The 72,089-nt window shown below is 32.2% G+C and overlaps 3 protein-coding genes across 9 annotated transcripts; 1 reads left to right on the top strand and 2 right to left on the bottom strand.

Annotated features, from left to right (window-relative positions):
• Positions 1-460: 460 nt before the first annotated feature.
• LOC105763279 (uncharacterized) lies at positions 461-2,954 on the bottom strand. The gene is made up of 3 exons (XM_012581430.2): positions 2,724-2,954; positions 2,149-2,237; positions 461-2,017 (listed from the first exon to the last, which is right to left on the bottom strand). Exons 1-3 carry the CDS (start codon positions 2,867-2,869, stop codon positions 624-626), a joined length of 1,629 nt encoding a protein of 542 aa, XP_012436884.2. The 5' UTR covers positions 2,870-2,954; the 3' UTR covers positions 461-623.
• A 25,896-nt stretch (positions 2,955-28,850) lies between these two features.
• Positions 28,851-31,845, top strand: LOC105763278 (transcription factor BEE 2). Of its 6 annotated transcripts, none has more exons than XM_012581429.2 (7): positions 28,854-29,640; positions 29,838-30,041; positions 30,135-30,269; positions 30,355-30,426; positions 30,539-30,745; positions 30,833-30,942; positions 31,076-31,351. In XM_012581429.2, exons 1-6 carry the CDS (start codon positions 29,263-29,265, stop codon positions 30,905-30,907), a joined length of 1,071 nt encoding a protein of 356 aa, XP_012436883.2. In that variant the 5' UTR covers positions 28,854-29,262; the 3' UTR covers positions 30,908-30,942; positions 31,076-31,351. The 6 variants fall into 6 exon arrangements, with proteins under 6 accessions (XP_052481682.1, XP_012436883.2, XP_052481681.1 ...); XM_052625721.1 differs by lacking the exon at positions 31,076-31,351 and adding an exon at positions 31,433-31,845 and having other exon boundaries at positions 28,855-29,646; positions 30,836-30,942; XM_012581428.2 differs by having other exon boundaries at positions 28,858-29,646; positions 30,836-30,942.
• A 13,206-nt stretch (positions 31,846-45,051) lies between these two features.
• Positions 45,052-48,035, bottom strand: LOC105763276 (tubby-like F-box protein 5). Of its 2 annotated transcripts, none has more exons than XM_012581423.2 (6): positions 47,830-48,035; positions 47,571-47,735; positions 46,951-47,344; positions 46,564-46,651; positions 46,127-46,256; positions 45,052-46,050 (listed from the first exon to the last, which is right to left on the bottom strand). In XM_012581423.2, exons 3-6 carry the CDS (start codon positions 47,302-47,304, stop codon positions 45,378-45,380), a joined length of 1,245 nt encoding a protein of 414 aa, XP_012436877.2. In that variant the 5' UTR covers positions 47,305-47,344; positions 47,571-47,735; positions 47,830-48,035; the 3' UTR covers positions 45,052-45,377. The 2 variants fall into 2 exon arrangements, with proteins under 2 accessions (XP_012436877.2, XP_052481528.1); XM_052625568.1 differs by having other exon boundaries at positions 46,951-47,292.
• Between the last annotated feature and the right edge of the window lie 24,054 nt (positions 48,036-72,089).

Below are 72,089 nucleotides of genomic sequence, written 5' to 3'. Positions count from 1 at the left end.
ATAAATACATCAATTTATTTTTATATTAAATAGAAATAATTATTTATGTTATATCACTAATTGTGTTAATAATTTACGGAATTGGATCATATCATGTAGCTTTGTGACCGGTCGAACTTAAGTATTAATATAATTCTAATTTGATATTTAATGATTTTATTTATTAAAAATTATATTTAGTTGTTATAAAAGATAATATAATATAAAACATTCGAAAATATTAATACTTTCAGATGTAAAATCTTTAGCGCAGGGTTTTAAGATGTTTAGGTGTGTCTAAAGTCTCAAGTTTTAGTTCTGGATATGTCTTTCACTATTTTTATTTTATTTAATAATAAAATTAAATAAATTCTCTAAATTTGTCTCATCAACATTATATTTAATTTTCTTTCTTAAAAGATAAATTAAAAATTAGTTAAAGAACAATAAAAAATCAACTAAGTCTATCACAAAAAGAACATTCAAAAATATTGCTAAATATTACTATTTGATGTTGCAACAGAAATTGCTATATGAAGTAAACCACTATGCGAAGTCTCAAACTAAAAGCAAATAACTCAACAATTTACAATAACATCAAATAGCTTTAACTCAAAAGCTAGTAAATAAGTTCAGATTTTAACTCAGACCTCAGCAATATTCGCTCTCATCTTAGCTCCAACATCACCCATAGCCTGGGAAGCCTTCTCTTTCGCAGCCTCATACTTAGCCATAGCATCCATACTCAAGATCTTATCTGCCGCTGCATATGTTTCTCCCAACTCATTCTTAGCTTCATCATAAGCATTTGAATCTTCTTCTCTTCCATGTGATATTGATTCTGCTTCCTCACCTTCAATCACCCCTACAGCACCACCTAAAGCATGGGAAGCCTGCTCCATGGCAGCCTCAAACTTAGCCATAACATCCTTGCTCATGATCTTATCAGCAGATACATATGTTCCTCCTACCTTATTGATTGCTTCATTATAGGCATCGGAAACTTCATTTCTTCCGTGCGAGGTTGATTCTGCAGCCTTATGTTTAATAGCTACATCATCACCTATAGCATTGGCAGCCTTCTTTTCCCAGGCCTTAAAGTTAGGTTTAAGTTCTTCGCTCATGATCTTATCACCAGATGCATATGTGGCATGCGAAACTTCATCTCCATGCGAGATTAATTCTGCAGCCTTATCTTTAATAATCCTAGCTACATCATTAGCTATAACATGGCACACCGTCTCTGTCAAAGCCTCAAACTTAGCTATAACATCTTCACTCGTGATCTTATCACCAGATGCATATGTTTCTTCTACTTCATTATAGACATGGGAAACTTCATTTCTTCCACGCGAGATTGATTCTGCAGCCTTACCTTTAAGGATCCTAGCTACACCATCAGCTATAATATGGGAAGCCTTCTCTGTCAAAGCCTCAAACTTAGCCATAACATCTTCACCCATGATCTTATCACCAAACTTAGCCATAAGATCTTCACTCACGATCTTATCACCAGATGCATATGTATATCCTCCTATTTCATTATAGGCATGGGCTGCAGCCTTATCAATAATCCTAGCTACATCATCACTTACAAGATCGCAAGCCTTCGCTTCATCTTTTCCGTGCGATAGTACAACCTTAATCATGGTCCAAGCTACATAATTACTTATAACATGGTAAGCCTTCTCTTTCCAGGCCTCAAACTTAGCCATAGCATCTTCACTGAAGATCCTATCTGCAGATGATCCATGATTTACTGCTTCCTTAGTTTCTTGGCTGCCTTTTTTATAGGCATCGATCGCTTTATCTCTAGCATTTTGATTGGCTTCTGCCAATGGTTCTTTGGCTTCATCGATTGTATCTGCTGCTTTATCTGTTCCATGCTCCTTCGCATCTGCAATTTCATCTTTCGCATGATGGGCTTCATCATCTGCAACTTTTTCTTCTGCATGATGAGCTTCATGCCGAGCTTCGTCGTAGGCATTGTCTTCCCCATATGCCATTGTCTCTCGACCATTATCAACCTGATTCGAATCTACATCCATAGCCATACTAAGCATCTGGTTAGCTGCGTTTACTTCCTCTCTAGATATTTTGGCAGCATAGTTTGATGCTTCCGAAAAGACATAATAATAACATTAATAGGAAAGGCATAAGATGAATTACCAGAGGCAGACATTGAGGCACCATCTCCACCTTTATCCATCATATCTTTAGCCGCCTCTCTTGCATTCTCAAATTTCTGTCCCATGACCCTGGCAGAGTCATTACCATTGTAAGACACACAAGAAGTTTTTAACCACATATGTCTGTCAACACAATTTATAAGCCAAACGGATCCATGTAACCGGCCTAATCAATCCTAATAATGGAACATTTTTTGTATCTAATTTATTCATAATATAGTCAACTGAATCATGCACTCTCCTTCATTGTTTAAGAATTTCACAACCAGATACATTGGAGAGAGATACATCTCTTGTATATAACCCGGAAAGTAGGTAAATTAAGAAAAAAGAGGAAATTGTGGACCTAATTACTATCAAGTAGATCATTGAACTACTAGCTTATCCATGAAAACAATTAGAAGGAAAAAAAGGAAAGAGAGTCTCAAGTCTCAACCTAACCAACGACGCCCACGAAATTTTTCCAATTTTTAAAATGGCATTTCCAATTATATGTGAATCTTTATTTTAAAAAAGAAGAAGGCAGTATGATATAAGTAATTGTTTGATCATTACACGAGGAAGTTGTCAAGTCCCGAATCAGACAAGGAGTCCTTCACAGTTTCCTTTGTCATCTCTTGCCATCCCCAGGCCCAGCAAACCCCTACCATTGACAGCAATACAATTACCAGCATTCCCACCACTTTCTTCTTCTCCATCATCTTTGCCTCTACAAGCGTATTGGTTTTCTTTTCTTGAAAAAGAAAATATCTAAAAACGGTAACGAAAACAAGATTAAGAAGCTTGAAGATCCTACATTAAAGATTTTAAGGTTTTTATAGGAAAAGGAAGGAAGAAAAAAGCAGTGGTGGTGAAACGTGGCTTTGCAATGGACAACGTGGCTGATAGTGGCTATTTATGTAACAGGAAAGGCTCCCATCTTGCCACTTGGTTTCGGGCAAGGGTACTGTTGTCGGCATCGGATTAGATCTTTGTTCGGTTATTCAGTTGCGTTGCGACATTGGAGAGGAATTTATGGAACAATCATCTGAATTGGCTCACGTTGATTGAAGTTCCTGTACTGTATGCGCGTCATTTTCTTTTATTATGAAGTGGCATTTTACGTAAAAAAACAATTGACTAAACTACGGCAGGTGTCTTTTTCCTTTAAGTGCGTTTGAGAGTCTAAAAATTAATATAATAATAAATTTCTTAATTTTTACCAATTGTGTCAATACTTTAATAAATCTCAAATTAATCCTAATTAATTTTTATAAAAAAAGAATATAAAAATACATAAATATTCCATACATAATTACATTATAAAACAAAAAATATTCTACAAAAAATTTCCCTCTCATAAAGTTGAAATAAAAACCCAGAAGACTATGAGATTCCAGAAACAGAGAATTTCCATATCAAACTTTCTTCTTGCTCTCACCTGACCAAACTTCTAGAAACAGGAACTTTTTGCCATTTCTTTTATTACATTAACCTATCTATTCTTTGATTTTATTTTTTTTAAGAATTATGAGATAATTTGTAGGGTTGAGGTTAATTATTCTAAAAATTTATGACCAAAGTATATACTCATTTTTGGACTGCCACCTTATCATTCCATCAAATAGCAATACTTAACAAAAATAGACCAAAAAGAATAAATCGTATTAGTTGAGTGACGATTTTGAATGTTTTAAAGTTAAGTTAAATAATAATTAAAATATATTTATTATATATTAGATTATAAAATAAATTTATATAATATATCGAGATAAATCTTAAAATTATACATGAACTCTAATTTGATGCAATCGTATATGTGAAACTCTGGTTGTGGTTCAAATGTATACTTGAAATTTTAAGTTTGATTTAATCATACACATTTAAATAAATACAACAATTAATAATCACATTGGATAAATATAATTATTTTGTGTATGCAATATATAAACATAAAATGATGTTATATCAATAATTATGTTAATAATGTCCAAAATTAGATCAAATCAAAGTTCATATATACAATTACACGTTGAACCATAATTCATATATAATTTTAGAATTTATGTATTTATATTATATAACATATTAGTTTTATAAACCCATAGGGATAAAAAGGAAACAACTTCTTTTTACTCCACGGTATTTATATTTCAGCGAGAAAGTAGAAGCCAGTGCATTGAAAATATTTCCTATTCGTATCAACTAAAGTCACCATAATGGTGGGATTAAAATTAAAAGAAAAAAAGAAGAAGATAATCTCAGTCTGTGTTGTGTTTTCAACTATGTTATTTTTAAATTTTAAATTCAAGTTTTCTCTTTTAAGAGTAAATATACATTATTATCCTACCCAATATTTATTGGTATATTTATTATTTATTTTAAAATTTAGTTTTCTAGTATTTTCTAAAATCAAATTGTTGTCTAGTTAACTCGTAACAGCAACTTAATCAAACACTTAAATAGTCATATATATTTTTAGGTAAAAAAAAAAAACACGCCTAGTAACTAGGAGTGACCAAAAACAGTGATCCCTTCAGGCAAGAAAATATAAGCATCCTCCTCTAGTAGCCAGTACAACATACTGAGTAGGGGTGAGAAAAACTCGATTCGACTCGAAAAAATCGAAAAAAAATTTGAATTTCGAGTTAAACGAATCGAGTTATTCAAGTTAATCGAGTTATTCGAATCAACTCGATTTTTTTTTTTGAATTTCGAGTTCGAATCGAATTGAGTTTTCGAATTCGAATAACTCGAATAATTCGAATATCAAACTATAATATTTTACATTTTTACCCTAAACTCCTAAACTTTTTTACTTTTCCCTCAAAATTTTTACTCCTTCCCACTTTCCCCCCAAAACTTTTACTCCTCTCCCCTCCCCTCCCAACCCCCCAATCTACCCAAAATCCATTTCCCACCAAAATTTTACTCTTCCATTCATTTTTTCTCAAAATTTTACTCCCAAAAACCCTCAAAACATTTTATTTTCTCCCAAAATTTTTACTCCCTCCCACTTTTCCTCTAAAACTTTTATTCTCTTCCCATCCCACCTCCCATCTACCCCAAACCCTCCCCCCTCCAATTTTTTTTAAAAATATTTTCCCTCCAAAATTTTACACCCCCTATTTACTTTCCCTCAAACTTTTATTTCCCAAAACTTTTTATTTTCCCCCTAAACTTTTACTTCTCACCCTTTACTCTCAAATAAAAAATCAAAATTATCCAAAAAAAAAATCACTAAACATAAATAGTAATAATTTTATTTATATATACTATTTATATTATTGAATTAAATTTCACATTTTATATTATTTATATTATTGAATTGTTTAGTCATATTAAATATTTATATTAAAATTGAATTCTTAATTATGCCATAAAATATTCATGTTAAAATTTTATATTGGTATCAATTTCACATTTTATTTTTAAAATAACTTTTATTAAAAATCATATTTTTATATTTAATATATTTTTAATTCCAAAATACATAGTGACAAGAATTTGAAGATAATTGAAACAATTAAGCAAACAAATAAGCTAACCAGTATATAAAAAATTAATAAATAAATTATGAGGTGATGAAAGTTAATAAAAAATTTGATTAAGGTGGACAAGTTTTATTACGATGGGTGACAATGGTTACAAGGACCCAAAATTATTTTTTAAAATTTAACTCGAACAAATATATTCGATTCGATTCGATTCGATTCGATTCGAATTCCATCTCACTCGACTCGATTCGAGAAAACTTCAAATAAAGTTAGGATGATAAAATGAGATTCGAAAACTCGATTAACTTGAAAATTTTCGATTCGATCGAATGCTCACCCCTAATATTGAGGTGGGTCTGTGAAGAGAACTAATTGGTTTAGGTTCCCTATTGCTGCATTTGCCAAACAACCAGCTAACTTGTTGCTTCCTCGCAAGACATGTCTAAACTTCACTTTTCAATCCTTATTGCACCATTTGTGGATTAAATGGACTCCTGTAATGTTACTAATTGATGCTAAACACTTACAGATAATATCAATAAACATTGCATCATCACAATTAATCTCAACCTGTTTGTATCCCTTTAACCAAGCCAGTTTCAGCCCTTCAACAATCGCTCATGCTTCAATTTGGAATACCTTCGCCACCCTTGTTACCATGGCAAAACCTGTCAACCATCTCCCGTTTGTAATATATTAAAACCTATTGAGTATTGATAAAAAATTAGTTACCCCTTATCATGGGGAAAGTCAGAAATTTTTTTATGGGTCGAAATTAAGTTATATATTTTTACAATAATAAAAATATAATTTTATTATTTTAATAGCTTATATGTTTATAACTTTAAAGTGACTAAATAACTTTTTTATTTTATTTTTGGAAGTCAAAGCACAATCTTATTAGTACTAAATTAAAATTTCATAAATTATAGAAAAACTAAAAAAAAAATTCTATTTTAGGGTGTGGCCAAGGCTCCTGTGGAGCCTTACTCTTCCCATGCCCTTGCCCTTGCCCCTCACCTTTTTGATAATGTGCACTTACCTAAGGTTTGATGAAAAATACACTAGACACTAAGATATAGTTATTAAATAAATTTTAAATAAAAGAATAACTTTACCATTTATCAATTTATTATTAATCTATTTATTTTGTCATCTTCAATAATTATCGAGGTTTTTAGAATCAAAATGGTGATCGAACTAGTCAGGCCACTAGTTTGTCAGTTATTCTGGTTCGACCAATTCGATCAGTCCATCCAATTTGATAAAATAAATCATTAAAAAATCATAAAAATAAAATATATATAATAAAAATAAAAAAATTCAATTTAACTGGTATAACCACCCAGTTCAACCAGCCCTATCGATTCTTAGGCCAACTGATCTAATGCCTTTCTTTGGATCGATGCCTCAACTGGTTCTCAGTCCAACCAGCCGGTTTGACTTGATTCAAACAACCATGATAATTATATTCAATAAATTTAAATAAAATAATAAAAATCTAATTAGTTATAAAAATATTTTAATTATTATTAAATTAAATAATAATTAGAACTATATTCTAATAAAAACTTATCTTAAACATAATATATTTTTCAATTAATATGTGTATTTTTTTTGAAGTTACAAGTACATCCACTATTGTGACTACAAAGAATAAATTAGCAAAATTATAATAAAAAATTATTATTATAAAGCTCGATCGAACTAGTAATCAAAATATATCTAGATCTATACCAGAATAAATGTCTAAATGACCTAAATTAGGTGTGACGTAAATTAGAATAAATATGGAGTGAGAACCCACACATGGTTTAGACAAAGTGAGCCTTGAACCTAAGGTTTTAAAGTTTCTAAAATCTTAACCTTGTCATTATGTTGCTTCACTGATTGTATATCTATTTTTATAAACTATTACAAATGATAGTTATATTTTGTATCTGTATTCTGTTATATTTTTATTTTTAAGTATTTTTATAAAAATACACATTAAATATTAAAATTTAAATTCAATTATATATTAACTTTGACATAAAAATTTTCTTTTCTTTTTATGTTTTAACCAATTTCTTTTCCATCAAAACTTTCCAAATAATGGTAACTACTTAAATTTTCATAAATATGATTTAATTAATTCATCTCATATCTCATGTTAATGTATAACTTAATTAAGTATAAATTTAAAATATTTAATTTTAATTGAAGTTAAGTATATTTAATTTATAGCACTTCAATATTTAATTAAAATAGAAAAATGAAAAACTAAATAGAAAATACCTAGATAATAATAACAAGTGTATAATTATTTTTTATTTAAAATTTGTCAAGTAAATAGATCTAAAAGGGTTTATAAGATTTTCTTCAAACTCGAGGAAGTTAAGTGGGCATTGTTGAAACAATGATAGGTAAATGTATTTTACACTAAATCAAAGGGAGCAAGTTTCTTTTACCCTAAGAATAGTTATATGTTATTTACTATTATAAAAATTTTAGTTTAAATTAAACTTGGTCTAATATAATAAAGGTCAATTGAGTTTCAGTTATCAAATAAAGAATGGGTTGAATATGTGTAGATACTCAAGTAAATAATTTCTTATGGATGCCAAACTAATTAAAAATTAAAGTTAACATACAAAAGTTAAATATTAGAGTTATGAACAGCCAAAGTTCTAAAATAACTTTTGAGATCCCATCATCTAAACTTATGTGCTAAATATTAATGAATTCACATAGCTTTCAACATCTAATGTATTTTGATGACCTAATATGATAAATCCTGATAAATTATGTTTTACATTTGATAAATTAATTTTAAATAATGTTATTTGAGCCTTTCATGTCAAATAAGTAAGAATAGATTGACATATTCCATATTTTATTGATTCATTCATAATTTTTTTGAATTTGATAATTTGATTTGGTGTTTCTATTAAAGATTAATGTTGGAGTTTTTCATTTTAAATTTTTATGAATTCAAATTTTAGGATTTTTATAATATATATTATTGAAAATACTTACTTACAACTCACCATTTATAACCAAAATTACAAATGGTAACTAGATTTAACAAAAAACTAATAGTAGAACAACTTTCAACAACTTATCAGTTAAATGCTAACTACCTAACCGGTGCACTAACTAGCTTTGATTTATAACATTCTCTATCTTTCTTCTGCTTCTTCTTCTTCTATCATTCAACATACTTGTTATCATTCATCATAAGTTGTTCCTTCTTTCTATCAATCACTCATCTTTCTTTTCTCTTTTTTAAAATATTTTTCTTGGAAGTTAGGTTGTTAGCCTACTTAGCTTTCCATTACAAGTGTATACAAGGAAAAAAAAACATTTCGGAAGCTAAGCTGCGAGGCTACTAACATTCCACTAGTGTATTTGAAGCTTGTTAGATCTAATCAAGAAATGTTGCCATTTTGAAAAGCAGGCCTAAAAAACTTGGTTGTTAGGCCACTAACCTTTAAACACCACAAATGGATGACCAACACATTTTAAAGCATGATAGAATACAAAGTTAAGATTAATACTAGAGTCAATAATTGCCCCAAAATTAGAACCATTCCAGAATTAGAACAATTCATATCTAAAGTAAAATGAGAACCATCATTTGTATAAGAAGGGTGTCATGTCATGTTGAGAAACATTAACAAGTGAACATAATTGGTTCGCTGAATGTTGCCAGCATGTGTAGAATTAATATTTGGTGTAGTAGCTAATAATGTTACCCTGAGTAAAAGTAACAACAACAACCAAATGCTAGACATGTGTAGAATTAGCATTTGGTGGAGTAGTCGATGATGTTACCATGATGAATACAAGTAACAATTGTAACCCATAATGAACGCAAACTAAAACTAATATGCACCCTTCAAATGGGAATGGTGTCGAGAATATTACGAACAAGAAAACTAAATTAAGCACTAAACCAATTTACAACTCATATCAATTCAATACCTACTCAAAAGATCAAATATATAATTAAACAGGCATCAATAAGAGAAAACAATAGTTTAAGAAGAGAAGACAACAACAAATGTTCAAATCTCATAGTGCTAAAAGCAAATTGAGACAGAGTGGCACTAGAAAAGAAGAGCAAATGCTCAAAAAAACTAAGTTGTGCATAGCAATAATAGATCATTGTAACACCTCAAACCTAACTCAGAAGCTTGGTCAAATTTGGAGCATCATACTGGTTGCCAAAACAACTAGCTCGGTTAATGGTTCACTCATTACAAATTAAAATATAATTTAAAAAAAATTATGGCACAAATAATAAATCATCTAACAAAACTTGATCAAATAATCAACAAGTTCCAAAATAACAATCAAAGCACCTAAATTGATCAATTAACAAATCCTAAGTACATGCCAAGGCTAAAAAAAAAAGTAAAGACAACCTTACAAACTAACATTTGCAAGAACTTTTTGGCAATGCTACTCAATCATGAACTATTCGATCCAATTATTACTTGCACACAGAATTAAAAACCTGAGTGCTAAGATTTTTGCAACTCAATGGTGATCCAATACATTTTAAACTACCACTGTGTATAGTTAAAATAAAATCATTCTAATAAGATACAAATATATAAAAAATAATTTTTGGAGTGAAAGTCACATTCGATAAAATTTTTAAAAATACAATACAATCATAAATCAATCATAAAATAACATTTAAAATAACAATGAAATATTATCAAGACATTCAATAAATAATGATAGGATTTCGATTCAATGTTCAAGTTCATTTAACCATTTTGTGCAAGTAACACGAGAAAGAAAAACATCCAGACACATGAGTGTCCAACCAATCACCAAATGGTTAATGAAAAATGACATAAGCACTAACAATGACGATACTCCGTTGCGCGATAAACACGACTTAATCAACGATCAATCAAATACCAAATGCGCAAAGTGCAACAATGAAAAAACTCCTGGATGCTCAAGACAATCCGCACAATGAACAATTAGTAATGATAGGGATCCCTACACTTTACGGTATGTCGACTATATTTTAAGAATTTCCAACTAGTTTTACCGGGCCTTTTGAACAACTTATAAAAGTAACAATTTAACAAAGAAAAACATCATTTAATCATTTTAGAAAAATAAAATTAAAACAATTACTACACTAAATGACGTGGTGAGGTGAAAAAAATAAGAAAAGAAGAAATTAGGGCTGAGCAATTTAGTAAGAAAGAAGATAGAACTTTAGAGAACTTAGGGTTATATAAAACCCTTACATTTTTTATTAAATTCAAAGAAATAATAATAATAATAATAATAATAATAATAATAATAATAATAATAATAATAATAATAATAATAATCAAAGTCTAGTACTCTAAATTTTGTTAGAGAATATATATAGGAGATTTCCTTGGAAATAAAGTTTCTACTTTTCCTTGCAAATCAATTTAAATTAATAATTTTAGAATTAACCCCCCAAGTAATAATAATCCTAGTTGTAAAAAAAAACATATCTAATACTTTAAACTAAATAAAATAAACAAAATCAATCCTTTGCAACTCCCTGGCATCATTCTCGCATCATTCTCCCTGGCTTGGAAAACTTGACTTTAATGAAAAGACATTCACAACTTCAGTATAAATCTCTAGATCAATCCTTTGCAACTCTTCTTCCACAATACAAGTACTTTCACTAGCCGGTTTGCCTAACCATTTCACCAAAAGTCTCATATATTTGTTACCTTTATATACCTCACTTCTTTAACATCCGATACATCTTCGATAACCTCCAACTTAACATTAGGAAGTTGTTGCACTTGGTTTGAAATTTTAGAAGCATTTCCATCAAAACCTCTAAAGAGTACAAATCAAAAACATTAAAAACTAGGCTGAGATGCAAATATGTTGGCAGCTCAATCACATAAACATTAGAACTTATTTTATTCAACACCTTACATGTCCCTAACTTCTTTGACTTAAGCTTGTGATAAGTATCCATTGGAAACCTTTCTTACCTCAAATGTACAAGAACCAAGTCTCCCTCTTCAAACTCCTTAATCTGACAATGTAGATTAGCTTCATTAGCGTAACCTTTATTACTTGAGTAGCCATCACCTCTTGATGATACTTGTATTATTGTTTGCGAGATATTCGAATGATGTGCAAGTATACACAATCGTCAACAAGTAACAAAGTTGTGAGTAAAGAGTATATCTCCACAGGAATTGTATATGTAAGGCTATGTTTGTGAAATTATCAAATAGCAAGTTGGTGAAAGAAATATTTAATGTGAATAAAGTATCTAATTAACCTAAATAAAATTACTAAGTGTGCAAGAACAAATAAAAGTATTAACATAGAATACTAAGCAAGAAATCACAAGATTTAATTATTGTGACATGAAAGAGCTAGATTAATTATTTCCCTTAACTTAAAAATTGTTGAAAACAATGCTAATGATGTTATGGAAAATTTGTGGCAATATTGGATATTTACTAGCCTAGAATTTCTAAGTTATGAAGTCATACTTGTTAGTCTTTAAGTCTCTTTAACATATTTCTATGTTCAATTAACTTAGAAGTTTCATAAGCAAACGTCATTGTTATGCAAGGTAAGAATATTGCTAAATACTATTACTAATTTAATTTCTAGGAAATCATACATGCACCATTCAAATAATATGTCTTGTAACACCCCAAACTTGTTTCTATCATTGGATTAAGGTTACGAAGTATTACGACACATATTGAAACATTTAACATCATTAAACTATTCAATATTAATTTAAATATCAATAATAAAAATTAAGTATTATTCATAGCATAAATATATTTACGGACCTAAAGTTGAATTTACGGGGACCTAAAAATAAATTGGAAACAACTAGGGACTAATTTGAATCAAAACAGAAAAACATGAAAATTTTGAAAAAAAATTAGAAATAGGGTCACACAACTGTGAGGGCAAGTTGTGTGGAAAAGACTAGCTCGTGTGGCCTCAAACATGGCCATGTGGCTACCTCACACGCCCGTGTGCTCAAACCGTGTAACTAACTGTGACTGTGTGAAAAATCATGCACCTAAAATTAATAAGGCACACGGTCGTGTGACAGCCTGTGTGCACCTTAAAAAGCTTCCAAAACAAGGTAAACTTTCATCCAACACTTAGGTACCAAGTCACATCAAAACCAACCATTTTCATACTTTAAAAACACATTTTAATAAGTCTAAAATGTAACGACCCAATAGTCAGGGGTGTCAGAAAGTGCATTTCTGGGACTCCGTTTTCGTAAATTGGACTCATAAATATTTTTAAATTAAAAATATTTATGAAGTTAGTTGTGTAGTTAATTAGGTTTTGATTAAGTGAATTTGCATGAATTAAGAGTAATTAGGTATAAGGACTAAATTGCATATAGGGTGAAAGTTGAATTATAGATTAATGAATAATTAAAGGGACTAAAGAAGCAATTATGCCATTGTTCTTTAATGAGGCGACATAAAGTGTAAAATTATTATATATATTATTAATAAATTAAAGTTAAAATATATATATTATAATATGTTTTACTTAATAATTAAGTAAATACATATATTATAGTAATAAAAGAAATAAAGAAAGACAAAAGCAAAACGAAATAGAAAGAAAGAAAAAGAAAAAGAGAAAGAAAGAAGAACCCACGGCTTAGGGGTTTCAAAGTTCCAAGTTCAATTGGTTAGTCAATTTAGTCCCCTTTTCCTGTAATCTTTATGTTTTTGGAATCCCGGTGTTAAGTACTACCCGAACCATGTCGAAACTTTAGAAATTATTGAGTTTTAAAGTATTTTTAATGTTGAATAATTTTAGTATTAGGGTTAAATTGATAGATTTTAAGTTAGAAATGAAAAGGATTAAATTGTAGAATGAATTGTAAATTTTGAGTAATAGGGACTAAATTGTGAAAATTTTGAAATTTAGGGATTTAAGTGAAAATTGGGAGTTAAATTTAGTTTAAAGTGAAAATTGTATGAAAATATAGAATTAATTGTGAAGAATAAAAATTAGTCTCGGTTTAGGGGCTAAATTGGAATTTAGGCAAATATTGAATAAAATTGAAATATTCAATATGAAATTGAATTGTGTTGTATTGATGTATTTTAATTATTTTAATTTCGTGCCTAATGTTGTAATGGAATCCTCAACTAAAAGAGGAAAGATAAATTTGAATTGGAATAGCTTGGAATTCCTAGTTTGTATTTCTATTATCCAAACTAGTTATTAATTGTTGTATTTTTATTTAATGCATATGATAAGTGTTGAGGTGAGTATTTGACACTTTGACATTGAATTGAATTAAAAGTTGATTGAATGGGTTGAATTGATATATATATATATATATATATTATGAATATATTGATTATTTGAAATGAAATGAATATATATGTGCAAATATGATAATTGAATATTGGTTGTATTTGGAAAATGAAATTAAACCCTATTAACTATATCGGGCTGAGTCGGATATAGATGGCATTCCATAGGATTGGAAAAAGTATAGGGATTTCTTCGACTTCGAGCCGATGAGGCACTGGGTGCCAATTTACTTCGGTTTAACCGATGAGACACTGGGTGTCAAATTTATATAGCGCTAGGCGCAATTATTACTTCGGATTTATCTGATGAGGCACTTGGTGCCAAACTAACATATTGGTTGGATCTGTGTATCCGTCCGAGTCCGAGTTTTGTTAATAGAGGTAATTAAATAAAATAATACTATGATTGATATTGGATGATATTGTATGTGAAATGAAAATGAGATAGTGAATTGAAGCATGAAAGAGAGACATGAATTACGTATTCATGAATTGGATATGGATTGAATAATATTATTGTTTAAATATATATATTAAATTGTGAAAAGCTATTATATAGCAAGTGATGAGATTTGAGAATGATATGAAATGATGTATTTATGAATTGAATATTGAATGGCTAATGCCATTGTATGAATAAATGTGGTCTTAAATATTCAAATGTGCTTATAATTAAAATATGCATATTATATTATCTGTCTTTAAATATTCGGATTATAGAAGTACCACTAAGTTTTACTCAGCGTACGGTTTTATTTTCCCTGCGTAGATTAGGTACTTCAATTTTGATCACCGATTCAGCATCCAACAACACTCCCGAACTCAAACGTGGTGGTGTTTATCCTTTGTGTCGGCATGTACCTAGGGTGTGTAAATAATAGTTATTTTGTGGTTTGATTGTAAATGAGGTTATAAGTTTAATATTGGTTTGGTATATACATAAAAACACATGTTTGTTTTTTAAACTTTATTATGGCATGTTAAATTGATGTTTAAGTGCTCATGAACTAGGCAAATTGATTTGAATTTAGTATGTTTATAATTTGGATTAAAATGATGCTTTGATGACTTGTTTTGATGATATGAAATGTTTGAAATTTATGTCTTTTTGATCGGTAAACTTTGGTAATACTTCGAAACCCTATTTCAGCGACGGATATAGGTTAGGGGTGTTACATAAAACATGCCAAAACATTCAAATTAAGTGTCTAACCAATATGACCTCATTGGCATTAGAATTCAATTATCGACCTCAATTCACATGTCACACCAAACTAATTTGAATTCAAATTCATAAGTTAATCGATAAAACTCATGCCAAACTTACCATTTCTTCTTATTCATTCACATTCATTCATACCATGATTCAAACACTTACATAAGGTTTATATTAAATGATCAAAACAACTTGATATGAACATATTCACACCAAGATTAAAGGCACATATACAAGCAAGCTAATACAAAGCTTAAACATCTTTACATCAATCTCATATGTAACACATGTAGTAAATATTCAAAACGTATACAAAACACACCTATTACATGTCATATAACCCAAAATAAACGTATCAAAATCTACCAAAATGTATCTGGATAGTGTGATCTACAAGTTAATCCGATCACCTGACTCCACAAAAAGTTATCTACAAGGAACATGAAAAATGACACGAGTAAGCTTCAATAGAGCTTAGTAAGTTCACAGGTTGAAACGATGTTAATAACAATGTTAATAGACATTAATCTTGTCAACCACAATCATTCAACGGTGATTTATATATATACAAGTTGTAATATTCCATTTAGTCATACAAAAACATTCAATATCAAGTCACGATATAATAACGGAAAACATGCTAACATTTATACAATTCAATCACAAGTCTTTTAACCACTGAAAATCTACCCAATGAACGATATATCAAATACGGATACGCGGTTATCCACCAAAACACACCAGAACGCTCAAACGAGCCAAACTAATCGAGAACACGCCTTGGCACTAAGTGCCTAGCCCGTAGGCTAACATCCCTCCGGTAACACACCTACGCACTATGTGCCAAACCCGAAGGCTTTACATCCGCCCCTGGTAACATGCCGGACTCACTGTAAATATAACATGATAGTCCACAACAAATGCTGGACTCCGATATATTCAATGGATAGGAATAAGTCAGGAATCATCATCTCATCACATCTCAAACCCGTATAGCATGTGATATAACTTATTGGCATGACAATTGTATCCTATCTAAAGTTCATTGAGCTCGATACACGTAATCGTATAACAGTTTCCATCTCAATCCATTTCTTACCAATTCAATCATAGTTTTTCAAATATAACCAGTGCCACCAAATTACATAATTCGCAATAACAGTGTTACTAAAAATACTCGAAATAATACCGTAGAACTTACATGGGCCAAAATGTAGAAATAGCAAAAATTCAGGAACTATTCGACAACCTTTCCTTTTCCTCGTTTATCTACTTGTTCTTTATCTATAATATAGATCATTTCAATTTATTAGCCTTAATTTCATTTAATATTCAATTTAGTACATATTTCATCCTATTACAACTTTTCACTTTTTCCCCAAACTTTTACACTTTATTCAATTTAGTCATTAAGACCAAAATATGATTATTTACACAATTAAACATTATTCCCTCTAAACCAAAATTATAACTATTCCAAATCAATCCTCACATGTTGAAATTTCATAAGAATAATATGTCATATTTTCACTAGTTTCAATTAAATCCCTAAACGTAAAAATTATACAAAATTACTTTACAAATTAACTTTATTTAACAACCAAGCTTAATAATTTACCACTTAACTTCAAAAACACATCAAACTCATCAATGACATCTTCCAAAACTGTAACACCCTTAACCTATCTCCATCACCGGATTAGAGTTATGGAGCATTATCGTACAATCAGAAATATTTAAAAATCACATCATTCAGTAATTTAAATATATCATAATCCATTCATTCACATGCATATTGTCCCTAAATCGAGCACTTGAGGCCCTAAAAATAGCCTTGGAGCAATTCGGGACTAATTTGAAACAAAACAGGAAGCTTAGGAAAAAGTCACAAAAAATTGGAAACAGGGGTCACACGGCCGTGTGGAATCAGCCCAAGCTGTGTAACTTTTGAACAAGGGACACATGGCAGTGCCACAGCCCATGTCTTCATCAGTATAACTCTTTGAGTAGGGTCACATGGCTGTGTCACATGCCAGTGTGCCAGACTGTGTAACTCTCTGAGTAACCCTACACGCCTGTGTGCTAGGCCATGTGCTAGGCCGTGTAACTCACTGACTTAGGCCCTGAGCAATCCTCAGATGAAGCACGATCGTGTCGTCAGGTCGTGTGCCTCACACGGCTGAGTTACACGCCCGTGTCTCAGGCCGTGTGAACCCAAAATTTACCTAAAATCAAACCATTTCATGCATAATCATTCAATCTAATTGTGCACACTTTCAATGGACTAAAATGTCATCCAAGCACACAAATAATTTCCATTTCCAAGTTCCTAATTCAACTAACCAATATGCCATTCAAAGGCACCACAATTAGCATCAAAACATCACTTACCTAAACATGTTCACATGCCTCATTTCATGCATACAAACCTAGTACATTTAGGTACTAAAACATACCACATTTAACCATTTCCATGCCATTCAAAACATACCATAAGAACCATATTTACAAACCTTAACAAATACCCAAAATGATAACATTTAGTAAACATAAAAGTGCATCAACCAAACAAAATCTTTAATACCTAACACATCAAAGTACCATTACACAACACCCCATACATGTCATTATAAACCTTGGCCAAAATGCTCAAAAACTACCGAATTATCTGCTAGATAGTGTGATAGATCTCTAACGAGCTTCAAACTGAATCGAGTTTTCGATAATTTATAAACATAAGAAAAAAAACTACGTAAGCAATGTATGCTTAGTAAGCTCATATAAACGAAAACTTAACTTACCGTTTCATTTGTACAATATAAAACATAAGTACAAAATCAACCAAACCATAAGCTTGGCATAAGCCTATACAACATCATCAATTCACAAGTTAGTACAATTGTTCAATTTATATATATGAAATCAACCATAAGACATGTGGTTTGTCATGTATAAACATAGCATTTGCCAACACCATTGTTACCATAATATCATGATTCATTGTATTTACATACTGACCATTTCCTTCCTTTTTCTTGCCTGTTGAACCATCTAGAATTACATCGGATACTAAAAAAAGCTCACACGAAGTGTGCCTTTACATAAACGTAACCTTTCCTTTACATCATTACTCACATGAGCTGTGAAATGGGTATGCTCACACGAGTTGTGGAGAATCCGCAACAAATGCAGGACCTCAACCCTCGGTAGGACATTCAATACCAACACTCGAAACATAAAATCCCTAATGACATGTCATTTGTATCTTAAGAATTTCGAAGGTTCAACCGAGACTCGATATCCGTCAATTCATCATAGCATTGATATGTTTATGAATTAATCATTTTTCATTAAACATAACATAATAAACATTCAATTTAAATAATATTAACACGATAATCGTTCATACGAATTTACCTTGATAATTAGGGGCGTAGAAGTTAGATCGAACTAATCCGAAGCTTTAGCTTTTCCCCGATCTAAATCCAAACGTGGTTTATCTTGATCTAAATGAATAATTTCAATCAATTAAATACTTCTAGTATTCAATTTAATCCACATTTCATAATTATGCAAAAGTACCAATTTGCCCCCAATATTTTAACTTTTCACAATTTAGTACTTAAACTCATAATTTGAAATCTAACCATTTTAATCCCTCTTATAGACTAACTGAATTCTTTAGGGACTCATACCAACTCAATTAAACCATCATTTCATAAATTTAACATGAAGTTTTACTATTTTCACAAATAGATCCCCAAAATACAATTTCATCAAAAAATCACTTAACAGAACTTGTTTATTTCTCAAAAAATATTCATAATTTATCATTTAACATCAAAACCTAGCAAAAAATATCCATGGAAAGCCCTTCAACCTTTAACAGTTTTAAAAATTAACCCCGGGGCTAGCTAGATTAAGCTAAAACGATCACAAAAGCATAAAAATCATTAAAAATGAGGCACGGAATCACTTACACGCAACACCTATGCTAGCCGAACCTTCAAGCCTTAGAAATGGCTATTCTCTCCCTCAATTTTGGTTGAAACAAACAAGTGAGGAAGATGACACCTTTTTTAGTTTATTTTAACCTTAATTATTAGTTTACTAATTTGAATATAACTTAAAACTAACATAATTGTGTCCAAATTTGTCCAGTAACTCATTAAATGGTATATTTACCATTCAAATCCTTTAGTTTAAGATTTCATAATCATTTGACCCTTTTAACTAATACAACTAAAATTTTTTCACCTTTTACGGTTTAGTCGTTTTTACTTAATTAATCACGCAAAAATCAAAATTTCTTAACAAAATTTTAATACAGCCTTAATATAATCCTGAAGAGATTAAAATAATAATAAAATGATAATTTAATTGTCAAAATTATGGTCTCGAAACCACTATTTTCGATATCACTGAAAACAGGCTGTTACAAAAACATTTAACAATTTCACAAATTAACTCTCTTGTTAGCTAGATTAGGCTAAAACAATCTCAAAAACATAAAATTCATGAAAAGTATCAAATACACTTACATGCAAGGGAAATAGGAAACAAAAACTTCATCCTTCCTAATAATGGTGTTCGGCCAAAATAAAATAAAAGAAAGAATATGATGGAAACCACTTCTTTAACTCATTTCTTTCACCAACTGCCATATCAATTGATTTATGGTCTAATTGCATCATAGATCCACCAACATAAATATTTAAGTCATTTAGCTAAGAAAAAAAAATCAATAGGAAGTAACTTTTCCAACTTTTACGATTTAGTCCTTTTTCTTAATTAATTATCTAAATGTTAAAATTTCTTAGCCAAATTTTAATACGACACTAATAACCTCATAAATATTAAATAATTATTATTCACGGAATGAAACTTTGAAATTTTGGTCTCAAAACCATTGGAAAACGGGCTGTTACATGCCCACTAATTACCATCTTGTTTGGATGAAATAATTAATTCATATGTTTCCCAACATTAATTATGCATAAGTAAAAATGAGCATGATTTATTTGATTGAATAAATAAACCAAATGCTTAGAACAACATTAGTAGAGTATGAATAACATAAGTCAAGGAACTACAATTAATCTAGCATCTACAAAATTAAGTCGTCATCATTAACTTGAAAGCAAGAGAATAAATGGCAACCATCAAGTCATTTCTATACTTAGTGAGAAAACACATTCATTTGTGAATGTGATCTATTTCTTTACTTTATCATTTCCATCCATTTATGTTCATTTGACTATACATGCAGTTAATTTTAACTTTCAGCAAGCTAGATGAGGGACCGATTGAACATATATAATTAGGGCTCAAATGATTTATAATTAAGTTTCAACTTTTCGCCTATTAATTATAAACTCATTTAGTCATGCAGCCATCCCACTATAGTATCGCGACTGAGCTCTCCCTAATCACATACCATTAAAAAACTACTCAATTAGTGCTTGTCCATTGACCTTGGCATAAGTGTGTTACTCTAATAGGATATCCTTAATCTCTTTAGGATAATATTCGTTCTCCAAATATGATCCTATTTTATCTCACGGTAATCATTACATCTTCCTTTATGAAAAGTTAATTACTATTAAATACTAAATAAGTAATTTATCGCAAAGACAAACGACCTGTGGTCATGTTTATTTTTCATCTATTATGTATTTCTAATGAGAGGATATCATTTATCCATATCTTGGGTTGTGAATTCCATTATTTTGAATAATGCTACTATTGAAGAAAAATCTGTTTTGAAAACAGTTTTCTTGCACAGCGGAAAATTAAATTTTGAAAATCGACCCGACTTGTGATATTTACAGCAATAAACTTTGAACCGAAATCATAACTATGTTTTTAGATAAGTGGATCCTTGACATTTTTTGGATTTCAACCAAGCAATCTTCTCCGCTATTCTCGTACCATGAATTTCTTTGAGTGTGGGCTCGAACCAATCGAATCAAAACACAGAACTAGAAAAAGTTTACTTTACTTTTGACGTGAAAAGAAAATTTCTCTCTTCAAAATAGAAATTAGCAGAATTATTATTCCAAAAAAAATATATCATAGTTGAAAATTAATTCTCTCTATTTTTTAGCGGAGTAACAATTTATTCAAGTTATGTGAATAGCTCTATTGATGCCATCTATTTATAGGGAGAGAATGTAGAATCCTTGTTGAATTGTAGAGGTTTATTTTAAATAGAAAAATAAATTCCTAATCCAACTAGGAGAGGGAGAAGGGGCTAATAGGGTGTGCTTCCCTCGTATGTATTATGATAGAGATTCTGGCCTCTCATTGTATTTGTAACACTTTTAACCCGACTTAATTCACCAAGTCCAAATCTCAGGTGTTACCACACGTAAAACTTAATAGTTATCAAAACAACCTTCTTGAACTATTGGGTTAAAATTTTTTTCTTATTATTTTATCGAAATTCTCACTATTAGAGGAACAAACAGAAGTATTTAAAAATAATATGTATGTCAAACTTACTACAACACATAGGTTTACTAAAGGCATACTCTTTAGGGTGTAATTCTACAATACGCCAGTTTTCCAAATTGTCCATTGTAGGCATAGTATCTCATATCACTGCTTCCTTGGCGAACCCCTAACTTGTCTCTCCTGGTGAACTCATTCATAAAACATAACCTGAAACATAAACATAACACTTATAAGTTACATGAACTTAGTGAATTTAAAATAAAATTTACCTTAAAACCTTTCATGCTAAACTTTTCATCCTGATTATTTTAGATTACCCATTCTCGTCTTTGGCGGATACCTTCACATCATCGGATAACACATGTTTATACGCCACAAGCTTTCTTAACATGTCATATTTCATCTAACTAAATGGATGAATCCATATCTTACTAGACAATACCACATTTCCTCTTTTCTTCAGACGACTTTCTTTAGCTAATCCAGAACAGTTAATCACAGGTATTATTCACTGGTAGATACTTACACATTTGTCAGATTTCCACGTTCAGTTGATACTATCAATTAATCAATCAATTCAGATCCCTATTCAATACTCAACACAAGATCATACTAATAATGAACTAACCAGGTTGTTTAGAAGAATTCTTCATAACTTTTGCTACAAGTACGAAAATACTCGAATTAACAAATAGCGCAAATACCATATAATTCTAAAACTGAAATAATATGCTATTTAGATTTGGTGGATACCAAACATCTTAAATTTCCAACCCTACATAAGTCAGAAGAATCAGAACAATGGATACTTATATACCCCTTATAGCTGAAGATACGCCTATACTCTAAATTGGCAGATAACCACAACGGATATCCGTTTTGAACATATAGATTCATACTTCTTTTCAAGAAACTTCCTTTAAGGCTTATTTGATTACATCACATAACTTTTCAAACCAAAATAACTTCAGACAGATCATATCATTAACATAAACTTATCATAGTACGTCACAAGAGCCAAATAGAATATGCCACAATGGCAACATACATGATGCGCCACAAAAGGAAACATACAAAATACATTACAAAGGCTAACAGAATGCCACAAAGGCCAAACAAAATGCGCTACAAAGGCCGAACAGAAGTGTGTCAAAAAGGCCAAATAGAAGTACGCCACAAAGGCCAAACAAAATGCTACAAAGGCACCCCATGAACTACTGTGTTTGCGATATGAATTTGCCTAAACTCACATCGCGTGAGGTTTTGTAACATGACTATTTGTGCAAGTGTACACAGTCGTTATCAAGTAATAAGTAAGTATAAGAGTTATTGTCTCTATATGGGCTGTTTAATTTAATCAATATTTTGTAAAATTAAAGTTAATAATTTGGTGAGAAAAACACAATAGTTTTGATTGGTTGATGTTAAGAAAAAATAATTATCTAGATGCAAAATGATCCAAAATGCAATGTATGCAATAAAATGTATGAGATGGATTTAGTAGCAAAATTCACAAGATTTTAACAACGATAACATGAATATGCCAGAATAATCACATCAATTAACTTAGTTTATTTTCATCATGTCAATAATGTTCCGAAAATATTCCATAACAACTCGATCTTTCATGAGCTTGAAACCAATATTAAATACTTTCAAAATCTTTTACTTAAAAAAACATGCATTTTATTGATCATAGTCAACTAAGGGTTTCTTAGAATTCATGTGAAGTAATAGGGATGAGTTAGGTTTGAAACAATTTAATCACATAAACCTAAAAACTATGCAAGATAATAGAGCTCTTTCGAGTTATTATGAACCTTTAATTTAGTCGGGTTAGGATCTAAACTAAGCATGCACTTTTCAATTATTGTGTCCATTAGTCGTCGTCTGGTTAGGATCACTTAACTAATTCTAATGTATTCAATCACGTATGAATGAAATACATGCTTGAATTTAATTGAAAACATGACCGGCTGAGGCATAGAAGATCATAACATGATTTAAATCATTTTATTAAATTGATGCAATTATCCTAGCTAAACAAAATTAAGCTACCATTGTTAATGAAAAAACATTAAAGAAAATTGCAAACATGTTGAATAACAAGAACAACAATAAAGATTAATGAAGAAAACATTTAGAATAATTTCGGCAATCCTTTGGAATTGATCGTGGTGGCTTCCTCCGATGGTTATAGTTGATCTTTTGCAAGATGCTTCTCAAGGTGGCCAGCCAAGAGAGAATTTTCTCAAGGAATTGCTAACTAAATGAAGGGGAAAATGGAGGGTTTATGAATGAGAGGTTAGTGAATGATGAAAGGAAATGAAAGATGAATGTTAAGTGAGAGATGATTAAGAGATGAGGGACGAAGGATAATTGAAATGGGGAATGAGTGGGGATATTTATACTTGAAGTAGATCTACTAAAAATAAAGATTGGAATCCCTCCATTTTCTCCATTGCTTGGCCGGCCACATTTTGTGGAAGAAGGTGGATGATGGTTCCTTTATTTGAGCATAGAATCATGCTAAATTTAGGCATGGGTTGGACGGTTTCAAGGGCAATCTTTGTGTGCTGATTTCTAATGATTCTCTAAATGTAGGAACCTTCAGTAATTATCCCAAAATAGATTTTTGGGCAGCCAAGATGCTTGTGTCGAATTTGGGTTTGACTCCCCTTCGTTGGATAGTTCTGTGACCCAGTAAATAATCATACTTGTCCACCATGTAGCACCATTTTAACTGGGTCAAAATAAGACCTTGTTGACCCATTTAGCATGATTTGGTCGTCCAACATAGGAAATAAATAGCTCATGTTCATGCATCTTTATAATAATTTCTTTATTAAATCAACTTCATGGTCCCACTGCACAATTAAATATAACACATTAATAAATAACATGAAATAATTTAATTTATGCACAAAATTCATGTAATAAAGCACAAATTTGCATATTTTATAAATTCATGTCCATTATCGAGGTTTAAGAAAAAGTCACTAAATTAATTAACAAATACCCGGGATTAGTATTATTTTTTGGTAAAAATATGGTAAAAGCTACTAGAAAAAACCTATATAAATTAGAGTTTACAGGTTTTCCCACCATCGCCTTGGGACACGCAGAAAACCCAGTAGATAAATGCGGTTTATCCGCCCTTTCCAAAATGTACCATGGCCATAGGCTTTTCTTCAGAAATTTCAAACTGAAATTCATGTTTACTGTCCCAACGGACTTCATTGCATACTAGCGCGATGTGAAAACTTACATTACAAATTTTCATCATGCCTCATACACATATCATATGTACACACTCATGAAAATTATACTTATTTTCCTATTCAAGTCGTATTTCTTGACATATTATCCATGCATCAACACAATCATGCATACACATACAATTGCTTCATATAATCATATGCATCCATACACATAGCACATTACACACCTATAGATATTATACGAAGATCTCATATATACATTCAACAGTCGTTCAAGTACTCATGCATTACTATTGGAGCATCAACCATAAAGATTGCTTTAGAATGACTTGTAGTATTTGAGTCTAGGGACTCATCTGATACTCATCTATTGTAGTTTGAAGCTTTAGACTCAAACATCTTTCTCAAACCAACTGCAGTAACTATTTAAAGAACATAGATTCACTATTATAACCCTCATGCTTTCAAATTACTTAACATCTGAACCGTAGATAACCCCCATGCAAAGCCTTGTACTAACAACTTACTGTTCATATACCTCTTACAGACTTACTCTTTCAAAACTTAATATGCAGAGCGATGATACTTACCTAGAGATGGAATGACCACTAATTAAATCAAGAACCTTAGTTTCCAACTTAATGAGGAAGAGATATCTATAAATTTGAGAAGAAAAAAAATCAGAGAGTAATATTAAAGAAAGAAGAATATTTCTTAGAATTCTTCTCACAGATATATATAACCCCATTCCACTTAGTAAAACTTAACAAGTGTCACTTAATTCAAAATTTGTCTTTCCTAATGGCCTACAGATTTCGAGAGAAACATAAATGAGAATCCTGCATAATGGATATTAGACCAGTCAATCCGGTTGGTTCCTAACCAGGTCACTTTACAATCCAACTAACACAAAACTCAGACAAACAAGGCATATTATATATTTGGCGGTAACTCAAACCATAATTACTTTTTTGCTTACACATTCTTTTTCTTTAAATAGCAAAATACCCTGAGATCAAATCTTCACTTACACGGCAGTTACTATGCACCCACACATATTTGTTGGAAGACGCAAATGGGTGAGTTATACTTTGCGAGTTATATTTCACCAAACAAAAAATTTCTCTACTACACACCTTAATCTCAAATACGTCAGGCTTGGGATTCTAAAGCCTTCAAATCATCTCAATTTTGATTTGAGAAGCATTTGTAGATAAAATAATTCCAACAAATTAGAAATTCCCATGTGACTTACAAATTACCATGCATTAAAAAGAATGTATAACTTGCCATGTCATTATTATTTATTTCTACTTTAATTAAGAGAAAAATAAATCTTTTATAATGAGATTATATTCCTCAACAATTACATATATTTAATTGAATTAGATTAATTTATAGAAAATGTGATTATATATATATATATATAAGGTCCTTTTAACTCTCCTGCAGAAATCATGTTCAATAAAAACTTTTTTATTGATTAACACGTACTATAAAAACCAACCACTAACAAAGCACGCACAAGTTCAAAAGCCTAGAAAGAGGATTGAGTATTGAAACTCTCTCCAAATTTTAAAAAAATCTTCCCATGAATCCAAAAAAAAAAAACTCTTGAACAACGTTGTGCATGTTCTTAGGAAATCTCTAAAAGTTAGTTTTCCAATTTGATTACGTTGATGCAAATGAGATCAAATTCATTTAAGTTTAAAAAAATATTTGAAACAAATTTATTCAAGATTAATAATCAAAGATTCTTAGATCAAATTCCTCTAATCTGATTTGGTTTAAAAAAATATTTTTAATATCAAGTCTCCATAACCTTTAAATCTAAATCAAATCATATTTTTAATTAAGCATCTTAACATCTTTTCACATCTATTTTAGGATTAACATTAGACAATCTTTGAAACAAATCAGGTTGATTCAAAATCAATTCTAATAAATTTTGAATTGAATTTTGCCTGAAAAAGAAAAGGTAAAACTATACCTAAAACTTAATAAAAAAGTTTTTTGATTTGTGACGAAATTTTCAAATCATATTTGAATAGAAAATTTGTGTGTGCACTTAATTCCAATAAGAAAACATTCCTAAACCTGACAATATCTTTTAACTTGTCAATGTTTAGTGGCTGAAATTGAAGCCTAGCTAATGGAAGATAGCTATATATTCGACTTTTGTATAGATGAGATGATAAGTTCATATCCGATATGCATGCTTTCCTCTCTATAAAGTTTATTATAATTGATGGACCCATTTTGAACTTGGGTCCAGTTAGAGCTAAGGTCAGTAATTGCAATCATAGATCTGAATATTGCAGAAATAGAATTAAAAAGAACTTGATGGGCAAGTTTTCGATCATTGGTAGGTTACTTCAATGAGTTGGCAAGGAACAATAGCCAATAATGGTGGGGTTTTGGAGTGAGATTAATATCTATTCACCATTACTTAATGAGGAGCCTTTATGGTCAAATCTTGTGGAGACATACCCACATGAAGTTGGTGAACCTCCTTTCAACACACCCTACGCATGGTCTACCCTACCATCACTTATAAGGACAGAATAAAAATATTTTATGCCTCAGATAAATGGGTCTGTTAGGTCAAATAATTTTCTTTTGGATTTAAAATTACTTAATAATCACCCTTCCTGTCCAATATCACTTATACCCCATTATTCAAGCTATTTATTTTACATCTAACGATAGCTGGGCCCTTAGATTTAGAAACTATATCTTATGTCTATTTTTTTTTCCAACCATGAGGTTCTTGAAAATTTATAAGGAGAAAAAAAGCCCATCATTGAATCCATCTCCTACTAGTTAAGTAAATATAAGAGTGAAAATTGGTATTCAAGAAACAAACTAGACATAAGTGGTCTAATACCTTCTATTATGGGGAAGTAAAATTTGAAATTGAGTTGAATCCAATCTTAAATAAAGTAAAATTCTATGAACGTTGATATCTTCAATGAAACTATATCCTTGACTAAGAAGAAAATTAGACCTTCAAAATAAAAAAGATATGGTTGAAAAATATAAACCTATAGTCGCATCTCTAGTGCAAGTATATGGTAATGAAAAAGTTGAAACTCCTCTTATCATCTTCATTTTTAGCTCTTTGAATGAAAACTTCAAGTATAGAATAGAACATGAAGATGCTTGCTGTCATGTATCATGTGACGTGAGTTTCTTTCTTAGATGAAAAGAAAAAGCTGGTCGGGGGATTTGTTTATATTCTGCCTTAAATTGTCACACGTTGTCGGTGGGTCACTCGTATAATCCATTCAATATATCCCATGCAAATATATTTTGCCTTGAAAATTGAGGAGTTTTTTTATTATTAAGCAGCCCATAATCTCTTATCCTCAATGAGCTTCAAGCTATATAAAAAAACCCCATATAAATACCTGTGGAAGTGCATACATATTAAGCAGGTTTGTCCCCGAATCAGTCACAGGATATTTCAAAGTATCTTTGCATGCCGGTTGCTTTGAAATGTTAGAAACATTTACTTGCTTGCTGCTGCACTTAGGCTTTATCCGGATTCAAAAACTGATTTGTTTATGTAAAACTTGAAATAGATAAGTTGAGATTTGGCTTTCTTTTATCTAAATCTGGAGGAGCAATACAGGAAAACCAAGTTACTTTCTCCATTTTCACATTTCCTACCCTCAGTCAGAACTGGCTATTGCATATGGCCCACCTTAATTCTGGGTCGGAATCCCTCAAGCGTTATTGCTTGCTTTACTCCCTTTTGTTCCGTATCGCTCTCCTGTTTTCCTCCCTGTTCCTGATACGGTGATTAAAAATTCTGTCATTTCTTGTGCTGTTCCTGATATTTATCAAAAAAATAATATTAATACTATCAAACTAGAATTATTTTTCTAAAAAGGGAAATTAATACTTTAATAGAAGGTTCATCGAACAACTTGATTTGATTGTTTATTTGTTTAGAGCCAAAGACTTTGGGAGACGTTGAAAACTCACCAAATCAAAAATCTTAATCTGCAGGTGGGAAGCCTCCAAATATCACCCTCACCTTCAAATTGAATTACCTTCAACAGACCTAGAAAAGATTACCCGAAACGCTTTGGAGGGAGCCTCCGTTTTCTGTTATAAACTGACATTCTCACATGGCGTTTATGTCACTGGGTCCCATAGGCCACAAGCTCTCGTTAATGGCTTACATTCTTTTCTGATTCTTTGCCTCTCTTCTACCCAAATCCTTCTCTCTTTATATATAATTTATTGTTATTATATATCCTTTACAAATTCATCTTCACCTTAGGCGACCAGGGTGTTCAAAATCTTTAGAGAGGAAAGCAAAAGAATCCCATTCTCCTCCTTCCAGTTTGCAGTCCCTGGAAAGCTGTACCCTATAACGGGATGGACGTGACAGTGCTCGACAGACAACAAGCAACCTATCCCCTTGAATTATGTGCAAGTTCAGTGCCTCTGTTTCAGAGTTATTTAGGTAGTGGACCAATAGTTGACCTGAAAAGGCCAGAAGCTTATTTGGGTGGTGATGGTTTTCACGAATTTGTCTACTTTCCAGTGGGTGGAGGACCAGAGTTTGGTGACAGTGAAAAGTTGAATTTGGTGCCGCCTGATGCTGCTCCCGGTTACTGTATTTCTCGGACTTCTAGCTGTCAGATGACAGCTTTCCATGCTGCTTCTATGAAAGAGGAAAGAGAGGATATGATTTTGGAGAAAATGGAATCCACCACTGGCAGTGATAGCAGAGAGAGTTTTACCAAGAGAAAAGCTGAGGTTTCTGACTTTGTCTTCACTCTAAATTTATTCACTTTGAAGAACGAGTTTATCAGCTTCTGAATAAATTTAATCAATACGATGCTAAGGTTTTTCTTTGATTAAGGAAAGCAAAACATGTATGAATTGTTTACTCATGTGAATTAGTAGATCAAATCAGTTCAATATGTAGTGTCATTCTTGATGTGCAGGTTGTTGCAGACCATAAAAGCAAAGATAAGAGGATCAAAGGTGAAGTGGAAGGGGAATCTGAGGTGAAAACAAAATGCAGTACACAAGTTTCCAGGAATTCTTCAAAGGAGAATTCCAAGGCTTGTGAGGTTCAGAAGCCGGATTACATTCATGTAAGGGCGCGCCGTGGCCAGGCTACTGACAGTCACAGCTTAGCAGAAAGAGTAAGTTCGAATTTTGTGTCTCGAGTTGTAATTGCTAAGGAAAATTACTAGTAATTTTAACTGGTATGGCCTTTACCTGTCTTTAATATACAGGCCAGAAGGGAAAAGATCAGTAAGAAGATGAAATGTTTGCAAGATTTAGTCCCTGGTTGCAATAAGGTCACAGGGAAAGCTGGAATGCTTGATGAAATAATCAACTATGTTCAGTCTCTCCAAAGACAAGTTGAGGTATGCATATTGATCTTGTTAGACTTGAATATTTTAGTACATCTTTCTGTTTAACTTATCAGGTTGTAATTTAATATTCTTGCAGTTCTTGTCTATGAAAATCGCTGCTCTAAATTCAAGGGTTGAATTCAATGTTGAAAACCTGCCTACAAAAGAGGTAAGAAAACAGCCTCGAGAATTGTCATTTCTCACTGTTTATTGGAGAAAATGAATTACAACAAGTGACTTCTTTTACGACTGACTCGTGCTTAAATAATCATGCAATGAAGTTTCCTGCTTACGTCGCCAATTTTCCAGCAGCCGCTAAGTTACCAGCAATGCCCAATTTGACCTGCTTTCAGTTAAATCCAATGCAAAAAGAAGCTGTAAATTGCATGTTAAATGAAACAATGCATCCTCCCCTAACAGCAACTGAAGGAATTGCAAGTGCTTCTGTTTCTATCCCAGAACAAGCGCTCAGCTCATCCACCATAACTGTAATGTTTCCTGCTTTTATGATGTTAAATACCCTTTTTCCCTGATTTCATGTATGGTGTTCTGAAAATGGCTCAAACTCATCGCAGCAGCTGCAACCTTTTTCAACTTGGAACATGGATCCTCAAGGTCTTTACAATGTGTACGATATGGGGTTCCATTAAGAATGATCAATTAATTTTGTCTCCAACATCAACAGGTAGCTCTAGCAATATTACTCTTATTTTCTTTTCCAATTCCTTTGTACATATGTGTTACTTGGACTCCAGTGTGAGTATCGGACATGAGTCTGTTAGCAGCTAAGGACTGTTTGTTTACTGGTTTTTCTGCAGATACTATTCTTGGAGGGATTGGAATTCTAAATGCTACTATTCACCTTCTTTACAGGCTTTATTTCAGTGATTCTCATAGTTACCATTCCTGAAATCCTAGAAGTATAAAGATGTTTTTTTTTTTTGGACATTATTCACCATGTTAATTCTTACAGAACTTATTACTACGAAAGCTCCATCAAATTACTCAATGAACAAAGTCTTGTTCTTCATGTATAGCCCCACTATTGGAATAAAATATCATCTATATGATCAACCATCATAAGTTTTTACATATTTCCACTTGTATAATGACTAGAGATATATTTCTTGTCTGTATGTTTACTCAATACAATGAATATAGATATGTCTTTGTAGGCTGTGAAAGGAGAGAAAGTGTACAGGACCACGCTAAGACTAGCATAAAAAAGCAGATGGGAATAGAAAATGACAGAGGAGGCATTGTGTTGGAAACTTTAAGTCATTGTTGGGGGGGCAACAAAGATGATAGAGATGAGTGGAAAGGGCAGGAGCTAGGGGAAGAAATGGCCCAGCAGCCGCCCAACTTGTGCCTCATGCAAATATGCAAACTCCTCCATTAGCACTACAAAAAGCAAATGACAGTTCAGTCAGATTGTATTAAAACTAGGATTAAACATCCATCATTCTTGATCATTACGGAGGCCATTAACAGTTTCATTTTCTTCAAGCATATTTGTATCAAACATTTACCCCTATTCGGCATTCATTAACTGATGCAATTAATATCCAGCAATTTTTGTTTTGTCAAATTAGCTAAATGTGCAACAGATGAAAGTTGATGGACCTGAACCTTGCGTACCGTAGGTCCTTACATCTCTTTTATGTTGTATAAATGGTCTATTGCAGGAATCATATTCCTCACCAATCATTTTAATTTGCTTCGGGGGAATTCATCACGTGCTCTCCACTGTCTGATAATAATAAATGTGACCTGATAGGTAGCTGGCTTGGAGAACAAAAGGACATTGAATATGAAATGTGGAAGCTTGTCTGAGATTGAAGAGAAAGAAAGAAAAAAAAAACATGTTGCAGAAAGCAACCATATCTTTAGAACTAAGAACTAATAGAAGATAAGAAGATATAAATCTATATCATGACATGATGAATAGGAAGAAAATGAGTTGATATTGACTCCCTCGTGCTTGTGCTTGTTCTCATCGGATAATAAGCTAGCTTCGAATGGTATCCATGATTAGGTTATTTTATGTTTTATTGCCCCTTCTAATGACATTCTATTTTACACTAATAAAGGCTGTTGACAAAATCCTACAACTTTCAGACAAAACATTCGGTAAAGAATTCGGTAAAGACATTATTTGGTACTTAAATTTGACAATTTCTCTAATATGGTACTTGAGTTATTTTTTGGTCTAATGCGGCACCTAAATTTGACAAAAGTTATATATTTTGGTACCCAAATGTAATGGTGTTAACTTTTTAATATATAATTCAGGTTTTAGGGTTGATCTGATGGAAGTAAATTGCTAATATTATTAGGTATGAATTTTTCTTTATTTTGTTAATGAATAAATTTAGAATTAATTATGAATTTGTTTAATTTATCAAATACAATACGGTGGATGTTATTAGCCATTAACTTTTATTAAACCAAATCCTAAAACCTGCATTAAACATTAAAAAGTCAAGGCTTAATGCATAATTTGGTACTTGAGTTTGACACTATTTTCTAATGTAGTACTTGTGTTATTTTTGGTTCAACATGGTACATATATTTGACAAAAATTATATATTTTGGTGCTTCAAGATAACATTATTAACTTTTAGTATTTAATTTGTTTTAGAGTTAATTTGATGAAGAATTTTCATCAAATCAACCCTTAAATAAGAATTTTTATCAAATCCCTTAAATAAGAATTAAATGACATTCACCAGATCGTATTTGACTAATTAAACACAAAGTTAAACAAATTCACAAGTAACACTAAATTTCTTCTATTAATAAAATCAAGAAAAATTCAAACCTAATAATATTAATAATTAGCTTTTATCATATCAATCTTAAAACCTGAATTAAACACTAAAAATTAACATGTCACCTTTGTATACCAAAATATATAACTTTTGTCATACATGTATCACAATGGACCAAAAATAATACAAATACCACATTAGAAGAAAGTGGCAAACTCGGTACCAAATGATAAATTAAACCAAAAGTTAACATTGTTATTTCAAGTACCAAAATGTATAACTATTGTTAAATACAAGAACCACATTGAATCAAAAAATAACGTAGATACCACATTAGAAAAAGTGTCAAACTTTGATACCAAACTATGCATTAAGCCTTGAAATAATTCAAAATAAAATAAAAACTTAATAAATATTATATACTATTTTATCCTTTTAGATATAGAACTAAATCATTTCTTTTAAATTTAAGTTTAAAATTTTTTTACTCGTACCAAGATGTGGAATAGACCATTGCCAATCAAATGGAAATCCAACGACGGTTGGGATGCAGCATTGCACCAAATGTTTACCAAGCCCACTTCGGACATCACATGACCGCGACACATCATAGGGGCATGCATACCTCCATTCATATTGAACACTTTTCTCGCTATCGTTCCCATATGATAATTGATAAAATTAACATATTTTAATCTCGTTCTTAATGCGTTTTTGGATGATTATTTATGCAAATTGGTGAATTTTATGCTCCTAATCCTTTAAATTCATGTTTTTATATTTAGGAGAGCATTTGGGAGCAAAAGGAGTGAAAAAGAGCAAAAATAGACAAATAGAGTAGATTTTAAGAGCCACACGAGCTGGTATACGGCCATGTGTCAAACCTTGTCGATTTCACGATTCGCATCCCAAACACGCGGAAAAACCTTAGGCTTTCTGGGCATTCTAAAGTCTATAAATACCAAATAGAGTAAGAGAAGATGGAGCAATCAGAGAATATTGAAGAAAACAACTCAAAGAACACCATTGGAGCCAACTCTGAAGCATATTTCCATCAAGATTGAAGACCTCCTTTTAATTTCTTTTGAATTTTTTATGAGTTTCTTTATTTCCTATGGTTATTATGTCTTTATGATGTTTTTATTCACAATTATGAACTAATTTCCTAGATACTTAGGGGAGATTAACCCTATGATGAATTCTATTATTTGATTTTTGTATTATGCGATAAATATATGATTCTTGTTCTTAATTATGTGTGTTTATCTCTTGTTTTAATATTTTCGGGATATTAATTCATGTTTAATGTGCTTAAATTAAAGGAAGAAAAGTCTCTGTTTAAGAGTAGATCTAGCATAATTGAGTGGAGCTACATGCAATCCTAGAAATAGGACGACATAAATATATCATATTAGAGTCAAATCTAATAAGGGAATCCATAGATTGAGTTAATGCAATGATAGGGGTTTCAATTAGAAATAAATTTCAATTAATCAACCTAGAGTTAGTTGCTCTTAGTCTCGAAAGATACCAAGTGAATAAATCGTTTAATTTAGATTCATAATGATAGATGAAGTCTAGGTGTATTGTTCCCTAGGTATTGTTTCGCTCATTGGTTATTATTCAATTATTTTCCTGATTTATTCTCTGCTGAGTTCTTTAGTTAATTAATTTAGTATATTTTAGCTTAAATCAATCACTCCGATTTGTCGGTTAAATAATAGGAAAACGGTAATTACTAATACTTTTAGTTATCGTGGATATGATATCTTTACTCACCGTAGCTATACTATTTATCGATAGGTGCACTTGGCTTTGTCGTAACTTTAGTTAGTTTCGTGACACATCACCATACTTGGAATGCCAACCCTTTTGCTGCTAATTTCTCTTCATATACGGGCAGCCCCCAACAACCTTCTCTTTTAACAAGTACCTTTATTGATCCATAAGAGGATTCTCATCAACATTCTACCCTATCGAACATGAGATCTCATATACAAACCACCAGAATGGATCAAACCAGTCAATAAACTATTCTCACATTGTATAAAGCAATCCCTGTGAAAACTAAAACTATCAAACAGGAACCTGACGTGCATACAAGTTCATTTTTCAACTATTAAGTTGCATACAACTATAACTTAGAGGATGAAAATTTTAACATAATTTACAAACATATGTAGCAATATGAGTTGTCTGATGACATTTATCCCCATAATAATCTTTACCACGAGGTACTCATTCAACCAATTGACAACCGATCAAGGTGCATAATTACTAGGGAATATGTCAAAGGTATCATAAATGATCAATACTACCAAGAACCTAGCCTTGCTAACAGGCCTTTTAACGCACTTTCTACGGCTATGGGATGTGATAATATTGCTTTAAGCCAAACTTTGCAATTTTATGTTTAGGTGCGGCACTTATATTCTCCTACATCCCCTCATACTAACAATACTTTTGTTATTTTGAATGATCCTATGGTAGAACACCAAGAGTCGGTTGTTGGAATAATGGTGCAAAGGCCTCAATACCAAGGTATACACATCAATAAACTTAACAACGACTCTTACCCTCCTCCACCTCAAGTCAATGATCCAAAAGATAAAGGAAAGGCAGTTGCATGTAACCCAGGCTCACAATCTAATTCCTCTAGTTCGAAGAGGAAAGGAACTAATGATGATGAATTTGATTCAGTGGCTAAGGCCATTGGTTTTATGTTAGCTTGTTTTATATTAATTTAGCTAATAAAAAATTAAGTATAGTTGAAACCGGTCCATTTGTGATGCTCCATACATAGATCCGGTGAATGGGTGGGCGTAAGGTGTTACAGGGAATTATTTACCCTATTAGTTATTCGGACTAGTTTGGATATAGTTGCATGCCATAGGGTCATGAATTATTATTGAAAACCATCATTTCCAGACAATTCGGGTGGTGGTATGTACATGTCCAATATTGTTGGGCAACCCGGGTGGTGGTATATACATGTCCAATGTCATCATTGTTGAGCAACCCAAGGTGACGGATCCACGTATCCATTCTAAGTCCGTGTCTGGTTAATAGGTTTATAAAATATGAATTGATTAAATGGTATGTGAACTGAAATGTAATTGAAATGTGATTTTCGACAGCATGTGAAAGATCATGCAAAATGAGTTAAAATTGAGCCCTAGGAGCCAATTGAATTACAGTGAGCCAAAAGGCTCAAAAATGGTTGAAATGTTGGCATAAAATTGAATATATATATATATGTTGGAAAAAGTATGGTTTGAAAACGGTTTTCTTGCACAGCGGTAAATTAAAATTTTGAAAATTGAGTCGGTTCGTGATATTTATAACAATAAACCTTAAACCTACTTCGCATCTATGTTTTTGGCCAGATGAATCCTTGTCATTCGTGGCTTTCAATCAAAGGGTTTTATCTGCTATTCTTGTACCATGAACTACTTCGAGTGTGGGCATGAATGATTCGAACCAAACACAAAATCAAAACTAGTTTTCTTTGTTCAAGTGTGAAAATGAAAATCTCTTCTCAAATAGAAACTGATAGAAATTATTATTCTGGAAAATGGGTTCAATAGTTGAGAATAAATTCTCTCTATTTTCGGGCAGCGTAACAATATCTTAAAGTTATCCAAATAGCCCTACCGATGCCATCTATTTATAAGGAAAAGAGGTAGAACCCTTTTTGAATTGTAGAAGTTTATTTAATCTAGAAGTATAAGGGGGCAGCAACCCTAGTTAATAATACTAGGTTTTCTCGTCCCCCTCATCAACATGAAAAGATTTTGGGCCTCTCCCATATCGGGTCTAATTACAAGTACTTCCTAGGCTTTTAACCCAATACCTTATAATTCGGTCCAACTCAATATTTATTTTTCTATTTCCCAAAATAAACATCTCAATATATATACAATTAAATAATCTTCTCAACCCAATTCTAATTCCATTAAAATCATGACGACTTTACCGTGAAATAATCTATGAGAAAATATATTGAATATTTCTACATTCAACGGTTCACTATAACCAAATGATTTATTTCCATTTTCGAACTCCGTTTAATTTGAAAAACATAAATTTATTTCTAAGTCATTTTCATTTTCATTTTAGAGAAAACTATAATCATTTCCAAATGTTTCAGATTTCTCCATTTTCACTATTTCATCTATTTCTATTCATTTGATTCCACATGCAATTCATTTCTAGTTTCAACGAGCTAGCGGAGAGACCGATTGGATATATGCAATTGAGGCTCAAATTATTTATAATTAAGTTCTAACTTTTCAAACACAATTAATTATATATTCATTTAGTCATAAAGTTATTCCACTATAGTATCCTAACTGAGCTCTCCCCAATGACATACCATTACGAAAGCAACTCGATCAACTCTCGTCTAATAACCTTGTCATAAGTGTGTTACCCTCATATCCCTTCTCCCAATATGATCCATCTCATGGTAATCATTATATCTTCCTTCATAAAAAGTCAATTACTATCAAATAGTATCAAGTCATTCATCACAAAGATAAATAACCCGTGGCCACGTTTACTTTTCATCAACCATGTAATGCCAATGAAAGGATATCATTTACCCATCTCTCGAGCTATGAATTGCACTGTTTTGAATGATGCTACATATTGTATAAGTGGTATACCCAACGTACCAGCTTTTGGTTCCTTATCTATTTGAACTAAAGCTTTTACTTACATCAAAGTATACGAGTCAGCATACATAGTCTGTCATCCACTCAGGATTTATGTATGTCACGCTATGAACATCACAAGTGAATAGATCCATAAATGGATTCAAGATCTATTCTTCTTGGGTCCTATCTGATATACTGTCAGTCTAGTCAGTCACATTTATGTCTATCTTCTGGGAGTCATCCGCTCCGATGTCCAAGACAAAGCATCTCTCCAATTGGACTTGATAGATGACATATTAGTCTTTCAATCGTTTGCTCATTTCCAATTAGACTAATGACATGTATAGGTTTGTCAACTAATATAAGATATCTTTCTATATTACGATTCGACCACGTAATATCGCTTAGTATTAGTTTAAACATTAGACAACCAGTGAGCTAATATTTTCTTCTATTTTGCTTTGCGTGCAAAAATCATATGAGGAAAATTATACAAAGTATATTAATATAATCCATGAATTTGTTTTATTAACCAACTGCTCAAAAAATTACAAGTTTACAAAAGAATATACTACACTCAAGGCACTAGATCCAACAATATGTATATATGTATACATGCTGATAATGGTAGATGAAATAATATATGTGTGTCTATAGTTGTCAACATGAATTGGTTAAACACTATATGCAATGAATCAAAAAAGGCAAATTTAGGTGCATTCATAGTGAATTGGTGTGTAAGAATGCATTTATGTATACTTAAGTAGTAATGTAAGTTTTTGGCATGAAATTGCATGAGAATAGGTTGTATATTGAGCTTGAATTGGATGTATTATATTGACTTGAATCATGGAAATTGTTGTGCAGAAGCGTGTAAAAGAGTAAAATTATTGTACTAAAAAATCACACTAAGGTCAATTCCCAGGAAAGAGAGGTGGATCACAAAGATCGCTTAAGTACCAAGTCTTTCCTAGCCAGAATATCCCTCAATCGTAATTTAATAGAACAATAAATCACTACAATCACACTCACAATTCATGCAGAATAATACAATAAAGAACACAAGAATTTAACGAGGTTCAGCAAATTTTGCCTACGTCCTCGGGCACTACCAAATATATTTCACTCCAAAATACAAGTGAGAATTTACAAAGAGAGAGAGAGAAAACAATGCCTTAAGTAGAGAATGGAAAATTTGGGATGATGAAGAAGAGAAATGGTTAGGCCTATTTATAGTTGAGGTTCAGGGATCAAAATTGCAATTATCTTATGCCAAATCTCAATCCCACTTTTGGTGCCTTAAATCCCAAATTTTGATACCTATATCTTTCTGATACCCATATATTTGACTTTCTATAAATATGGATGATTTTCAATAATTTCCACCTTGAAGATTTGATTCGAATAATCTTATCTTCACACAATTCTCTCTGCCTTTGTCAACAACACTTGATAGTGCCTTCTTCAATTGTTAAACTTGCCCTTTCATAAACTGATCAAATCGCTTGTACCACTGCCTCGGAGATTGTTTCAATCCATAAAGCGACTTTTTCAGTTTGCAAACCCAATTTTCTTTATCAGCAACCTTGAATCCATCTAGCTGAGTCACATAAATTTCCTCTTCTAAATCACCATGTAAAAATGTGGTCTTCACATCGAGCTGAACTAGTTCAAGATCATATTGCACAATCAAGGCTAGAAAAATTCGAATAGACGAATGCTTCACAACTGGATAAAACACTTTATTGTAGTCTATTCCTTTTTTTTCTGAGCGTAACCCTTTGCTACCAATCTAGCCTTGTATCAAACTTCATTTTTACCAGGAAATCTTTCCTTCTTTGCATATACCTATTTGCATCCAATTGCCTTCTTTCCTTTGGGTAGTGTCACCAACTCCCAAGTCCTATTTTTATGAAGAGACTGCATTTTTTCATTCATAGCTTGCTTCCACTTTACACCATCAGGGTTACTTCTTGCTTCTGTGTAAGTAGAAGGAATATCATCATCTGCAATTGGAAGTTCATAGGCCACCATATCATCAAAGCGAGCAGGCATACGAATCTCTCTTCTTGGCCTCCTATATGCAATTTAATCATGTTGCTGTAGAAGTTATTGGGTCGAAACTTCTTCATTATTTGTTCCTTCAATATTAGCTGGATCATCATTAACCTTTTCAAGCTCCACCTACTGCAAAGTGCCACTGGTTTTGTTATCCTTTTGTGAATCCTTGTTCTTCATCATGGTTGATTCATCAAAAGTCACATCTCTACTGAAAACAATCTTCCTTGTATCAGGACACCAGAGACGGTATCCTTTTACTCCACCAGTTATACCCATGAATAATGCTTTCTTTGCTCTTGGGTCTAACTTAGATTCTTTTACATGATAACATGCAGTGGAACCAAAAACATGCAAAGAATCATAATCAGTAGCAGGTTTACTAGCCCACCTCTCTATAGGAGTTTTTCCATTTATTGCAGCTGATGGCAACCGGTTAATTAGATAGCAAGCATATGTAACTGCCTCAGCCCAAAATTCCTTGTCCAATCCAGCATTGGACAACATACATCGAACTTTCTCCAGTATAGTCTGATTCATACGTTCTGCCACCCCATTCTATTGTGGTGTATCTCGAACAGTGAAGTGTCGCACAATGCCCTCATCTTGACATACTTGTAGAAATGGATCATTCTTGTACTCAGTACTATTGTCTGATCAAAGTCGTTTGACCTTTCGACCAGTCTGGGTCTCCACCATCTTCTTCCATTTCAGAAATGCATCCAAAACTTCATTTTTTTTCTTTTCATTAGATACACCCATACTTTTCTTGAATAATCATCAACAAAAGTAACAAAATAGTGCATACCTCCCAAAGAAGCCACTTTAGTAGGTCCCCACACATTACTGTGAACGTAGTCCAGAATTCTATTTGTATTGTGAATTACTGAACCAATTTTTATCCTCGTCTGCTTGCCCAGAACACAATGTTCACAAAATTCCAATTTGCAAGAATTTGCACCTTTCAACAAGCCTTGCTTCGCCAAAATCTGCAAAGCTTTTTCACCAGCATGTCCTAATCGCATATGCCATAACCTGGTAGCCTCTGAATCTGCATCTTTCGCAAAAGCTGTTGATGTTGATCCAATAATTGTACTTCCATTTAAATAGTATAGGTTATTCCTTCTTGTGCCTTTCATCACCGTCAATACCCCAACTATTACCTTTAGTAATCCATCTCTCAAAGTGATTGTGAGCCCTTTAGATTCTAGGACCCCTAATGAGATGAGATTTTTCTTCAAGTTAGGTATGTAGCGAACATCTGTCAAGACTTTAATTGAGCCGTCGTGATTCTTCAATTGGATTGTACCTACTCCCATTGTCTTACAAGTGCTGTCATTTCCCATAAAAACAACTTCACATTCTAGTTCTTTAAGACTAGAAAACTAGTCCTTATTAGGACACATATAGTAAGTACATCCTGAATCCAAAATCCACTCATCTGTATGACATGCCATTGCCATGCCAACCAAGCTGAAGTCTGACTCATCATCATGCTCCGCTACACATGCATCAGAAATAGCCTTGCCCTTTTGTAACTTAGAACAATTCTTTTTCCAATGCCCTTTCTCACGACAAAAAGTACATTCATCTTTGGCAGGTCTCCCTTTGAACTTACTCCTTCTACAAGATTTGTTGCTGTGCGAACGACTTCTTACTATTAAGACTTCTGTAGTTGTATCTCTGTGATCTTTTTTATCTTTTTTTCGAGTCTCAGATCTATACAATGTACTACAGACTACATCAAATGTGATTGTATCCTTCCCATGAAGCAATGTGGTGGTAAGATGATCATATTCATCAGGAAGAGAATTCAACAACAATAATGCCTTGTCTTCATCTTCAAATTTCTCATCCAAATTTAGCAAGTCTGCTAAAATTTTATTGAATGAGTTCACATGGTCATTCATCGACATACCGGGTGCATACGTGAATCGATAAAGTTTCTTTTCATATAAAGCCTATTTTCAATACTTTTTGTTAAAAACTTTTCTTTCAGTGTATCCCACAAGTTCTTCGTTGATGTCTCCCTCATGACAGAGTACTTCTGCTCTTTGGCCAAACATAGGCGAATTGTTCCACATGCCTGTCTATTGATCTTGGCCCACTCCTTATCATCCATCTTGTCAGGTTTTTCTTCAAGGGCTATATCCAGATCTTACTGACATAAGATATCCAGGATCTCACATTGCCACATACCAAAATTATTGGTACCATCAAATTTCTCTACTTCAAATTTTGCATTGGTCACAGTAGTCTTTGCTGATGACGATGCCTTTTCCATTTTTCTCCTCAATCCCAACTATTGTATGTGAACAGTGCCATGAACGATCGTATTCCCCTAGTATGAATCTCGCTCTGATACCAATTGTTGTGCGGAAGCGTGTAAAAGAGTAAAATTATTGTACTAAAAAATCACACTAAGTTCAATTCCCAGGAAAGAGAGGTGGATCACAAGGATCGCTTAAGTACCAAGTCTTTCCTAGCCAGAATATCCCTCAATCGTAATTTAATAGCACAATAAATCACTACAATCACACTCACAATTCATGCAGAATAATACAATAAAGAATACAAGAATTTAATGAGGTTCAGCAAATTTTGCCTACGTCCTCGGGCACTACCAAATATATTTCACTCCAAAATACAAGTGAGAATTTACAAAGAGAGAGAGAGAGAAAACAATGTCTTAAGTAGAGAATGGCAAATTTGGGATGATGAAAAAGAGAAATGGTTAGACCTATTTATAGTTGAGGTTCAGGGATCAAAATTGCAATTATCTTATGTCAAATCTCAATCCCACTTTTGGTGCCTTAAATCCCAGATTTTGATACCCATATCTTTCTGATACCCATGTCTTTGACTTTCTATAAATATGGATGATTTCCAATAATACCATTAAGCTTTATTGCTCAGTGTATGGTTTGTTTTCTCCTTGCGTAAGTATAAGTGATCCTCGAGAATACGAGAAGCAGTTCCAGCATCTAGGAAGCGATCCTCAACTCAGCAAAGTTTGTATAGTCTTGTTTTGTTAAATATATGACATGTACTTAGGTTGAGTCGATTTTTTATATAATATATTATCTTGTGAACTTTTGGAAGCTAGAATTGATAATTTTGATTAATGGCAAATGAAATAGTTGCATAGATGATTTTGGTATACTTGAAATGCATGAGACGATGCTAAGTTTTAACTTATGAAAATGTAAGTAGGTTTAAAGGGTTAAATGGTTATCAACATGTTAATTAATTGTATGTTCGGATGAAATGGTGAAATGGTAGTAATATTTATGCATAATTTGTGTTAATTGCTTAGGATGGAGTATTGAATTATGGTATTTTAGTTAATTGATTGAATAAGTACCAAATTGGATCCTTTGGAAATAGTCAGTAACGTCGCGATGACGTCCTCTCAACGTCGCGGAGAGATAAAACAGAGAGTTACATCACAACGACGTACTCTCAATGTTGCTATGATCCTAGCCAATGAGTTGCATTGCGACGAGGAACCCTCAAAGTTGCGACGTCAACCCAATACTTTTAAATCTTTAAAATTTGGTCCTAATTCGACCTCGGGTTAGCATTAAAGCTTTCTTAAGCTCATATAAGACCCAAAATGATTGTATATTGCATCATGTGTTTACAATACTCGTAAATGAATGTTTAATGGTAATAATTGAATGTAATTTATCGTAGTTGCCTTAGCAATGAATGTGGCATCCTATAACTTAGACCCGACAATCAGGCCAGGTACGGGTTTTACAAAACCAGTCTCAAGATCCTATGTCAGCCCTACAATGTGCACAGATCAGCCATCAACTATACCAATTTTTATCCAAACAAACCACACAACGAGGATATCCCCGAGACGACTCGGAATACACATATCAAGATCAATTCTTTGCCGGATTCCTCAACTGTCTCAAAATCTTCACAACCCGTCATTAGTCTTGGTTATCATTGCATTCACATAAAATGGCACCACAATGGTGTTTAGTGTTGTCAATGCAATCACAAGTTCAGTTCCCTCCACTCTACTTATGGCTACATTTTCGGGATACTCCAGACTCCACTGCGAGCTACTCTTAACCAGGTCAATATTGCTGGAAATCTGACGATCCCAGATATCGAGTCTGCAATAGAAAGGGGGAAACTGTTTCAAGGAAGTATACATGTTCATTTGAAAATTGAACCCATACGACAAGTTATATATTCCCTGCAGCGTGGGATTTATGTAACCAGCTCAATGTCTCGCCACCCTCTCCATCCACAAATCTACAATTTGGCTTGTCATGCGGCAATCACTAAATCCCATAGAGAATGGCAACAGTCGCAGCAATCACATATCCTGGAAATCAAGGGAAAATATTGTTATTTGATTATCGACTAAAGCAAAATATGGAGCGCTTGTCAATGCCACTATGAAACTCATTTGGACAAAGAATCTTTGTGTGAACAACATTTCTCCTCCAATACAATGCTAATTATTCACAGGGATAATATCAGTGCCACTATCTTAATGCAAATCCTATTCTCCATTCTCGTAGGAAGCATTTAACTCTTGACTATCACTTTGTAAAGCAGCATGTTCATTCTGGTTACATGATGGGCGCCTATATGTTCACAGTTGATCAACTTTTGATGGTCTTACAAAATATATTGCTAGATAACGGTTTTAGTTTTTATGATCCGAGATAGGTGTAGATGATGGCTCCACCTTGTGAGGCATGTAAATAATCTAGGTAAATCTCCAGAAAGTTAGGAGTTAATATCAACAAAATAATTAAAAACTCTATAAATATCATATAAGATTTTATCCCGTAGATATAGATTTTTTTTTTAACTTAAAAGTTTAAAGTTTTGAAAGGATTACTATTTTTAAATTTAAAGTTTAAATTTTAGATGGAATTGTTATTTTTAAATTTAAATTTTAAACTTTAGATAATACTTCTATGATGTTTATAAATATCCCTACAGTTGTCTCAATGAAACAAACTTTGAGCTCAAACAACTCGTGTTACTTTATAACCCCATATATTAGTTAAACTTGGCTCCTTTTTAACTTAACTCTTGTTACTTTATAACCTCATATATTGGTTTAAACTTGAAAGGTTAAAAAAAACCAACTCCACAAGGTTTGGTTGCTAATCAGAGTGCGGCTTCCTTACAATATGAGAGATCTTAAATCCTTTTCCCTTGGGGTTTGGATGGGAAGACACTTTAAAGTTAAGGGAAATAGCTGCAACTAGCCAACTACTATTCGTGATCAAGGAAAAGCTATCATCAATAAGAAAACGATACAAGATATAGGCAATCTGCTGTTAATTTACTTTGATTCTAAGATAATCCAACAACATACAAGTCAGATTGCATGATCAGAAAAGCCATGCACTAGACAACTTACATCAGCCAGCCAGTAAAGACCAAACAAGAAAAGCTTCCATTACAACCATAAATACAGTACTAAAATACAGGAAGCAATCTAGAGGAGAAAGATATTTATCTCCTACCGAGATACTGGCATCCATATGCCAGCTCGCGTAAAGCTACTTTGTAGATTGCGATGGCATTGAAAGAGGGGTACTTGATAATCTATGGCAACATCAATGATGCAGATTCCCAACCTGTGGTGATCATTCACAAGCTGGTTTGGTGTCAAAGCAGCTTAGGCTGATTGCAAAGGCTTGAAAAGCAGATAGAGGGTATCGATAATCCATTGTGAAGATGTCTTTGCCGATTTTACCAAACTGTAAGATTACCTTCTCTTGCTCTTCAGGTGATACATTATGTGATGGCTCAACAGCTGCGACCAGCTGGAAATTCTTAACAGAGGCCACCGTCACACGCCCCTTGAAGTTAAGGCACCAGCACTGTAACTGTTCATGCCATCTAGGAGCCTTGTTTTTAAGGGCTAATGGTTCTCGTGAGCCTGGGGAGAATACTGGTGTGGCTAGGATGCTTGGGGAGATGGTGTCTACAATCAGCTCCTTTCCTTTTGAACTATGCAAGGGAGAAAGTTGCTCATCTAAGGATTGGGGGAGAGCTGATGGTGTTGGAGCAGTGCCTCCTTCTTGAATAGCAGATACAGGAATTGAGTGCAAAATGCAATGCATTCTCCTTGGTCCTCGTGTCCGGAGAACATTGAGCTCATAAGTAACTGTACCAATGCTATAGTTGCATGCAGGTAATCTTGGAGACACCTGCTTAGAGTGGAATCTACGACTCAGTCGAGCAGCAGATTGGATCATTGAGCCACATGGAGGTTGACTGTCACATACAGTGAACTTGGTACCCAAAAAATTTGACCTGAAAAGAAATCACAATATGTATAGACATGAGAGAATAATCAGACAAGCATAAGAAACTTAAAGGTGAGACTTACCTTAGTTTACCAACATACGTATTGCTCGCCCTAGAAAAATCATCTGCAACCAAAGATATAACAAAGTCTGTGCATGTTGCCCTTCTAACCTTTCTTGCTGCCAACAACAATTTATCACTCTCTCCCTCAGCTGTAAATCACAGAAGCAACACAAGTGAACACCTGATAAAAAGTGAGGGAGCTTCACACTACAGAGCTGAGTAACCCTGATTATGTCACAAAGTTGCTTCCAAAATAAATAATAAACTATGTTTCAGAGTTCTCCAACCAAAACAGGTAGACTGGCATCTTAGGTTATTCAAAGAAACCTAAGATGCCGCACTAACTTTTTGATTCGAGCATTTTTTTTCAGATAATAATGAAAGATATAAAGGTACATATTTTTAAATTTATAATTAATAATAGTAATTAAGGACATCAAAAACAAGATGACTTACAAGGCACCAGACCATAGAACAAAAGATATGTAGAACTTGTTCTGTCCCTTCTAATATAGCACTGAATTGGAGACTCACGAGGACCCGGCTGTTCATGAGCACAAAGAGAAGATATAGATAAACGTTTAAATGGAAGAACAAGAAAATCGCCACTCCCATTATTTAAAGACACCAACATGAGAGTTATTACTGAATGTGTGCAGACACAGAAGGTTATTAAAATTATACTTTAGCTTTATCTATACTATTATTTAAGCCTGACAAAGACAAAGATGCATACAACCAATATATCCGTGCAAAGTTTTGTAGCTAAATTCTGAACTTGAAGGCTCCGACAGTTTATTGTATAGGGATCAAAATGGCATATTTAATAGGAAAGTGTTTAACCTGCTTCAATGAGATAGGAAATGTGAGTCGTCCACACTGCTCTGGAGTCTTCACAATCTCCTTTGTAATTTCCCTCCAAGACCTACAAACTGCAGCACAAAATACAACGACAGCTCGAGCAGGCCAAGCTGTCTCGCTCTCTTCGACCCTCTGGATGATATCCAATAGCAATTCAGGTGGTAGATTGGCCCAGGGGCTTTGTTCTGAGAGTTGAGATTCCAATGGTGCTTCATCAGGAGCAACATGGGATCTAGTCCGGCTACGCCACAGCTTGCTTTGATCTCCCCTCTTTGACATGTTCCCAATCCCATCTTTCAGTTCCTTTAACTCCCGCATAATACCCTTCAGTGACATCTTCTTATAAGCACATCAAATCCAATTTCTCAATATTCAACTGAAAATAATAGTATATCATATCAAACACCATAAAAGATTTTCTCTTCTTTTTTTTTTTCAATTTTTCTTCACTATTCAAATCTCAGCTCAACCATAAGCAAATTCACATAAAATCAAACTCAATAAATAAAATTTAACACCCGGAAAGCACGAGATAAAGAAAACCTCAAGATCAATAACCAATAAATAGACATCAATTTTTAAAAAAATGGGTATCTTTTTACCTGAATCATCGACCGGAAAAGCTTAAAACTTGAGATTCCAAGATGAAGAAAAAAAAATGTGGAGGTCAACTCAAAGCCAACCGGTTCTAATCAAAGCCAGAACTGAATCAGCTCAGATGCATCCCAACAATCTTAGGGACCCACAGTTCAATCAACACCACAAACCTGAAAAATAAAGATCAAATCAGAATGAAAGAAATTATTAGAAATGCTTTATTTGGGGTTTTTTTTTTTTTTTTTGTAAAGGAAAGGTGCCAACTTTTCTTTTTATGAGCGGGAATCCTAAGATGGTCACGTCATTGGTAACGCTGGCGCCACGACTGCCATAATCACTGTCACCGCCTGCATTCTAACATCCCTTCCACCACCGCCGCCTCCATAACAACAAGTTTGGGGTCATCAGCGCTTTCTCTCTTCCTCCTGCTGCTGTTAAAAAGACAAAAGCTCATTCACTTAAAAAGGAACCAAAGTTGGGTTTTAGAATAAAAATAATATTCTTTAGTTGTTGTTGTTTTTTTTTTTTTTACTTTTTTTAATTAAGGTCCGATAAAAAGTAACCTTTAAATTTAATATATCTTTAATGAAACAGTCTACTCACGTGGACTGCCGTGACGATTATTTAATTAGCCCTGCTGTCAGGACACGTGTCATCAGCCAAGTATTTTGGGAGATACATCTTTTGTACCCCACCTGATTAATATTTGATGGGAGACCTTGTTCTTAAGTGCTTTCCCTTCAATTTCCCACTAAATTCAATTACCATTTATACAAATTAATAGATTCGGGTTATTGAACCAAATTCAAATCCCCCAAAGGTGGGAGACCAGTGGTAACCATTACCAGAACCTGCCATTTTGGCTAGGTTTGAAAGGCATAGTAGACATGGTAGGGTGAAAAGGTTAGAGCCATGTGAAGAAGAGCAGAAACTGTAGGGTGGAGTCCCATGCCAAATTGGAGGATAGCAAAGTTCCACAAATGCACGTTCAGGAGCCCATTCCCAATGCTCAGTGGGCTTTGATTGTTACTACTTTCATGATGGTGGACCACATGTTGCTAAGCTTACAACGTCATCCATTCACAAGTTTCCACCAAAACCAGAGTCAGCCTCAATACTATACATCACATACTCTTTCTTTTTCTACACATTTTTTAATGATTAATCAATGTCATTCATAGTTTCATGCACTAGAATATGATGAAATCACACTTTATTTTTATATATAGTCTTCCATTTCTAGAAATATTCAATCCAATAAAATTTTTTGTTCTAAAAAATAATACAAAATTCTAACTTGTATAGCTTCTTCTAATTCTCCTATTGCAATCTTTTTTATACCGAAAATAATATGAACCCATTTATTATTCATTGTTCATATTTTTATGAGAAGAGTTTTCTTTTAATAAAAGACTGTTTAAGGATTCAACATAAAAAATTTCAACATTAGTGATTTTTTATCATAACGAATAGAAGGGAGGCAAGGAATTTAAAGGCCAAAAGGGATAAGCATTGAAAAATGGAAATTTGAGTTACATCCACGTTTAGTGGCAAAGAAGTCTCTCCTTCCATGCTCATGGCTGCTCTCAAATTTGGGTGATGGGGACCGCTGGTTTAACAACCTTAAATCTCCTCATTTTGTGTGCAAAATAGGGTTGCTTTTTTCCCCGGCCGATAAGGTTAGGCGCCCATTCCCTCAATTGCAACTCTTTCCCTACTATAACTGCCACTTTTGCCACGGCCAACTCATCCGTGGGAACACACCTTTTTGGAACTTGTAATCATATAAATAATCCTAGTTTAGTAAAGTGAAGTTCACAACTTTAATCTCTTCGCTAATCTCAAAACATCAACTGTGACGAAAAAGTAATGTTTTTTCTAACAATTTAACATAATCCAAGACTATTTTTCGTCTTTTCAGAAAATGAATCGTAAAATGCTGATACAATTTAAGTCATCGATACTAAATCGTCACATATTTAGAAGAAAAAAAAAGTTTACCTGACAATTTCATATTATCAACCGTGCTAGGTCAATATTTTATGTGACTGCTTTAGTATAGTCCACTGAGTTTGAAGTATTCTTACAGAATGAATACAAATACAGTAAATAGTCTTGATTTGTTGCAAAATCTTGACAAAGGTATACGAAAACTTGTTATGCGAAAAGCGACGAAACCCATGTCTGGAATCTGTATCTTCAGAAGTTATGGCTGTTTAACAATGGGGGTGGGGACTAAACATATTTTGTTGTAACCAATTTAAGTTTTGTCTGAAACTTCTTTGGCTGTTTGTGTTAGTCGTAATTTGTTTATCCCCAATCTTCTTGTTCCCTCGTCTCTACAATTTTTCCTTTCTTGTTCTTTTTTCTTGGTTTTGGTCAGTTCTATTCATTTTTTGAAAAAAAAAAAATCAAAGGTTACTTATTATCTATTTGAATGATGGATTATAAATATGTATAAATTTGGTTTTGTTGACTGACTGAATTGGTTCCTCTTAAAGAAGTCTTTGAATTGTATTTTTTAGGCACCAATTCGTCAACAATGAAAGATTTTGTCCATTGGGAGAGGGTTTTGCCTCCTATACTCTTCTTGAGAGTCAACATGCCTCCTATACTATACATGGATGTACAATCACCTACCAAGAGGCGATGTGAGTGACTGCTCGTGATGGGATTCAAACCCTTTACTTATAGAATATAGGTCACCTATTGGGGTATACTAGTCAAGGCGGCCCCCTTTGTGAACCGTATACAGTTCTCACCGAAGGGGGACAAAACCCTCCCTAAAAAAATACCTTCTACTGTTGAGGGATCGAATCGGCATTATCAAATATGACAATTCGAAGACTTCTAGTTAGGGGTGAGCAAAACTCGATTCGACTCGAAAAAATCGAAAAAAAATTCGAATTTCGAGTTAAACGAATCGAATTATTCGAGTTAATCGAGTTATTGAATCAACTCAATTTTTTTTCAATTCGAGTTCGAATCGAGTTGAGTTTTCAATTGAATAACTCGAATAATTGAATAATTCAATATCAAACTATAATATTTGACAGTTTACCTAAACTCCCAAACCTTTTACTTTTCCTCAAAACTTTTACTCCTTCCCACTTTCCCCCAAAACTTTTACTCCTCCTCCCAACCCCCAATTTACCCAAAATCCATTTCCTACCAAAATTTTACTCTCCCATTTACTTTTTCTCAAAATTTTACTCCCAAAACCCTCAAAACCTTTTATTTTCTCTCAAAATTTTACTCCTTCCCACTTTTCCCTAAAACTTTTATTCCTTTCCATCCCACCTCCCATCTACCCCAAACCTTCCCCCTCTAATTTTTTTAATATTTTCCTCCAAAATTTTACTCTCCCTATTTACTTTCCTCAAACTTTTATTCTCCAAAACTTTTATTTTCCCCTAAACTTTTACTTCTCACCCTTTACTTTCAAATAAAAATCAAAATTATCCAAAAAATCACTAAACATAAATAGTAATAATTTTATTTATATTTACTATTTATATTATTAAATTAAATTTCACATTTTATATTATTTATATTATTGAATTGTTTAATCATATTGAATATTTATATTAAAATTGAATTATTAATTATGCCATAAAATATTCGTGTTAAAATTTTATATTGCTATCAATTTCACATTTTATTTTTAAAATAAATTTTATTAAAAAATCATATTTTTATATTTAATATATTTTTAATTCCAAAATACATAGTGACAAGAATCAAGATAATTGAAACAACTAAGCAAGTAAAGAAGCTAACCAATATAAAAATTAATAAATAAATTATGAGGTGATGAAAGTTAATAAAAAATTTGATTAAGGTAGACAAATTTTATTACGATGGGTGACAACGGTTACAAGGACCCAAAATTATTTTTTAAAATTTAACTCGAACAAATATATTCGATTCGATTCGATTCGAATTCCATCTCACTCGACTCGATTCAAGAAAACTTCAAATAAAGTTAGGATAATAAAATGAGATTCGAAAACTCGATTAACTCGAAAATTTTTGATTCGATTCGATTCGATTCGATCGAATACTCACCCCTACTTCTAGTAGAAGAGCTGATCCCCTTCAACCGGTTTCAAGAAAAAAGATTCATTTAGTTTTAGGAAATAGATTTTTTTTATTTCCTTTAAAAATGTAAAAGAGTGAGAGTACTTTTGTTTGAAATAAAATATTTTTGGAAAATTTTTTTCCAGTGTTTGGTTTTTTCTAGAAAAAAAACTTACCCCTAAAATTGGGTAATCCTCACCAATTATTCAAACGTAAAAAGAAAATATTGGGATTTTATTAGATTTAGCCTTTAACGTTTGCGTCTTTTTCAATTTGATTTTTTGGTTAAATTTGACTCTCAACCTTTTAAAACAAGCCAAATTTAACAATTAACCTTTTGAAAAAGAGTCAAAATAATTATTTTTAACGAGAAGACTAACTAAAATATTAAATTTCTAAATATGATAGCTTGCATGATAATCCGGATGTACTCCATGCTTTTTTTTTAATTTTTTTTATTTTTTATTTTTGATCTATTTTTTATAATTTCTAAATTATATTTTAAGTGACATATAAGACAAATAATGTTATGTTAACATGATGTGTACATGAATTGCCATGCGAGTTGCCACGCCAACAACATTAAAAAATAATGGTTTACTCAACATTTTCATTAAAAAAAAAGGCGATTGGACTCTTTTATGAAAGATTAACGGCCAAATTTAACTAAAAAGAAAAAAGAGAATAACAGTCAAATTAACAAAAAAAATATATATATATAAACGTTGAGGGCTGAATTTATCATTATGCCAAAAGTTCTTCACTCCTCTCTCGTGGGCCTCTCTCCTTCAACGGCACTCTCATTGGCTATCTAACCAGCGCTCTCACCTCTACTAGAGTAAGTTCCAATATCATATTCTAAATTCCTTCATTTTCTCTCTGCTTGTTATACTTGTATTCTTTAGGACTTTTTTTCCCTAAACTTTGTTTAAACTAAATGGCTCCTTGAGCTTATATTATAGCACAACAAACAAAACATGAAATTGGTTTCAACTTTGAATACACATCTTTTATAATTCAATTACTATTTCTTTGACTCACTCATTAAACCAACATCATCCAACGAATTTTTAGATCATCATTCTTTTCAGTGAAGCCACTACTCTGTGGAAGACCTTAAGATTTTTAGGGTTTTATTAGAGTTTTAAAAAAAAGTTTTCTTTTCTTCTAGTTGTATTGTTTTTCTTTGTTTAAAGTTACTTTCACCATTATATGGAGCTTGCCATAGCTAGCATTTTCTTTCCTACTTTCTGCAGGTTCAAAGCTTGTCGGGTTGCCAAAACCAGAAAGTGTGTTAGAAGCCCTCTTAATTAGTTGTATATGTGCTAATGTTTCGTTAATTTTTTCAATTTATTGCTTTTATTTTTATTGCAACAAATTAATCATTCATATGCTAGAACTAAATGTCACCTTTACATAAATAAATATTTATTATCATATTTAAAGTTAATCTTAAAATTTCAAAAAAAAAAGTTGAAAGTGAAGGTCGGATATTATTCTAATTTATAGATAAAGAAGAGAGATCATAGAGTTTTATGGGAACATTTGCTAATATAGATTTGAAGGATGTAAATAAATGCTTTTATGAAGCTTGAAATTGAAGAAAATGAAGAGCTTAGAACAAAAGCTTTTTACTTGTTGGAGGATCAAAGGAAAAATGTTTAACTGTCATTGATGATAACAATTAGGTTATGACATGTTGAAACGAATAATTGTTAATTGTTTAGAGAACACAGTGTTGAAAGGAAACGTTTAATTGCAGTGGCCACTTAGGTTATGATGAACAACACAAAACAACAAAATAAAACAATAGTACAAAAGATTGTTTACGAAGTTCAATTTTCTTACGTCTACGGAGCCTAGCTCATTAAGTAAATCAACTATCTTTAATCCCAATGCAACAACTAATTCAAGTTCTATTACTCTCTAGTATAACAACCTCACTTTTGTATGACACAAAGGATTGTTTATATAGTTTGGTTTCCCTACGTCTTATTGAGTAAATTCATTATCTTTAATCCGAATACAATAAGTGATTTAAGTTCTTTTACTCTCTAGTATAGCAACCTCACTTTTACATCTAAAGACCTAAATCACTCACCTTTGAAGTTTTCCCATGAGAACTCGGACAATTAAACAAACTTATTTATTCTTTCAAATGCACTTACAAAAATCTCGTTCCACAATAAGCAAATAAATGCTCTCAATCCCCTATACAAAACCTATATAACTCTCTTAATATATAAGAGTTTTACAAACTTATTTATTCTTTCAAATGCACTCACAAAAATCATTCCACAATAAACAAATAAGTGCTCTCAATCCCCTATACAAAACCTATACAACTCTCTTAATATATAAGAGTTTTGAGACTTCCTAACATACTAGAAATCAATTACAATTCAATCCCTATTAAATACCAAAAAATATAGTATACTTAATAAAGACTAATGTAAAGTAGACCGTAGAAGATATGGTCTTAATGATGTCTTTAATGCTATCTCTATCCATTCTCCACAATTCAAGGAATTCGATTGTTTGGTCTGATCCAATCTGATTTTTAATATATAGTTTTCAGATTTACCCTTTAATGAATTGATCATGGTTCAATCCATGTAAACATAAATGTATTCTTTATTTTTTGAATATTTTTTAAAGGCATATTAATAAATTCAACCCTTAATTCTCTTGTTCTTTTCTCTTATTTTTTTGCATTAAATTTGAGCATCAACCTTTCGAAAACAGTCAAATTGCAATTTTTTAAACAGAAATACTGACTAAAACGTTAAAATTTTAAAAATAGCATTCCACATAGCAATCCAAGTGTATTTTGTGTTATCTTTTTGAGTTTTTACGAACTTTAAATTTTTTATAATTTTTAAATTATTTGTTGTTGTAGCATATATGACAAATAGTGTCAAGTTAGCATGAAGTACATATGAACTGTCACACGAGTTGTCATGCCAACATTGTTAAAAAGTTAATGTTTTAGTCAACATTTTCGTTAAAATAAAGCTATTTGAATCTTCGTAGAAGTTTAATAGTCAAATTTAGCTAAAAAAAAGGTCAAATTGAAAAAAAGAGGTAAACGTTAAGGGCTAAATTTGGTATTATGCCATTTTTAAATATCAAATCTCTTACCTTGATTCAAGCCTATATAATATGAAGGGTCAGTAATTGGAACATTGTCAATGTACTTTTTCTATCTCATAAGCATCCTTGAAAATTGCCACATCTTTTTTTTAATACTTATTTTTAATATTTTACTATACTCATATAGGACACTTGTCAACAATCTAATCCTACTTGTAGAGTCTAAAAACTTCACTGACAGTATACCAAATATTTTTCCATAATATGAATGTAGGAAACTTTTCTGCTTTTGAATGCACATTTAGTTATGTTATGATAAAAGTTGAGGTCACAAGAGTAGGAACAACAAAAATAAAACTTTGCACATCAGTTCAAACTTAATCTATATCTACGAAGTTTTTTTCAGAGAATCAATTTACTAAAATAACCTCAGTATAAAGATTAATAATTTAAACCCAACTCTAATATTCGCAAATTGTAGTTTCGTTATTTATTATCCCAATCATTAATGACAAAATATTCTCAAAAATAAATAATTCCTAATGTGAACGGATATGAGAAACTCACTTAACACTCATTTTCTTTCAAGTAGGTAACATACAATTATTAATAGTCAACTAGTGTCGTAGAGCTAGAACTTTAGTCTCGCAAACCGCATGACCTTAGGCGATTTCTTTGCTTCAAATCTGCCAAGTCAGCCTAGCTCTAGTAAAAGTGAGAATTCTCGTAGAAATTCTCTAAGGCGCCGAAAATATAGTAGAAGCACACTCGAAATGAAAGAGCGACGAAGAACAGAAAAGCCAAAAGGAAAATAGCACGCCAACTGTTTGAGTAAATGCTCTCAAATATATTCACAACTATGAATGGAATGCTTGCAAATGAGGGGGAAGACCTCTATTTATAGTTGAGCTCCCCCAAAACCAATGATACAGATTGAGTTACATCGATGGTCAAGATTAGAGCTATCTACAATTAAAAGTCCTAAGGAATTTAAACTCTATGCAATCTTATCCCTTTAGGATTTACACTATTTACCCCGGTAACTCTAGTTTTACTGGAGTGTTTCACTAGGCTACTAAGGCTTCAAGTAGTTGGGCTTCTCCATTAATTGGTTCCATGAGTGAGGTCAGTTCCATTAAGTTACATGAGCCTCATTTCATTAATTGACCTCTATGGGACACTTTTCGCGCAATCGTCACAGGCTTTGATTCGTGGCTAGTGACATTCTTCCCCACCCATTCTGACAACGCCCTGTTGTGTCTTTGAAATGACGTTAGTTTAACTCACCTCAAAACTTTCTCGATGCCTCATTTGATTCCTAGCTAGCCTTTTTATCAAGTAGTCTTGCCCTTCAGAACACTTGCCTCGGCTTTCATCGCTTCCTAACTCGAACTGTTTCTCTCTTTTTTAGTACATCTTATTCGTAAGAGTCTTCCGCTCTCACTTTCCCGCATTATGACTTGCCTTGGTTTGGATCTCCTTGATCCGCATGCCCACATTGAACATTGGGTCAACCTTGAGTATTCCCACTAAATTTGGTTTGTAAGCCCCTCGGCTTACCTACTTTAGAACTCTAAAGGGCTCTTATATCCTTGCCAAACCAACAAGTCAAAATTAAAAAACACTACAAAAGTGTTTAAGATGTACCTCACTCATTGCATTTACTCGTCTCAGCTACCTAGTTTGCATCACCATTTTTCCCTCAAAGTTTGATGCACAACCCACCTCTCTCTTAAATGGTGGCCCCACTAATAAATCAATAGGTTTCATGTCAATTTGTCTCCCTTCTAGCACTTCCAAGGGGGTCTTTGTAGCACTCATTCAATCTACTAATTCAATGTTCTTTCCCTCATGAACATCCTCGGCTAGTTGGATTGTCGACAATACCTTCGTTTCGCCTCTCATGTCTCGACTCACCACACAACACATTGTTGTTGTCAAGTATCTAAGATGCATATACAGTCAACAAAAAGAACCAAAATTGCATTAATCTTATCGAGGAAATTTAAGCTAAAAACAAAATTACAATCATCTAAGTGAATTACCTCAAAGTCTTCCTTGCCTTTCCATTGATCGATCTGTAGCTCAACTTTTTGTGCTACTCTCACAATTAGGAGCTCTTAATAGTTAACAGTCTTGATCTTCTTAGTTAATTCTCTAACTAAGAGACCAAGTTTCCCACAACTTTTCCTGATATGAATAAGTTTGATGCCCTTGGATCATAAGAGTATTCTTCCTCTAACCTGCGATGTTGATGTCCACATACATCAACCCTTTCTGCTTACGATCCCTCTTCATTTTCGCAGAATTGAGTATCATTGAACCAAGCTTCAAAGCCTCACTCTCTAGCTCCGCTTCCACTTCTTTACTAATCATGAAAGTCTTGGATCGTTCTAAGCAGTCCCGCATCCTATGTGGACCACAACACAAGAAGTATTTCACTGGTTTCTTCTCACCCTCTTTTCCCCTCTTACCTTCTGTAACAACTCAATTTTTAATGGTGTCGGAAAAAGTGGTTTCAATACCATAATTCCAACATAGATATTTAGTAAATGTTATTCAATTAATATTTACAAGGACTATAAAGTAGTATTAAATTCTAGTTAGGAAATTTTATCGTTTGGATAGGTTAATGAGTAAAAAGGACTAAATTGTAAAAGCTACAAAGTTGAGTAATTAAATTAAAGGGGCTAAATGAATAATTTAACCATATGAAAGTTAAGTTAGTGGTATTAGATGGTATTATGCATAACAGGTGGTTAATAAAGCTTAACCTTGATTAATTAAAGTTAATTATGAAAGTCGTAAAATTTACAAAATTGTCAAGGTATACATATTATGTTAAAACTAAAATTAAGAGGAAATTTTGAAATTCTCTCTTCTGCACGGCAAAACCTAGCAAAGTTAGGGTTTTGGTTCTTTTTTATTTAAAGCTTTGATTGGTAAGTGATTCAATGCCCATTTTAAGTCATTTTTACGTTTTTGAACTCGTATTAGCTTAATCTAGCTATTCCGAGTACTAATTTGTGAAACTATTAAAAATTATAAATGTTGTCATTGATAAGTTTTTTTATTCTTTGAATTTTATGAAGGATTATGAAGTTTTATTATATGGGTGGATCATTTTGAAAAGTGATTTTAGTGATTTTAATGTTTAAGGACTAAATTGATAAAATGATAAAATTATTTGTATTTATTGTGAAATAATAGTAGATAAGGATTGTTAGAAGACCATGGAATGTTTAGTTGAAATTGGGTTTAAAGAAAAATGGTTAATTTACATGATTAGGGCTTAAGGACTAGATTGAGTAAAGGTGAAAATTGTGGGAAAATATGTAAATTGTCAAAAAGGACTTAATTGCAATAAGTGATTTATTTTTACTGTTGAAATAGTTAATTGAATGAAACTGTTGTGTTAGATCGAGAACGTGAGGATGATCACAGGAAAGGGAAAATTGTGGAGTAGTCTCCGTACTTTGGAAAATTCCTCAAATTATCCCGGTAAGTTCGTATACTTATTCAAACCACTGATGATTTTTATATTCTATGTAAATGTAGTCTTATTAAATTTTATCTCCAATATTTATGGTATCTTGGAATGAAAATGAAATACTGAATATACTGAATCGTTGCTTAAACGAGCAACCCTATTGAAACATATTGTACGCTACTCAAAGGAGTAAAAGCTCACTGATTATCTGAGTGTTACTCAACTGAGCATTATCTACTAATATACTAAATAAAGCTCAACTAAGAGTTGTTTACTAATATGTCGAGTAAGGTCAACCAAGTATTATCCATTGAATATACTAAACTACTGTACTAATTGTTAAACGGTGATCAATGTTGCATATTGTATAAATCTCGATATGTTTTTTCTAAATCGATTACTATAACTGATTGGAAAGGTTTCTCATTTATAAAACAAACTTACTAAGCTATATCCAAGCTTACATGTATTTGGTTCATTTTGTAGATTACGTTTTGAAAGCTTAGAGGATTAGATCAACACCAGAAATCACACTCTCCAGGAGATCCTTGGTAGATTTTGTTTTAGTTGGTATACATGGCATGTACTAGGATTTCTTTTGTATGTTTGATATTAATTCCTAGTGGAGCAAGTATACTTAAGTTGTGTTATTTGATGGTAACAAAAGAAACATGTTTGTATACTTTAAGTATTAATCTTGAATGAGATAACATTGACATTAGATCTGGATATGGGATAAAGTGAAATAAGGTTTGTTGATGAATAACTATACCTTGTATATGTGATCTTGAAGTTAAAATGTCATGAAACATTTTTTGGTGTCAATGAGGGCACATTGGTTTGATATATAGGTTGAATCTATTGGCATGTTTGAGTGTGTTTAGAGATGGTTTTTAACCTACGAAATTGTGTAAGTGAATGTATTTAGGTACCCAAGAGAAAAGGTGAAATTTGAGCAAGGAGTTGGTCATTTTTGTGTACACACAGCTTGGGACACGGGCTGCCACACGATCGTGTGAAGCACACGAGCAACCACACGAGCATGTAAAGCACACGGGCGTGTGCCCAAAGCGTGTTTAAAACAATATAGGTGTAGTTTTCTCACGGGCAGACACACGGCTTGCGACACGACCGTGTGAGGGTATTTCAATTGTTACACGAGCTAACACATGGCTTGTGAAACAGCCATATGATCCAAATCAGAGAGTTACACGGTCCATGCACACAGACGTGTGGGATAGCCACACGGCCATGTCAGAGCCACACGGGCTGGGCTCTGTCACATGGCCTGGATACACGGTCGTGTGACCCCTGACTTGAAAATTTTCAATTTTTTCCTAAATGTTCTGATTTTTTTTGAATTGGTCCCTAAATGTCCGTAACTTATTTTTAGAGCTTCAAAAGCTCGATTTAGTACCCGAACTCAACAGTCTCTTTCATATTGAATATTATTTGTGATTATGGAATTAAATTGAATATTTAATATAAATTATTATTAATTGTTCCAACTTGACTGGTAATATCTCATATCCTATTCCGACAATGGAAATAGGATAATGGTGTTACACCTTCGATCCTACACACGATCGAATCGAGCCTCGTTGGCACTTTTTTTAGCTCATCCTCCTCTTTGATGGTAGAAAACACGTATCGTTTCGCATAGACCCTTACCATATACAAACCTTCACAAAAAAAGCATTTCAATAGCCCATTCAATTTACTATTAGGTTTCTTCTTCCCATTTTATGGTTTCTTATTGCCAGTACAATCGTTGCAATTCTCAACTTGTCCTTTTCCATCTTCCTCACCATTTCCCTTCTCCTTGGGCTTCGAAGACTTGAACTTTTCTTTCATCGGAACAAGCTTGATTAAGGACTCTACCACGATCATAGATTTGAATAGTTCTTGGACCCCTCGACGTTCCAATTCTTGCTTAATTTGCGGCTTCAAATTATCCATGATAAAGAAGAATGCCCCATTCTCACCTAGATCCATAATTTTCAGCATTAGTTTACTAAACTCCTTCACATACTCCCGAATTGTGCCTCGTTGTGAAAACTGATGCAAATTAGCCTGAGCCTCCTTTATGACATATTGGGGGTAAAACTACTCATTAAACTCTTTCTAGAACTCCTCCTAAGTCTCAATTGTAACCTGACCACATTTTTCATTCGTGGACCTACGCCTCCACCAAAGAAGAGCAAAATCAGTAAAATATCGAGCAATAATATTTACCTTAGCGTCATTATAATTAATGCCTATGACACAGAAGTATTGTTTCATATCCCACAAGAAGTTTTCCACTTCCCTTGTGGACCTTGCCCCCTTAAACTTGTAACAGCCTATTTTTTAGTGACGTCAAAAATGGTGGTTTCAAGGCCACAAATACGATGAATGACTCCATAAATATTATTATTTAATATTTATGAGTTAAATATAGTATTATAATAAATTTTGATTTGATAATTTATGTTATTTGAATGAATAGTTAAGTTAAAGTGGTTTGTCCCTAAAGTCAAGTGATTTTGGAAAATAAGGTTTTGGAACCTTATTTCTATAAACCGAGCTCGTAAATATTATTATTAAATATTTATGAAGTTATTATAGAGGTAAATTGAAGTTTGGTCTGAAAATTTTAATGTTTAGATAGTTAATTAATTGAAAAGACTAAATCGTAAAAGCTACAAAAGTTAAATTCTATTAGTTAAAGGGTCAAATGGCTATGGAATCTTAAATTAATGACTTGATTTGTAATTAGATCATATATAAAAGTAATGGGCAGCCATGGACATTAAATTGTTAATGGTTAATTAAGTTATTAAGGGTAATATGATAATTAGGTAAAATAAAATAAAGTAAAGTAAACAAAAGATGAAAAAACATCATTGTAACACCTTAACCCATATCTGTCGCCGGAATAGGGTTACAAGGTATTATTGGACATAGCACAGATCGAGACAGATATTTACTACCTTTCTTGTTTTTAAAATCAATCTTATTAATAGAAATACATTTTATATTTAATAACAATACAACACAATTTATAAATCTGAACACATGCAAATAGTTATAATACATATAATTCATTGAACAGATTAAAGCTCAAATAAGTTTCACAACTTAAAATTTATACACAATTCATGCTTTAAAATTTTAAGTATATCAATGTCTATTATTTACTTACATATTCGAAATAACTAATGTGCAATGAAACCATGATACAAGCACTCAATACATATATAATTTGAATATTATATGACTTCATCAATATTGGCATTTGCTTCCGAATACATGCTCAAACATATAATCTTACATTCACATAGCAACCATGTTACATAACCCAGTTTTATTTGTTCTTGTACATATATGCGGCATTAAGAATGATATACTATGACCGAACAACTTAACATATTGTATACCATTACTTAAATCACCAAATAATACACCATATCTTACCACAAATGATAGTTCAATAATATACATAATCTACTAAGTCAGTTGAATAATAAATATAATTACTATGAACACTTTGTGCTTAATATTATACCTATTTTCATTAGATTTAACGAAACCTAATATAAAGCTTAATAACTAAAAACATAAGTAACATTTCACAAATTTTTCTTTAAAACTTCATAGAACCAAAACATGCATATTTTTCATTTACATGCATGCATATATGCACATAATTAGACCATTTCCAATGTCCATATTTCATTACCTTTACAAAACTAAACTTTACATATTCAGTTTAGTCTATGTATAATCCATCCATAGTATATTTGTATTAATCTATAAAATAAAAATCATGCATGTCATTATAGGCCATCCCATTAACCTAACACATATATAAATACACTTAAACTTTCATATCTAAATCAACCTATTCTTTTGTAACATTCCATTACAACTCGATAACAAAACCACAAATCTTAGTTCAATACACACCGAACATACAAACATTCATTCATTTATCCCATTATTATGTCAAATTGTAGTAATTACCAACCTTTTTCAAGCATACTTCAAATTATGAATCACAACCTATACTTACTTAATTACTAAAATCAAACATACTATACATGTCATATATGTATAGAATACATAACCTAACCACTTAACTTAACATTATTTATCTTAATAAATATATTGAACATACTTACCTCAACCACTTAATTGCCGAGTCACATGAATGAATACCACCATGTACATATATATGCTTTATCATATAAATACCATCCATATAAAATTAAACCATGATCAAAGTATACTTAAGCCATAATTCAACCATAACTGAACTCAAACAAGAAAATTAAGCCATTTTCACAAGGCTTTAATACATACTCTTTCGAATTAAGCTATCTCCAAAGCTAGTATATACATGCCATAGTTCTAAAAGAAATTTTAGCTTATAAGATACCGTAACTAGTCGATAGTGTGATAGGCTTTACTGACGAATCCCTGAGCTCGTAACTACTTCAAAATCTATAAAATAAAGGTAAACAAGTACAAACATAAAGTAAGCTATTTGAAGCTTAGTAAGTCGTAAGCATAAACATGTATATTAACTATGGCAAATAACATTTAACCAGTAAAGATAAAGTCACATAATTTAATATATATAAGGATATTCTTTACTACAATATCATACTTTGATTTCGTACTCAAGATATATATATACTCAGATGTAACCTTTCATAAATGCAATTTAAACTTTCACCTTGAACATTATAATTAGCACAGTAGGCCAAATCATATACATACATATATGTCAAATATGTTAATTCAAATTTATATTCTCATACCTTATATAATTTTAAAGAACCAACTTACCTTATTTTCATACATACAAATAACCAACACATACTTGAATATATAACTCAATTACATATCGTCTTCGTTTAACATTGCCCGATGAACCGTTTGGAATTAAAAAGGATACACGTATAGTCGGAAGGCTTGTACAATGCCAACATCCCAGACGTGGTCTTACATGCAATCACAGATCGATCTCACTGTCCCAGATAGGGTCTTACACGTAAACACAAGTCGATGCCAAAGTCCCAGACGTGGTCTTACGCGAAAACACATATCGAAAATCCTATGTCATGACATAAGTATCCTATCTATTCCTATGGTTCATACGGGCTTTCATACATTGATTATCGAGCGAATCGAACTCGAAATAAAATCCCTATCGGCCAAGATATTTAACAACTCTAATAATTCAATTTATTACATATCATTTGTATATTCATGAATTTAATAACATTTAAATACTTATCGACTTACCTCGGATATCGACGAACGAAATCGACTAATTGACTACTTTCGACTTCCCTCGATCTAATTTTGTTTTCCTCGGTTCTCGATCTAAAAATATTCAAATTTAACCCTTTTATTCACCAAATCATTCAATTTAATCCAAAAACACATAAGTGGGAAAATTACCATTTTGCCCATAATATTTTACACTTTTTGCAATTTAGTCCTTATTGCATAAAACACAAAATACACAAAATCTCACAACAACATATTTAGGTTGAATCTTCCTTGAATTCATACAATTCCATGCATTTCACTTATTTCACATTTTAGTCCCTCAATTTATTATTTTTGCAATTTAACCCTAATTACTCAAAATCATCAAAAATTTCAATACAAAACATATATATCCAAAACATATATTTCATAATCCATTATCAAACATCATAAAACACAATTATTCATCAATGTCATAACTCAAAATATTCATCAAAATAAAAAATTCTAGCATAGGTCGAATAATACTCGAAGCAACGATCTCAAAAACATAAAAATTATCAAAAACCGAAGTAAAACATACCTTGAATCAAGCTAAATGAATGCCAAATGTTTCAAATCTTTAAAACCCTTTTTGTTTTCTAACTTTCGGCCATGAAAGATGAACACAAATGGTTTTAATTTTTGTTATATTTAACATACATTAACTAATTATTATGTTACCAAAATAACCTTTAATAAATAATATACAAACATATATAATAAGGTCATATTAGTACTTTGTCGCCCACTAACTATATATTGGCATTATTACATCATAAATCCTCCATTTTGTAAAGACAACAACAATTAGGTACTTTTAGATTTAACTCCTAAATTTTCATTTTACGCAATTAAGCCATTTTCTTTAATCGGCCACTCAAACGACAAAATTAAAACACAAAAATTTCACACAATCAAATTCACACATAATAAACATAAAAAATAATATTCAAATATTTTTCAAAATCAGATTTGTGGTCCCGAAACCACTGTTCCGATTAGGGTCAAAATTGGGCTGTTACAATCATCTTCCTTGTTTCTTTCACCCAAAAGACCGAACACCATTGCTAAAGGATGGGGAAGCTTCAGTCAAAGCATATTTTAATGGATGGTATGATCTTTTAGCCTATTTTTAGTAATTTTATGTTTTTGATATCGTTGTAACTAGGTCCAGCTAACTCGTATCTTCGTTTTTGAAATTGTTAAAGATTTTGGATTTTACCATTAATGAATATTAGTTATTCTTGATGTTAAATGATGAATTTGTAGTCTTGGTTGTGGATTAAGATTATTTTATAAAGTGATTTTTGTTAGTTTTAAATAAAGGATTAATTTGATAAAATATTAAATTTTACATGGAATTTTTGTGAATTGTGAATAATTATGGAGTGTACTAGTATAGGAAGAAATTTTGCTAGCATGGAAAATTGTGAAATTTTGATAAATTTAGAATTTTAGGTTTAGGGACTAATTTGTGAGAAATGTAAAAGTTCGGAAAAACGTGTAAATAATGAAAAATTAACAGTTATATGCATAAAAGTGAGTTGGAATATGTATTTTAATTTTATAAGATTGAATTTAATTATTATAGATCAAGATTTGATTAAATGCGAGAATAACCAATGAAAATGAAAAATTGTGGATTAGTCTCTACGAGTCAACCGTTAGTATATATTAGGTAAGTTCGTAAGTTAATTTAGTAACTATTTGATTTATGTTCTGTAACTTAATGCTTATCTATTTATGATTGATTCATCAAATTACTTGATTTGAGAAAAGGGAAAGACCATGATTGAAAGATATCATGACATTATACTAAAAAAGGAAATACCATGATTCAAAGATATCAAGGCATTATATTCGAAAAGGAAATACCATGGTTGAAAGATACTATGACATCATTTCTGAATTGTGTAAGACCTTGGTTGAAAGATATCATGGCATCCCTGAAACAATAGAAAGGTTGAAAATGATAACAATGGAATGAATATTATATCAATGTTCTACGATCATGTATGTGAATAAGAACTTATGAGTATTATATTAATGAATTGAAGTTTATTATGTGAATAAAAGGTTTAATTGAGTTTTAAATACGCACTTATAATGTTTTATGCCATAATAAAGTTATTTATTTCATTTGGTTTAATGAGTATATTAAGCTTTAAGAGTATATGAATACATGAAATGATCTATGATTTTGAAAAATAATGTGGGTTATATTTTTATGTGTATTTGAAAATAAAAGAATGTTCTTTGAATATATGTGTTGGATGAAATCTGAAATTGAAATGCTTCGGTTACTATATGCCAGGATTTGGTTGGATTTACATGTGAATTATTACATTTACTAACCTTGTGAGATGATGTGTATAGGAAATGGAAATTTTGCTTATAACCTAATGAAATTATTCATGGTTAATTGATATAATATGTTCGGTAAGTTTAAATTTTCTTTGTACGAGCTTACTAAGCATTAGTTGCTTATATGGTTGTTTTTCCTTGTTTGTAGATCATTGGATAGCTCGATCGATTGGAATCGCATCGGAGCACAATCACACTATCCAATCATCATTTTAGTAGTTTTTGGTTGTTTTCGTTAATGGTTATAAATGGCATGTAATGGGAGTTTTAATCTTATTTTACCAATGTGATATGGTGTGAAAGTACTTGCTTATATGCTTTTATTTTGGCTTGTAAATGATTAAGTAAATATGTGTTTGTTCACTTGTAAATGCGATGTGAATATATGTTGGTTTGTGATTCATTGACATATGAGTGAAGTGGTTAATTAATGGAGGGTTGATGTATGTTTAATGATTGAACTTATGGTATTGGGTTTGAAATGTCTTAGTATTTGAATTGTGGTACTAATAAGGGCACATTGGTTGGTATTTAGATTTGAGTGAGGTGTATGTGTTTTGACATGATTTAGGCTTGTTTCAGAATGATCCCCAAATATTCAAATTATCCCCAAATGACCCCCAAATTTTTCCAAATTTTTCTATTTTGTTTTAGAATGATCCCCAATTCTCCCAAAATATTTTAGGGCCTTGTAGGCTCGAACTAAGACCTGTAAAAGCTATGTTGCATTAAATAAGATGTGTTTCTGGATGCTTTTAATTAGTTTTCTTAATTGTTTTATATGAAGTTAAATGTTCTAATTTGTTTAGTAATGCCTCTTAACTCTACTTTGACGACAGAGATGGGTTAGGGGTGTTACAAAACTTCTCTAGTTTGGGGATATCAATCTCTCGATTCAGTTTTGCACTCAACACCCCTTTACCCACAACAGCTCGACACACAGCAAGCTCTCCCTCAAGCTTCTCAATTTTTGTGTTCAAAGCCCATTTCGTGCCCTCAGGTTCCTCCTTCAAAGCTATCACCATTTTTTCATTTTCTTCCTTCATAACTATCATCTCATCTTCAAGAGCATCATTCCTTTTTGTCAGTGATAATTCTAAATTATATAAACTTTTAGAGCACCTTTTAACTAGGAATTTATGTAAATTCCAAGCATTTTGATAACAAATTGTGTATTTTTAGTTCATGTTTGAGAAATTGGGAAAATTTAAAGTAAGATTTTAATTTTAAGTAATCAAATGCTACTTTTACATAATTTTACTTTATGTTGCTACATTTTGGAAATTATATAATTTTTGCTAAATTGTTGTAGCTTGGTACACTGACATGCTAGATGTTTGAAATCATTATGGATGACACATGAACATGAGCTGAAAATTAATCAACAGGGGATGACAAAGCTCAAGTGTTGGACTTAAGGAATTAACTCTAACCCAGCTTGGAAGTGGGTTGATGAAATGAACAAGTCTGCTTTTCATATTGAAGCCCAAGCCGTCCATTAAGGGGGTAAGAGTCCAAATTCGGCAATGAGTAGCCCAACCAGCTTTTGAACAATTAATTAAGGGACCTTACATGTGTAAAAAGATCACAAAATAGCCTTAAAAAAAATTCTCATGGTTGCTGTCCAACCCTCTCCCTTAAATCAAGCTAAAATCAAGTAAAAATCGACCACTTTTTCCACAAATTATGGTTGGCCATGCATGAGAGACTTTCAAGGGATGTTCATGCTATTTTTAGCAAACTCTCAAGTCTTCCCTCATGTATAAATACCACCCTTTATTCACCTCTCAAGGCACTCACTTACTCACTCACCATTCTTTCTTCTCTCAAACATCTTCATTCTCCCTTCTCTCTCACACCTAAGCATTCCATCTTCTCCCATTTTTCCATCCTCTCTTTGAGATTTCACCTAGTAAGTAATTCTTGAGTTGAAGTGTAACATCCCGATTTTTTTAGTGGTGTCAGAAACATTGGTTTCGACGCCACCAAATTCGACGAGTAAGTTCGTAAATATTATTATTTAATATGAGTCAAATATGGTTTTAAAAAGGTTTTTGAATTGGTAATTTATGTTTTATAATGATTTATTAGGTCAAGTAGTTTTAGAAAGTGAGGTATCGGGACCTCGTTTCTATAAACAAGCCGTAAATATTTATAAAAATATTTACAGAGTGTCATTAAGGTGGTATTAAAGTTTCATTGAAAAATTTTAACGTTTCGATAGTTAATTAATTAAAAAGGACTAAATTGAAAAAGGTGCAAAACTTGTTAATTATAATAATTAAGTGATTAAATGACTTGATTAATAAATGAGGGAGGACTTAGTAAATAATTATACCTAAAATAAAGTGATGAGGCAACATATGAAAAGAAAATAATAAAATAAAAGGATTCAATGGCAAAATGGTAATTTTAATGAAATTAAAATAAAACAAATTGGATTTGGATAGTATTCTAGACAGTTCTTCTTCAATTTTTGGCCTAAACAGCCACAAGAGAGAGAGCTTAAGATGGTTTTTCATACTTTTTCTTCATGTGAGTTCAATTCTTACCCGTTTCATATAATTTTTACGTTTTTGAGATTGTTGCAATTAGGTCCAACTAGATCATACCTTTGTTTTTTATTTTATTAAAAATTTTGGAAGTTTCCATTGATAAACATTAGATGTTTTGATGAATAACATGGATTTAGAGCTTTAATTGTGTTGTATGATGATTTTATAAAGTGATTTTGTTAAATATTTGATTTTAGGATTAAATTGTGAAAATGTCAAAATATTAGGGTTTAATAGTGAATTTTTGGTTTATTAGGGCTTTATGATGGCCTATAATATTTTGATAGATTATTGAATGAGAAAATTAGTTAATTTGATAGATTAACTAATTAAGGGATTAAATTACAAAAGTTGTAAAATTTGGGTTATTGTGTAAATTCAAAAATAAAAGGGTATTAATTGTGAAATGTATTGGAAATGGAATATATGCTAATAAATGATTAATTTTATATTTTAGATCAAAATTCCGTAGATACTCGTGAAAAAGGAAAAATAGCATAATAGTCCCTGAACTTCTGCAATTACTACAATTCAGTCCAGGTAAGTTCGTATGGTTAAATTGATTAATTGTATTATGTATTTATTCTATTGTTGGAATTATAATATTGAATTGGATATTCGGTTTTATTGTTGGAATTATAATATTAAATTGGATATTCGGTTTAAATTGAAAGCGAGATTTGAGTACATCCGTAATTTGGTGTATGATGGTATTGGAGGGAGATATCATCATTTTACCCAAGTAAACCGGGGTTCAGTATTTGTTGCGAACTCTCGTGTTTTACTTTCTGTTTGCCATAATCGAGTGGATCAGCTCTTACAAGCTTCTGTTCAGATCTTATGAGCTTCTGTTCTGCTTTTGAGCTTCTATTGGCATATTCAGATGGACCAGCTCTTATGAGCTTCTGTTGACGATGTACTCTTATCCGTAAGTTGTTCTTCGAATGGAAAATTTTCGATAATGTGATTTATTAAATGAATTTGACAGACATGTTATTTATTTTTATATTGATTTGAATACGGATGTATTTATCAATAGAAGTTGTGAATGACAGGAAATTGACAGTGAATGACAAGGAACTGACATGAATGATTTTATTTATTTGACTGGTTATAGTAGGTTCGTTAAGATTTTGTTTAACCCGTCGAACTTACTAAGCTTCATTAAGCTTATTTGTATTGTTTAATATTTTTGTAGATTTTCAAAATGTTGGACGATCGGATCAGCACACAATTCACACTATCTAGCTTATCTCGGTAGTTTTTCAAACATTAAATACGATTTATATAGCATGTATAGGCTTTCGTACGGACTTTTCAAAGTTTAGCTTATGAAAATATTATGAATAATATTTTTTTTATATAACCAACTTACATATTGGTATGAAATTAAGGTATGACTGTGATGTTAGTATAAGTGATATATGTATGTATGTAATTGAGTTATAGTGAACTTTGGTAACTTGGTTAGATAAACTAATTAGGTAAGGTTGGATACTTGGTTGACATTTTCCTAAGTTGTCATTTGAGGTGCCTAAGGGTTTATTAGTTGTATATGGTGATAATACATGTTTAAGACTTGATTTTAGCTTGTGTTGAATGCCTTGTTATGGCTTGTTGATGTGCAATTTGTTGAGGCTAAGTTGATGTCAATATGGGTGAGAAATGTGGCTTAAAAAATGACCTATTTTCGTCCACACGGGTAGAGATACGGGCTTGTGTCCCCTGTATCTTTTAGGATTGCAAGTCAGTATGCTCACACAGCCTATCACACAGGCATGTGACTTGGTCGTGTGACCCAAGTCAGAGAGTTACACGAGTATGGACACGCTCGTGTGTACCTATTTTGAACGCCCACACGGCCTGAGACACGGGCGTGTCTCCTGACCGTGTGACCCCTGCAGCTTTGAAAATTTTTTACTTTTTCAAAAAAATTCTTTGAGTACTCGATTTAGTCCCGACTTATTCCTAACGCGTAATTTGGTCCCCGAGGGCTCGTATAAGGGACAAAATGTTTGATTTCAATTGGTTTCTAACATGGAAGTTATATTATATGAAATGTCTATTTATTTGATTTGTAAACTTCGGTAATGCTTCGTAACCCTGTTCCGGCGAAGGATACGGGTTAAGGGTGTTACATGAAGCTCTCACGGCCGACCACCTTGAGGAGTAGTTTGCATCGGAGCAACGACGGAATTAGGAGGAAACCACCATAGACAATTTTCAGAGAATCACTAAAATCTTCTTAGAGTTTTTTCTTCTTTTCTCTTTAAATTGTTCTAAGTTTAAAAATATGATTGCAAATTATTTGATTGTTGTTCATTTAATGATAACGATTTAATTTGTTCCTTCTAGAATTATTGCAATTTCTTGATTTAATTAGTTCAAATTATGTTTATAATGTTTTGTGCCTCAATTTTTATACTTCCAATTAAAACCATTTATGTTGTTCATACATTAATATATGTTTGAATGCATTAAAACTAATTGCTTAATCAAAACCGGATGGTGATTAATGGACACAATATTTAGAATATGCATGTTTAATCTATATTTGACGGAAATAGGTTAAAGGTTTGTAATAATTGAAAGAACTCTATTACCTTGCATAATTTTAGATTTATGTGATTAAATTGTTTCAAACAGATATGTCCCTATTACTTTACATAAATTCTAATGAATGGTGGATTAAAATATAATCCTTAGTTAAATTTTGTCATAAACATATGAAAGTTTTTCTAAGTGACAAACATAAGACTTGACAAATTTTATGAATTTTAGGTTTTGAGTTAATAGATAATCGAGTTGCCATGAAATTTTTTGAAAAATTTGTTTAGCATAATTGTAAGTGAATTAAATCAAGAGTTGTAATTGTTCTAGCTTATTCATGTTATTATTAAATCTTGTGAATTCTTGCTTAAACATTTTATTGCATTTTATTTTATTCTCATTTGCATATTAGTTGTTAATTTAAGTTAATTAGATCATTCACACACTTTCAAATATTTTATTTTTATAACCAACTTGTTAAATATTAATTTTAAAATTATTGATTATCAATACAGTCACTATGGAAACGATACTCTTTTACTCACTTATTACTTGTTAACGACTATGTATACTTGCACATTCCGTTGCGAACAAGTCAGCTTACCCACAACAGTGTCAAAAAGCGCTTGCAATGTGTCCATATTGGAACTAAGGACCTCCGTCACATATTCCTTGAACTGTTCTCCCCTTGGATCTAACTCATCAGTGCATGTCTCCACTAACTCAAGTGTTTCGTTCACTTCACCTATGCATTTCTCGAGATGGACCATACAACTTTCCAAAGTCGACAGCATATCCCTCGATCTGTTATTTTTCCTAAACCTCCCACGAGTCTCCATTGGGATATTCTACTCGTCTCCTCCTTTTGTCATCTCAACCCCGCCTTTGAACCTTAGCTCTGATACTAACTATCACGAGACTAGAACTTTAGTCTCGTAAACCGTGCGACCTTAGGCTATTTATTTGCTTCGAATTTGCCTAAGTCAGCCTAACTCTTGCAAAAGTGAGAATTCTCGCAGAAATTCTCTAAGGCACCAAAAATATAGCAGAAGCACACTCGAGACGAAAGAGCAACGAAGAACAAAAAA

The sequence above is a fragment of the Gossypium raimondii genome, chromosome 12, assembly GCF_025698545.1.
Source record: "Gossypium raimondii isolate GPD5lz chromosome 12, ASM2569854v1, whole genome shotgun sequence".
Classification (NCBI taxonomy): Eukaryota; Viridiplantae; Streptophyta; class Magnoliopsida; order Malvales; family Malvaceae; genus Gossypium; species Gossypium raimondii.
Note: the sequence above shows the minus strand (reverse complement) of the source record. Positions and strands in the feature narration are given on the sequence as shown.

Excerpts from the sequence above, each read along its gene's own strand:
- LOC105763279 (XM_012581430.2), bottom strand. The coding sequence starts at position 2,869 with ATGATGGAGAAGAAGAAAGTGGTGGGAATGCTGGTAATTGTATTGCTG. Across the intron at positions 2,238-2,723 it reads GGACTTGACAACTTCCTCGT|GGTCATGGGACAGAAATTTG; the intron begins GTAATGATCAAA and ends TGACTCTGCCAG. Across the intron at positions 2,018-2,148 it reads TGCCTCAATGTCTGCCTCTG|ATTCGAATCAGGTTGATAAT; the intron begins GTAATTCATCTT and ends CTATGGATGTAG.
- LOC105763278 (XM_052625720.1), top strand. The coding sequence starts at position 29,263 with ATGGACGTGACAGTGCTCGACAGACAACAAGCAACCTATCCCCTTGAA. Across the intron at positions 29,647-29,837 it reads TTACCAAGAGAAAAGCTGAG|GTTGTTGCAGACCATAAAAG; the intron begins GTTTCTGACTTT and ends CTTGATGTGCAG. Across the intron at positions 30,427-30,538 it reads AAAACCTGCCTACAAAAGAG|TTTCCTGCTTACGTCGCCAA; the intron begins GTAAGAAAACAG and ends CATGCAATGAAG.
- LOC105763276 (XM_012581423.2), bottom strand. The coding sequence starts at position 47,304 with ATGTCACTGAAGGGTATTATGCGGGAGTTAAAGGAACTGAAAGATGGG. Across the intron at positions 46,257-46,563 it reads GTTCTATGGTCTGGTGCCTT|CTGAGGGAGAGAGTGATAAA; the intron begins GTAAGTCATCTT and ends TGTGATTTACAG. Across the intron at positions 46,051-46,126 it reads ACGTATGTTGGTAAACTAAG|GTCAAATTTTTTGGGTACCA; the intron begins GTAAGTCTCACC and ends ATTTCTTTTCAG.